General features: G+C 49.4%; 1 protein-coding gene across 1 annotated transcript; it reads left to right on the forward strand.

The window, feature by feature from the left end:
* Positions 1-14778: 14778 nt before the first annotated feature.
* On the forward strand, positions 14779-47747 carry LOC115636875 (protein-arginine deiminase type-3-like). Its single transcript, XM_030537547.1, has 16 exons — positions 14779-14867; positions 22817-22997; positions 24257-24329; positions 26269-26330; positions 27903-28020; positions 30396-30521; positions 32928-33106; positions 34886-34989; positions 35597-35720; positions 36589-36696; positions 39080-39231; positions 41827-41971; positions 43570-43663; positions 43751-43830; positions 45689-45814; positions 46613-47747. Exons 1-16 carry the CDS (start codon positions 14779-14781, stop codon positions 46844-46846), a joined length of 1995 nt encoding a protein of 664 aa, XP_030393407.1. The 3' UTR covers positions 46847-47747.
* The last annotated feature ends 4559 nt before the right edge of the window (positions 47748-52306 follow it).

Genomic DNA, 52306 nt, shown 5'->3' on the forward strand with positions numbered 1-52306 from the left:
CCAGCCAGCTCTAGTCAGTAAGCAGGAGCTGGGAAGAGAACCCAGGACTTCCTCACACCCACCCCTGGGCTCAGTCACCTGCATTGTACGACGTCAGAACACACCTCTGTTATCAGCAGCCCTGATTTACACAGAGGACACAAAGGCTTGGAGAAGTTAAATGACCTGCCCATGGTCACACCATGGATAAGGGGCAGAGATGGGAAGGAAGCCCAGGCTAAAAGGACCCACCAGGCTTTGCTTTCGGGCCACCAACTCCCCTATTTGGGTCATTTATATAAAAGTGCTTTAATTAATGATCATGTAATGCGGGGAAATACTCTTCTTACTGATCATTAGCACTTAACTGCACACTTAATGGCTTTATCTTAGGTAAGGCATCACTCTTCAAAGCCATCTTCCGTCACGCTCTGTCGCTCCTTGCTGACCTCAGCAGGAATGCTACCACTTACATGCACTAATGGGTCCTCCCTTGATATTTTTGGAATCATCCCTTTATTTCAGGCATAGGTAAAGAGGCCTGGCCTGATTTTTTCCAGAGATGTTGAGTCCCCACAGTTGCTAGTGAATTCAGCGGCAGTTGGGGCTGTCAGCGCGTTGTACCCCAACCCATCGTGCCCAACCGTGAAGGAGAGAACCCATGCAATACAAGGGGGTGGGGGGGCTGGAGCACATGACTTATAAGGAGAGGCTGAAGGAACTGGGATTGTTTAGTCTGCAGAAGAGAAGAATGAGGGGGGATTTGATAGCTACTTTCAACTACCTGAAAGGGGGTTCCAAAGAGGATGGATCTAGACTGTTCTCAGTGGTACCAGATGACAGAACAAGGAGAAATGGTCTCAAGTTACAGTGAGGGAGGTCTAGGTTGGATATTAGGAAAAACTTTTTCACTAGGAGGGTGGTGAAGCACTGGAATGGGCTCCCTAGGGAGGTGGTGGAATCTCCTTCCCTAGAGGTTTTTAAGGTCAGGCTTGACAAAGCCCTGGCTGGGATGATTTAGTTGGGGATTGGTCCTGCTTTGAGCAGGGGGTTGGACTAGATACTTCCTGAGGTCCCTTCTGACCCTGAGATTCTACAGTTCTATGATTCTCTCTCATAACTGGGTTATTATGGTGGGACACAGAGTAAGGCTCCTTCAGCCAAGAGTCAAAGTGTATTTAACCCCCCTGAAAGCCAAGGTGCCTATACAGACACCAAGTTCCAGGAAGATCGGATCGGCTGACACCTAGTAACCTGGAGCCCCCCCACGACGAATGGCATGTAGAGAGTACGGGATCGCTGGCTCACCAAGCTGAGTACAGCATTTACACCTCTGCCCAAAGACACCCAGACACCTTTGTGCCCACGGGCCCCATTCTCCTGTGGGCAGCAACAGCCTACAGAGGGGCTGAGAAACACATCTCATTTTGCTGTGAGGTGTTTCCATGGAAACATTCTCATTGACTGTGGGGAGGTGAGACATAGCTTCCCCCCTCTCCTGCTTCCTTCATGGAATAGGGTTTAGGATGGGGTTCGGTCTGCTTCATCTGTGGAGCCTGGACACATTGGGAAAGGGAAGCCATCAACACACAGGCCCTGTGTCTCCCCAAGCCCTAATTAGGTTGCCACCCTCCAGGATTGCCCTGGAGGCTTTAACTAAAGATCATGTCATGTGATGAAACCTCCAGGAATATGTCCTACCAAAATTGGCAACCTTAAGCATAAACTGCAGGATGACTCATCGGGAAGTGAGCTCCCTGGCTGTCCCGGGTGGCTCCTCTCAGGGAAAGGGGAGCTGCAAGAACTCCAAAGCATGATCAAGATTTTTTATCCTTGCCCAGACAAACCCCGGTAGGGTCAGTGTGGAGCAGCTGTCCTCCCAAACCTATCCCTTTCCCAACTCAGAGCCCGGTCCCCACAGGGCACGGCCTGGGGGGGGGGGGAATCAGAAGGAAAGGGAGAGCACATAATGGGGCCAGCTGTCATGCTCTTCTGTGTCCCTCCTTGCCCCTGATCTGCCCAACTTGGGGTCCATCAGGAAACCAGGGGGTCAACAGAATCATAGAATCTCAGGGTTGGAAGGGATCTCAGGAGGTATCTAGTCCAACCCCCTGCTCAAAGCAGGACCAATCCCCAGATAGATTTTTACCCTAGATCCCTAAATGCCCCCCTCAAGGATTGACCTCACAACCCTGAGTTTAGCAGGCCAATGCTCAAACCACTGAGCTATCCCTCCCCCCCAATCAAGCACCTAAATCAACAAGTTCAGCCCTGCCCCCCTGCAGAACCTCCGAGCAGGTGCCATACAAAACCAAACCAACCAGCTGCTAAACAAACCAGCTCCGCACTCTGAGCTCAACCCCTCCTTTACATGAGGAAGCCAAGAAGTTACGAAGCGGGATCATTATTCTTGGCATTGAATGTACAAGCGCTTATCTTGTTGGCTGCTGCTGGACCTGCCACACACATACAGACAGGACGTGGCTGGGATGTTGGAGAGCCAGCCAGGGGTGACCAGCCACACTGGTGGTCTCCATGGCACCTCAACAGCCTTTTTCAGCAGCACAAGTGGTTGAGCCACAGTGCTGTTGAGTTTCATGGGTGTGATCCTGGGTGACTCACTCCAGGCAGGGGGTCAGCACAAGCTTACAACGAGGCTTAGTTGGGACTTCAGTGAAGCAAAGGCCCCACTGCTGGCCCATCTGTACTGGGATGGGTCCACCCTGAGTGATCAGTAGAAAAATCAGGACACACAACACCAAAATCAAAGGAATCGGAGGTAGAGGAGAGGAATGACAAAAAACTTCCCTCTATGCAGATGTCCGGATTTACCGACGTTGGTCCCTTCACCATGGCTCCTCTCACAAGCATGGAAACATAGAAACACAAGGGATTTTTCACAATTTAAAATAACTTTGCCAAGTCTGAACCTTTCCTCTCAAATGGCGCCACAGCAGGTGGATGGGACTGGGGACTCAGAAAGCCTTGCAGGGCCGTCACGTGCACGTACAGGAACAAAACCTACTCTACCATCATGGACACCACTACAGATTTTGGAGGAGGCTACTTAGGCACCTGAAAACTCTATTTTATTTTTTTTGGTTGGCAGATAACTTAGCAATTAGCTGACAGGAGCATTGTATCTAATTCCTATGTAAAAGAAAGAAAATTAAATAAATATTTGACCCACTCAGCTCTAATACAAACATGTTCTGACATCTTGTGGCAAGTCACTTCAGGGACCCTGGTTACGTTTAAAATTGTAATGTCTATTCTTACTTTGTTACTAACTCTGCAGAGAGAGAGAGACCCCATCAGGATTCCTGAGTTCTACCTTGGCTCTGGGAGGGGAGTGGGGTCTAGCAGGTTACATTAGGGGGCAGATACATCTGGGTTATATATCAGAACCTAAGAACGGCCATACTGAGTAAGACCAATGGTCCATCTAGCCCAGTATCCTGTCTTCTGACAGTGGCCAATGCCAGGTGCCTCAGAGGGAATGAACAGAACAGGGAATCATCAAGGGATTCATCCCCTGTTGTCCACTCCTAGCTTCTGGCAAACAGAGGCTCGGGACATGCAGAACATGGGGTTACACCCTTGCCCATCCTGGCTAATAGCCCTTGATGCACCTGTCTTCTATGAACTTATCTAGTTCTTTTTTGAACCCTGTTATAGTTTTGGCCTTCACAACATCCCCTGGCAGTGAGTTCCACAGGTTGACTGTGAAGAAGTACTTTCTTTTGTTTGTTTTAAATCTGCTGCCTAGTAATTTCATTGGGTGACCCCTAGTTCTTGTGTTATGTGAAGGAGTAAATAACATTTCCTTATTCACTTTCTCTACACCAGTCATGATTTTATAGACCTCTATCCTATCCCCCCTTAGTTGTCTCTTTTCCAAAATGAAAAGACCCAGTCTTATTAATCTCTCCTCATATGGCAGCCGTTCCATACCCAGATCATTTCTGTTGCCCTTCTCTGGTCCTTTTCCAATTCTAATATCTCTTTTTTGAGATGGGGCAACCAGAACTGCCCACCGTAGTCAAGATGTGGACATACCATGGATTCATACAAAGGCAACATGGTATTTTCTGTCTTATTATTGATATCTTTCTTAATGATTCTCAACATTCAGTTTGCTTTCTTGCCTGCCGCTGCACATTGAGCAGATGTTTTCGGAGAACTATCCACGATGACTCCAAGATCTCCTTCTCGAGTGGTAACAGCTAATTTAGACCTCATCATTTTGTATGTATAGTTGAGATTATATTTTGCCCTGTGCAGATGTGACGAACTGGGAATGTTCTTAATGTTTGCTCTAAATACAGTGTTGGTGCCTCAGTGTCCAATATGCAGTTCTTAAGTATCTAGGTAGTGGGATAAGGGTGTGTGGTTGCTGCAATGCAAAGGGCCAGTGCACCTAAATGCCTGGCACTCTGTTTCCTAGCAACTGATGGCCTGGGCCCCTCCTCTGCAAAGGTGCCGACTGAAGGTGTTGTAGACAGAGATCAGGTGACCTCCTGGCCCGGGAAAGGGGCTGAGCAGAGAGGAGGAGCTGGAGGGGGTTTTGGAGTCTGGAGCTGCCTGGGGATGAGGAGTGAAGTGCAGACGTGGGGGTCTGGCTCACTGCCCCCCAGAATGGACCCGGCCGAGGGGTCCAGTTCTCGGTACCTACAAGCTGTTTTAGACCCTGTTCCTGTCATGGAATAAACCTCTGTTTTACTGGCTGGCTGAGAGTCATGTCTGACTGCAAAGTGGGGGTGCAGGACCCCGTGGCTTCCCCAGGACCCCACTGGGGCGGGCTCGCTGTGGGAAGCGCACGGAGGGGCAGAGGATGTTGAATGGTCCAAGGAGAGACCCAGGAGGTGAAGACATGTGAGCTTCTTGCCCTGAACAAGTCTGCTTCAAGGGAGAGGAGACTCCCCAAAGTCCTGCCTGGCTTTGTGGGGAGCAGTTCCAGAGCATCGCCCGGTGACTCCGTGACAGCATTATTTTGCATTTATCAACATTGAATTTTGTCTGCTATTTTGTTGCCCAGTCACTTGGGTGGGTGAGATCCCTTTGTAACTCTTTGCAATCAGCTTTGGAATAATTTTGTATCATCTGCAAATTTTGCCACCTCACTGTTTACCCCTTTTTGCAGAACACTTATGAATATGTGGAATAAGACTGGTCCCAGAACAGACCTCTGGGGAACACCATAACTTACCTCTCTCCATTCTGAAAACTGACCATTTATTCCTACCCTTTGTTTCCTTGTTTTTTAATTGAAGTCCCTGGCAATGCTTCCGGGATCATCTAAGAATCCTTAATTTAAAATTTAATTTAATTTAATGTCAAGCTTTTTGTTATCTTAGTTACCTTGCCTCTGTTTATAAACAAACTCCCTGCCCTAAGGATGAAGCTGGGAGCAGCACAGAACTCATCACATTCCTTCTGGGGCTAGGGCATGTGTCACGGACTCACAGATCGTGCCCACTCTTGGCCCTGTGCGGTCCGTGGGGGGTGTCCCTTTCAGTGAGACAGCCCTTCTCAGGGGTCCACTCTCTCTCGGGGTCAGGCCCCTCCACCTCCTGGAGCCACACCTCTCTGAGCTTTAGCATGTCTGTTTCTCGCCGTGGGCAACCCCAGGGAGTCCACATGCTCTGGACCCCCTGGGCCTCCTCACCCCCCAAAGGGGTTGATGCAACCCTGTTCTCTAGACCAGAGTGACTCTCAGCCAGCATAAAACAGGAGGGTTTATTGAGAGTTGAACACAGCACAGGAACCTCTCAGGGCCTCAAGCCTGGCCTCCTTCAGCCCAGCATATCCCAGTCCCCCTGCATCCAGGTGGGCCCTGCCTGCTCTCCCTCTCCAGCCCAGAGCCCCCCTGCTTCCCAGCTGGGCCTCCGATCTTCCTGGCCCCAAGCCCCGCCTCTGTCCATTGTCTTCGGTCCAGGTAAACAGGGTCGTAAACGGGAAGGCCTGAGTCTCCTCCTTTCTCCGCCCTCCTCTGGCTGGAACTGGCTGGTCAGGTCACCGGGGTCCTCTCTCCGCAGCCCATTGTCCTCCTACTAGCCAGAACCAGCTGTGACTCCTGAGCTGGGTCACCAGGTCACCAGTCGCTGAGGTCTCCATCCTCCAGGCCATCGGCCGGGGTCCCAAGTTCCCTCTCCGGTCCTTTGTAACCACAAACTCCCTCTCCCCTCACCTCGTTAAACCAGTAACACCTGGGGACACTGAGTCCCACTCCCTCTGCCTGCAACCCACTGGAAAACACAGAAAAACCAAGAAACCTCCCCACTTCATCACATCATATGCTATGAGAAGACTTCTGGTAGGAAACTTGGGGGGGGGAGGGCAGGAGCCTCCTCCACCCCTCCAAATGGCACCCCTATCTCCCACTCAGATGGCAATGAAAAGAACCAATGATGTTATACCGAACCATCAAAGTTAGTTCAGTGGGCACATGACGTTTTACAAGGCCAGCGAGTAAATCCCCAAACTCACACATCCTTTACCCCCTTCATAAGCATGAGAAATGTCCAATTGCTGTTTGAAGTTTGCCAAGTTCCCCCCAACCCCCCCATCCTCTCTTATTACTGAAATGTCTAGTGTCACTCTGTCACTTGGTGGTTCGCTACTTCCCCCGAGGAGGTTGAACCTAGTTAAGTGGTGATCAGTATGAAATAATGACTCAGCAGCAGCTGCTTCCTCAGTTAGCTCCCGTGTGTTAGAAGCTGATACTGTGCTTCTAAGGTGGCCACTCATGCATCTCCAGAACAACGTGCATTGCAAGACAGCTGGGAATGGTTTGGGGCTGCATCTGCTAGCACGACTGCATCTCCACCTGGCGTGAGCGTGTGAGGTCACACCGGCAGGGGTGCAGCGGTGCACTCTTCACAATAGTGTCACTCACCCTCCATACCGGACAACCCCCCATCCAGTTTTGTCTCAGTGTTGGACACAGGACAAACCATTTAAAGCCAGGACTGTCTGGCTTAAAAGTGGCCTGCCTTTGTGTGTCTGCGCTGTCACATCACTGAATGACACACAGGATATCTAGGCCCACAACGAACTTCTGTCACGAGGGAGTGCAAGAGAAAGCAGACTGAGAAATGATACGGACACATACAGCATTTCCATTAGCTGACCTTGGTACTCCGAATGGGTGTACGTGCATAGCCTACCAAGGTGTAGCCATTGGTATAAGGTGCTGGGAGAGTGACACCCACAGGATGAGAAATGCAACTGGATTTACCTGAATTTCAACTGGCAATAGGTTTTTGTCCAACTTTTAGCTAAACAACAACTGAAATCCCAAAGTGTGTCACACCTGGAGACTTCCAGCAAGGGAGAGAACATAACGTGCTTTGATCAGAGAGACGCTCCAAAGACACATAAAATCCAACACTTCTGTTTGGAAACCTCCATAGGTGAGCCAAGCAAGCACCAGAGAGAGAGAGAAAGAGAATTATGAAACATCAGGCTAAACCAAAAGGAGCCATGGAGATACCATTGCCTTTATATCTTGTCTCCCTGTGCTTGGAGTCCAACACAGCCCAACAGTTCTTAAACCTTGAACCTGCAGGTCCTTCTGTTATGCTCAAAGCTGTTTTCTTGCCGTAGGGGTATGAGTGGCGGCTCCACAGGGTGGTTTGATATGTGGTTACTCTGCAACTTAAAAAGTCCCGGCTTTTGCTCCCATGGGCAGCAGCACCAGACCTTTGGTTGCCCTCCCTGAGGACAGGCAAGAAGTTGATAGTTGGGAAGGATGGTTGCAAGAATCTAAGCGGAATAGATTAAACACAGAGGAGCTGGACAAGTCCACCAAGAAGCCAGATCTTCCGGTCTACTTGAGGCTCATGGAAAGACCAAGACATAGAGGAATTGGTGTGATTCAATGCCAGGGAGGAGGCAAATCCTGCACTGAGGTTCAATAATCTCCATATACCACAGGCCATCTGCACTTCGCGGATTCTATCCATTGTAGACAATTGCACCGACCTTCACTTGGAGAGCCGCTTTCGAAGCTCTTCCGAGCTCTGCAAGCAGGGGGCAGCTGCTGAATCAGGCCAGGATGATGATCAGTGGTTTGTATTGGGGTGGCCCCAGTCAGGACCGGGACCCCACTCTGCCAGGCATGTTACCAACATATAGGAAGACAGGTTCTCAGGATCACCTTGGCGTTAACTCTCCCAGCCCATTAAGCACAAGCACGTAGGACAATCTTGCTAAACTTGGTGGGAGGTTCTGTGCTCATTAGATAGGCTTTCCTTATGGTACAGTCGCCCAGTTAATTAAATAAATCCTTATGCAAACAAGAACGGCAAGCGACGACCGGTTCAATGCCTCTCTTTATTGCAGGTAATTAGCCAACAAGGCTATTGAAATTACCGCCTTCAGTTATGCACATGGAGGAATAAATCATGTGCAATTATCGGCCCATGGAGATTATCAGCCTTTTCCTGCTACAATGTCATTATGAGGCCGATTAAAAAGCCCAGCAAGGGATCAGGTTAGCTCTGACTCCCTGCTCCATAAGGGAGGGGTTTGTCTACCTAGGGGGTCACGACCCAATAGAGGGCATGTATAGGTATCAAGGGATTGTAACCACCCTGCCCCACCCACGCTGCTAACTGGGAGATTGCTGGATCCTGGCTAGGAGAAGGGTTCTAGTAGGGAAAAGGCAGAACTACCGCCATAAGGGAAACATTTAACAGAGACTATGTCAGGGGCTCAGAAGTGCATGCACATTTCCATGTCAGACCCTGTAGTCAGTATGAGTAACTGGGCCGGGAGCTGTGGAGCCCTAGGTGGGTGAGGAAAACGCTTCCTTCCTGGGCCATGGAACCAGAAACTTAGTTCCTTGTCTACTGTTTCAGAGTCAGTCGACTCTGCAGCTCTCCACCGCGGATGGCAATACAGCCGGCACATCCGTGCATCCACAGATCCATGCATCCACAGATGGATCCACAGATCCATGCATTCACAGATCCACCATCCACAGCAGCCCTGATTGCCAGGGGTCATAGCACACAATGACGGGTTCACTCCCCCTGAGCAGACCCTCCAAAGCCTGTCCCACTGCACAGCCCAGCGTTGATGCTGTATATGGGACCCTCCACATACAGTGGGGGCTCGGAGTTGCCCAAGTCATATCAGTGAGTGCCTGTATTGAGACCTCTTGGTATCCCACAGGTTTGGGTACTATCAACACTAGCCTGCCTAATGATTCACCCACAATACCCTGGGGTGGATCAGGATTAAGTTAAGTTTGCCAGACTGGTGGGTATGAAAAAGTTACATGCAAGCTACTCCGAACAGGCATGGAATTATTTCTGGAATTGGCTTCTCCGGGAGGCATCTCTCCTCAGATGACCTCCCCATCACAGCTTCAGCTGATCATATTTCCTGAGTCTGATGAGTTGCTTCCAGAGAAAAAATGGGCCCGATCCCCTTGCACAGTGCGGAGTCGCCGACACCCGTGCAAGTGCTAACAAGTCAGAAGGCAGTTTGCACAGTTGATAGCGATTCCGCAAGGCCCAGAATATTGAAGAATCAGGTCCAACGTGTATGCAGCTCGCTCCCCCTCGTTCGAGTACAGTCACACAGTCATTTCTATTTCTGCGGGCCCTGCTGCACAATTTTCAGGGTGCTGTTAGTTTCGCAACACCCACTTGTGCAATATGGCTTAGAAAGTTATAAATAGTATATTTTCCCCTTGCGAGAGATTTGTGTAGCAGGATCAAATGAACTTAAAAACAGTATTTTGGAGGCAGGGGCCATCTTTTTGCACTGTGTTTGTACAGGGCCTAGCACAATAGGATCCTTCTAGGAATGTAAACAATGACAATTACAGCAATATTTAAATGGATCACATGGGATGCATTTTCAACAAAGCATTCAGAGGGAGCATTCCCTCTCCTTTATCCCAGGATTAATCATCACAGAGCTCTACTGCGAATCAGTTCTGTGGCACAAGCAGCAGGGCAGCCGATAATTTGTTTGGGGGATCTGTGTGCGTATGGCACCTTTCAGTGTTCCGGTGTCTGGCGGAGGTGGCTGCCATTTTGGGTGCAGGTCAGTTGCAGCACGGTTCAGAGGAGATGCGCGGTGTGCTCTCTCTCGTGGAGACCTACTTTTGTTCTCTGAGGCATGACCAGTGCTGGCACCCAACTGTGCTGATGCCCTTGAAGAATTTTTCTGGCAGCCCCAAAGTCAACACAACAGAGTAGATTTTCCACCTCCTGCCCTTCCCCTGTTCCTCAGGTTCCTGTCTGTCCCACCCCAACCTCCTACCCTCTCTCCCTTTAGGGCAAGATCATCGCCTTAGGGTATTTCCTACAACCTCAGCTTCCAAGAAGAGGTCCTTCTGGTCACAGGGCTTCCCGAGGAAGGCTGCACAGGTGGCTAATGTAGCCTCTTGCATCTCTTTAAAAAAACCTGCTTATATCTCTGAGAGCTGAGTGGCTGGAGCAGTGGCTTGTTCTTGGCAAAGGCCTGGCTGCATCCAGGAACCATTTCAAACAGGACGGCACAGGAGATGAAACTATGGCAGGGCAGAGAATCTTCCCTGGGTGGCCAGTGCTGAAATCAGAGTCAGGGGAACGAGTCAAGCTGAAAAACAAGCCCGACCAAACCAGCTCTTTTGCAGTCTGCCAAGCCCCACCCCAGCTCAGCACATTCAATTCAACACGGGCGAGAAATAACACTACCACCAAATAGATACGTGCATCTCCGCGGCATGTCGAGGCACCGGGACATGTCAGTCACAGACTGCAGACATCGGAAGGTCAGGAGGACGGGGCCACAGGAGAAGAATAGCCACAGGAGAGATTTATGCTCTGAGGGAGACCATCTCTGGAGCACAGAGGGGAGTTGACCGATCTCTCTGTGGTCCAGATTCCTCCACCCACCCCTCTCTGGGTGTCTTCCAAGCTTTTAATAAGCAGCCTCCAGTACAAGATGTAATTACGAGAAAATGCTCAGCCCTGATGGAATATACGATTTAAAGTTTGAAGGACCCCTCCTGCTGGGTGGGCAGGTAAGAGCCACACGCTGGCCCCTGACAGATGGAGGAGGAAGAGGCAGGTGTAGCTCCCGAGCAAGGAAAGTCCTGTGTGTTAACAGGAGGGACTGTTAGAGGTCACCCCCGTAATACAGCTGCTAGTGACACAGAGACTCATAAATGGACAGGGGCCCAGCTACAGTAACCACAGACAATGGTACTTTTCCATCTCTCCTTCTCTGCCCCAGTAGAGCACGGATCTTGGGTTTAGACATTGCAGAACTGCTACTCCAGGTTCGGGAAAAGAGGAGGAGCTCCTGCTTGTGATAATAGACTCTGGCTGGGTCTGCACTCCAGAGTCTATGCTGGCGTAGCCCCTAGCATGGACGCAGAAAAACTCCTTCTGATGGCGTAGGAACCCCACCTCGCTGAATGTCATTAGCTGGTGGCATAGCTGCATCTACACTGGAGGTTTCATTGGCATAGCTATGTCTGTGTGTGTGTGTGTGTGTGTGTGTGTGTGAGATGTTGGTATCCATTTTAAACGGAGATCAAGCCACAGAAACATTGGAGCTCTCATGGCACACGGGAGCAAACTCTACACCACGGGCCTCGACACCCTGACGAGGTTCTCTGTCTTGGTTCATTTCTCACTGCAGAGTGTGGACTGGAATAGCAGGATGCTGTGGGAGAGGAACGAGGCGAGTTATCGGGGCCGTGGGCGGCTCTGGACTGGTCTTAGGGTGATCAGATGTCCTGTGTTGATAGAGACAGTCCTGATATTTGAGGCTTTTTCTTATATAGTGATGTATTACCCCCCACTCCCTGTCCTGATTTTTCACACTGCTATCTGCTCACTCTAACTGATCTGCAGATGCCAGAACTACCTGAGGAAGCCAGCACTGTGCCCAATTCAAACCAGGAGCTGACGGATAAGCAGTGACTCAGTCACTGGCACGGATACATAGCACTTTCCAGCCACAGATCTCACGACAGATAACAAATATGAATTCCTTTTCACAGCTGCCCTGTGAAGTAGATACAGCATTATTACAACTGTGCCCACACTGGGGTGGTCGTACAGTTTGAGTTATACCAGTGTAGACATAGTCAAAGCTGTATAATATGTTGGTGTTGACAAGACTCCATGCTGTGCAAGAGCTAGCCCAACACCTCACCCAGACTCTGGCTGGGAAGCTCAGCCCTTAAAGGTGCAGCCTCCCTCCCCAGTACCACTCCTCCATGAAATTTGGTTCTTTACAACCCTGACCCTAATCTCACTGAAGTCAATGGGAGTTTTGCCTTGAACTTCAACAGGGCAGAATCAGACCCAGCAAACTGCAGGTTTTTAAAGAGTTTTAAACAATTAGCTTTCTATGACCAACTCCTTCATGGGCATGAAGGACTTGTCAACATACAGAAGTTGCACCACTTTACCAGTGTAATTAAAGCTGCATAGCCCCGTATATGGTGTCGATGGAGTTATTTGGGTGGCGTTCTTTGGGTATAAAGGTGTCTTTGGCCTGGTCTACGCCTACAATGTAGGTCACCCTAACCGCTCAGGGCTGTGAAAAATTTTGTGCCTAGTTTGGCATACTTGGGTTGACCTAACTCCCACTGTGGACACAGGTAGGTTGGCAGAAGAATTCTTCTGTCTCTCAGAAAGGCGGATGACCTGCAATGATGGAAAAACCTCTTCCGTCGATGTAGGAAGCATCTACGCCACAGTGCTACTGAAGCAGGCAGAGTTGCAACTGACCAACTGAGAGAAGAAAATGTATCTCTGAAGTGGCTCTAGAACAAGAATATTTCTAAAAAGAAAAGGCTATTGGAAAACACAGGGATTATAATAGGGGTGACAATGAAACCAGTCTAAAGATTACACCCCCGACCAAAGAACCTTTAACCAAATTTACTATGGCCGATATTCACTTAAAACTTATACCGGCATTACTATGTCAGTTACAAGTGTGATTTTTTTTAACCAACATATGGTTGTGCCGGTATAAGCCCTAATCACTTATAGGCACACAAGTTCTTCTGCTGGTATAGCTTATGTTTTATGCCAGTATAAACTGCATCTCCACTAGGAGGGTTTGCCGGTTGCAGGCAAAAGGCCAGTGATTCTGGAACAAGCTTTGTTAAGGGCCTCAAACTGGCTCCAAGACAGGGCTCGATAACTTTATGGAGGGACTGGTAGGATGAGATTGCCTACAACGGCATGTAGCTGATCTGTGGTTGCAGTTAGCAAATATCTCCAACGGCTGGAGATGGGACACCAGGTGGGGAGGGCTCTGAGTTACTATAGAGAATTATTTCCCAGATGTCTAGCTGCTGGGTCTTGCCCACATGCTCAGGGTCCAACTGACCCTGGGGTCAGGAAGGAATTTCCCCCAGCTCAAATTGGCAGAGATCCCACTCTCCTCTGCAGCATGGGGCACGGGTCACTTGCAGGTTTAAACTAGCATCAATGATGTATTCTCTGTAACTTGACGTCTTTAAATCATGAGTTGAGGACTTCAGTAGCTCAGCCAGAGGTTCTGGGTCTATCACAGGGTGGGTGTCTGAGGTTTGGGGGCCTGCGATGTGCAGGAGGTCAGACTAGATGACCTTGATGGTCCCTTCTAGTCCTAAAGTCTATGAGTATGTCAGCTCCTTTTTGGTATCCAGGACCCGTTTTGATTCATTCTAGACTGTTGAGAAGACATTTTCTCCCCAGTCCAAGTTAGATATTTTCACTGGGTAAAACAGAGCCATCTCAGTTGGGGTCAGAGATCCAGAGTCACCATGCAAAGCTGAAAGGACTCTCTTTTCTCCCCTCTGGTGCAACATCAGACAGGCTGGACTCCACCCCATGCTGGGGGTCAGCAAAAGGAGCCTGCCAATATTACTTATTATTTGTATTGTGGGGATGCCTAGGGACCCTAGTCACAGGCAAGATCCCATTGTCCAAAAAGGACTATCCTTAGATGCAGGGTTGGCCTTACGGGTGGGTGACATGGGTGACTGCCGTGGTCAGGGGAGACTCCATAGTCAAGATGCAAGGAGCAGAGCAGGGCGGGCCTGCAGTAAGAGGCCATGGAGGGGGAGGCAGTGGGGGCCAGGGACAATGGGGGAGATGGGTGGGGAGGAGTGGGGAGCCAGGGGTGCCAAAATACAAGTTGGCCCAGGGTCCCAATTTTCCTAAGGCTAGCCCTGCTCTGATGAAGCCAAAAATCCCCTGGGATTTTGCCACTATTTGATCCTACCCATAGCCTCGATTCAGCCTTGAATCTGAACCCAGACCTCCTGGCAGAACGTAACCTCGTGCTGGGTCTGAACACCACCTCCTATAACACGCCCGTTTGCCTACCCCAAGGAGGGGTTTTTAAGAATCAAATAACCTTGTTAAGCCCCGAGCCTGTGTGAAGTGCTCCATCTGCTCATTCGCAGAAGCAGCACACCGAGCAAATGCCCAGGACTTTCTGATCTTCCACACCTGAGTTTGCCATGAGCCAGTTTCTACATTTGGAATGACCATGCAGTCAATGCTTGGACGTGACAAATGCCAACCGGGGCTTGGGTCAACACAGCTCCTGTCCTTCCTTTCTCCAGCCCCTAATATAAAACCCAAACAGAAGTAGGTAGGTAGAGACCTTGGAGGGGGAAGGGATGGAGCCTCCAGCTAGCCAGTTCAGATAGGAATGGGAGGAGGGTGGAGCAAATTTTCTATGCCTTGTAATCCAGTCGTGCTGGTTTGCTTGTAAAAAACAGAACAGCCCAGGAGCACAGCTGCTCACTTCGCACACGTTTACGGTCCAAGGCCAACCATGATGCAGCGGAGAGTCCGGGTGTCCACCGAGAGTCCCAGCTATGCCATCTGTGTGGTGGGCACAGAGGTCTCTGTAGACATCTATGGGTAAGATTCATTTTTCATGCCGGGAGATTTGCTGAGCTTTGGCACTTTCTCTAATCCGCTTCGACTGTCCGAGGCCAATAGGGTGGGGAGCAGCCTCTAGTATTTCGTATTTATTTTACAGATGAGCCCAAATGAAAAACATGGATCTACACTCCCTTGCTGAAACTTGCATCCCGTCTCTGGCCCTCCGGCCCAATTTCCTAGGCAGCTTTAGCATAATGAGAGATCTGGGGTGAAACGCTCCCATTTTCAAAACAGAATCAGACACTTACTGAAACTCAGTGACTAGTTTCAGAGTAGCAGCCGTGTTAGTCTGTATCTGCAAAGAGACAACAGGAGTCCTTGTGGCACCTTAGAGACTAACAAATTTATCTGAGCATAAGCTTTCGTGGGCTTCAGCTCACTTCTTCGGATGCATAGAATAGAACACACAGAGTCACTTTTGAAAATGGGACTTAGGCACTTTTGGAAATTTTCCCTTGGTCTCCTTGCATTATTTCCACTGCTGGAAGGAGACCACAGTCTGGAATCACCTTGTCCCCTAACTGGCTATGTGAGATATTAAAACAGTTCTGAAATGCAGATTCAAACACAGACAGCTGAGACATCTGCAGAGACTAAAGCCAGTGCACGCCCCTGCTAAATGGATGCTATTTCTAGCCATTAGAGTGCTGAGCAGCAACCTCGCTGTGGGAGTGACTTGTAAAGAATTAAACTGGATGAAAGAATAACTATGCCTTCTTCTAAGTGCATAAAAATACATGACTATGCCAGAGTACGTTTTAAGGGATAACTTAAGGAAAAGAAGATTTTCCCGATGCCAAGACCAAGGGTTACTTTACTGTGCAGAAATGAGGCTGTATTTGCTAATGCTGTTCCATTATGACGATTTAATAACATTTGTACTGAAATAGTGCCTCCGGGCAAACCAAGCTGTGAACCTGTTTTGCTAGATGTTGTTCTACACGTGATTATTAAAAGTATTTCTATGACTGAAGCCTCAGTCTTGGACCGGGACCCCCACCGTGCTAGGTGCTGTACAAAAAGATTGTTCCTGTTCTAAAGCGCTCGCCGTCTAGGTAACACGACGGTCGACATTTAAAGGTCAACATTAACCTGTTGTTGCCTTATTGTTACCCAAGAGCCATGGCGGTGCAGGAGCCCAGACTGGGATGGTGAGAATTTGACTGCAGGTGCTGCAGGGGCGGGGGTAAGAGTGGAGGTTGAGGGTTAAAGATAAAGATAGAGCATAGGTGGGGCGCCAGGCCCTGGCTGGCTGGGAGCTTCCACCCTTACTAGCAGCCCTTTTCTGCCTTTCACAATCATGGCAGCATTCAGTCCTGCTGCCCGACAGGCGCTGCGGCCCAGATCCATTGAAATCAACAGGGGTTAGGCACCTCGCTGTGTTTGAGGATCTAGGCCTGAGTAAATAGACGACTTCCTTCTCCCCCAAGCACGTACAATAAAACCAGGAGAACACATGCACGTCTGGCACCAAGCCTTGATTCCTCTCTTCCATCTCCATCCACTTCCTTTGGCAGCCACGGCCTCAGACTTCAGGAGGGAATTAAAAAAATAATAATAGAACAACTCGAAACCATCCAGTGGTGGAGGCAGTTACCCGTGTAACCACGCAACCTTACTAGAATCACCCTCCTCCTTCCTTTCCCCATTCCCTTGAGTCATTGGCATGGCTACTACCTTATGTAAACTAATCAGCATTATTTACATTGAGAACATATGACTAAGGGAACATGAGCAACATACTGGTCTGAGAATCACCTCGTAAAGCAGGGGTGAGCAAACTTTTTGGCCTGAGGGTCGGGGGCCAGAATCAGGCACAAAGCATTTAGCTTTAGAGCAAAGATGGTTCTTTTGCACAAAAAAATAAATTGGAGTGGAATCTTTAAATCTGAACCAAGGTCAGAGCTGTGTCCTGTAACAGCTGATGTCACTCACAGATTCCAAGGCCAGAAGGGACCAGTGATCTTTCTAGTCAGACCTCCTGGATAATACAGGCCAGAGAAGTACCCCAAAATTTTTCCTAGACCAGATCTTTTAGAAAAAACATCCAATCTTGTTTTTAAAATGGTCAGTGATGGAGACCACGGCTCTATTTGCTACTTAGAGGTCAATGCGATTGCAACATCAGCAACATCAATGGGTTCTTCAGACTTTGCTTCCAAGTGGTGGTTGTCAGTTAGGTGCATGCGCATGCTCTCCCAGCCCTGTGCAGATCGGTGGTTCAGCAGGCCTCGATAGCACTACCCAGAAAGAATGACCACTGGCATGGTTCGGGGACAAAGGCTCTCGGCCAGGTTTACCATCCCAGCGTCCTGGCTCCATGGTTACAGGTACACTAACATGAGTGCCCTGTGGCAAGGAGCAGCTCAGCATCAGGACTTTCTGCTGTCCCCTAGGCTGCACAAAGGGTTAAGGCAAGGTACCCTGGCATTTATAGGCTGAGACAAACAATTTACATACCATCTTATGGGTTTCATGACATCTGCTTGTTAGATCCCCTCGGCCCTAGATCCATGTGTCTGGGGGCAAAACATCCCTATTCATCACTTCTGTTAAACTTTCTTATCTCGTGCTAAGTCAGGAGGTCTGTAGCAAGGCGGGCTGACTCACCAGCACAGCGCTTCCTGCTGGTCATCTGGGAATTAGCTCTCTCAGCCCTGAAGTGCCCTCTGCAATCTCTTTCTCCCCCACATATAGGCCCCATGTCCCTCCTGGACCACGGTGCCCCTTACCTTGGGATGCTGCCCCTCACCCAGGGAACCCCACGCCCCTTAGCCCACCTTGCCTCAATGACCCACTGCCAGTCTTCACCTAGCCCCATCCCTCAGGGGCAAACTGCAGTCTGAAGTGGCCACTCACCAGTGGCTAGGTGGTTGGACCTGTTGCCTTTCCCTGCAGCCCCAGTACCTCCTTAGGCTTTCCTGTCAGGCCTCAGCCTGGAAGGTCACCAGGCCTGAGCTCCCCAGCTCAGCCTTCCCCTTCCCCAAAACTGCTCTGTTGAAGGTACCCTGTGCTCCCTGGCACCCTAGTCTTTCCCACCCCAAGGCTAGAGTGAGACTGCCTGACTCCTAGCTCGCAGTCCTCTTTATACCAGCCCTACCGGGCCTGGATTGGCTGCTACCTGCCTTCCCCTGATTGGGTCCCTGGGTCAGCCCTTTCCTAGAGCTGGTTTTAACCCCTTTCTCTCCGGAGCGAGGTGCTCGGGCGCTACAAGGTCCCTGGGTTAATCACACATACCCAGTATCTGTTGCTTCTCAGGAGTTCCTGTGTTTTAGCAACAGTAGCAATACCTTTGCCACGATCATTAATTTGTGACTACATGGCCTCACTTTGGTGCAGAGCCTCTGGTCTAGGCCTCAGGTCTTGCACCAGACCCAGCGCTCCAGGATCTCTCTCTTACTCTCCCCTACACTGGTCATCTCATCATGCATCTTAATTTGAGGGGAATTTCCCCAACTCCTCTGAGAAATTATGAAACCATTTGTTAGTGTCAGTAAAGCATCTGCCCCAAACCTATAAGAATACAGCTTTGAATACATAAAAGGCCAGACCCTCATGACCATAAAGAAGGTATGATCATTTACAGCAGTTTATGTAGTGGCCCAAAATGTAGAGCTGGCAGAAAAACGGAAAAGTTGTCATGAACAATTTGGTATGTTCTACGGTGTTTCTGCTTTGCAGGCTCCAAAATTGAACTATTTTCCCCCCAAAATCATGAAACTTTTTCAAAATGTTTTTAAATGCATCTCCCAGGCCCTCCCTTCCTCACTGGTGCTGTTGAATGCAATTAAATGAATGACATCCAGGATTCTTTTTTCTATTTTTTCAATTCCCGCCCCCCTCTCCCCCCCGCCATTTTCCTTTTGCTTCTCTGTAACTTTTCACACTTTCTCTAACCTTGGGAAAGAAAGAAAAGAGAGGAAAAAAAAAGGAAAGGCAGGGGGTAAAAAATCAAAATCAGGCTATTTTAAATTTTAAGTTTTGGCAAAAATCTAGAAGATTCGTGATATTTTGTTTAATGCTTTTGGTCTGGGGAAAGGGCCATATTCTGCTGAAAAATTGCTTCATACAAATGTCAGCCAGTTTGACTAAGATATCATAGGATGCAATCCCACTTTTCCATCCTCTTCCCTGCAGGGGGCTTTCCCCTCCCTCCCTCTGGGTCTCCGCTTTCATGCCTGCCCATCCACCCAATTCGCCCCCATAGGTGGAGTGGGGGGGGCACGGGAGGGCATTGCTTCCCTGTCCCCCCCTAGACTGCAAGCCTCAGGCAGGCAGCCTGAGTATACAAAGTAAGCAGAGGAGACAAGAGATTTGTCAGGAGCTGCTCCCAGCTTATGTCCCTGGGGAAGGGAGTCAGAGTTTTGTTTATAAATAGAGTGATTAACTGGTGATTAAGATAAGAAAGGGCTGTGAGGGTGTTTCCTAAAGTTAAAATGAGCTATTCCAAGCCTGGTGAACTGCAGAAAGTAAATAGCTTGCAATTGTTGTATTCAAGAGGTAGTAACAAAAGTTATCTTTCTTGGAGACAATAACTGATTGTTCAGACACAGGAAATGCAGTATATCTAATCTACCTGGATGTCAGGAAGGCATTTGATACAGTTCCACAAGAGGAATTATTAGTTAAATTGGAAAAGATGGGAATTAATATGAGAACTGAAAGGAGGATAAGGAACGGGTTAAAAAGAAGACTACAACAGTCATACTGCAAGGTGAACTGTCAGGCTGGAGGGAAGTTGCTGGTGGAGTTCCTCAGCCTTGGGACTAATCTTATTTAACATTTTATTACTGACCTTGGCACAAAAGTGGGAGTGTGCTAATAAAATTTGCAGATGACACAAAATTGGGAGGTATTGCCAGTCCCAAGGAGGACCGGAATACCATACAAGAAGATCCAGATGGCCTTGTAAACTGGAGTAATAGACATGGGATGACATTTAATAGTGCAAAGTGCAAGGTCCTGCATTTAGGCCTGGTCCACACTACAGCGTTAAATCGATTTAACGCTGTACCCGTCCACACTACAAGGCACTTAAAATCGATTTTAAGGGGTCTTAAAATCGATTTCTGTACTCCTGCTCAACGAGAGGAGTAACCCTAAAATCGATATTACTATATCGATTTAGGATTAGTGTGGATGGAAATCGAAGTTATTGGTCCCATTCTTTTACTGAGCTACCCAGAGTGCACCGCTCCAGAAATCGATGGTAGCCTGGGACCATGGACGCACACCACCGAAGTAATGTGCCCTAGTGTGGACATGTAAAATCGATTTTATAAAATCTGTTTTATAAAATCGATTTTATTAATTTCGATTTTACTCTGTAGTGTGGAGGTGGCCTTAGGGTCTAACAATACACTAGATGAGGAGGCTGTGAGTCACCTGGGAAAGAATTACAATGAGGAAGAGACCTGAAGACTTCCTCTGTCGGACCTTATCCCCTGAACCCACTGAATCGAACTGAACTCCATCCTATTCTCATTACTCGGCCCACTTATTTATACCTGTGATTACCTGTAATTCCTGTATGAGCGATGTACCCTCACTGCTTGCTGATTGTACCTTGATTCATCCACCTTAAATCCCCCCATTGGGGATACTGCAGACTGTATGTGTTATGCGCTATCCAATGTCAAAATACTAACATCCTCCTATACTCTGTATGGTACCCCCGATGACTATTAACTGAATTCTCAACGCTCTGTATCATTTATTTTTAAACATTTTCTAATAAAATTTTAAATCTTCCTAGTGAGTCTTGCCCATGTGCTCAGGGTCAAACTGATCATATTTGGGGTCAGGAAGGAATTTCCTCCCAGGTCAGATTGGCAGAGACCATGGGGGTTTCACCTTCTTCTGCAACATGGGACATGGGTCACTTTCAGGTTTAAACTAGTGCAAATGGTGGATTCTCTGTAACTTGAAGTCTTTAAACCTACCACAGGAGGAGTGGGTGGGTGAGGTTCTGTGGCCTGCGATGTGCAGGTCACATCGGATGATCATGATGGTCCCTTTTGACTTTAATAAGGGTATCTCAGTAAGAACAGACATTGCAATTTTAAACTAAGCAGTGTCCCTTAAGTGACTTGCCACAAAATGTCAGAACATGTTCGTATTAGATCTGAGTGGGTCTAATATTGATTTAATTTGCTTTCTTGATATAGGAATTTGATACCGTGCTCCTGTCAGATAGTTCTAAGTTATTATCTGCAAAAAATGCTGGAGTTTTCAGTTGCCTAAGTACAGGGCCGGCTCTAGCCATTTCGCCGCCCCAGACACTGTGGCACATCGTGGGGGCCGCTCTGCCACTCACCGGTCCTGCGGGACCAGCGGACCCTCCGCAGGCACGCCTGCGGGAGGTCCACCGGAGCCGCCTGCCACCCTCCCGGCAACCGGCAGAGCGCCCCCCGTGGCATGCCGCCCCAAGCACACGCTTGGCGCGCTGGGGCCTGGAGCCGGCCCTGCCTAAGTAGCTCCTGGAATCACAGTTAAAGTTGCCCCTCCAATCTGAAAAGGTGCCCCTACTGTCAGGCATGGAATTTGTCCGTCCTCCCAGCAGTCCTGTTGGCCTGACTGGAGCCACCCCACCCCCCCAAATATAGAAGTGAAACTACATCTATGCCCCTCTGGGTTCTTGCTTTTTCACCATTATTCCCCCATTCCTTTGCAGGTCCCTGCTCCCTGGCCACCCTTGCCAAGTTCACTCCCCCAGCCTCCCTATTCCTCTCACTCCACTTGCCCCCTCATCCGGTCCCCACTTCTCCCACCACAAATCCTCCTTATAAGTCTCTCTTAGGTGTGTTAGAGTCCTGGCAACACACAATGTCTCCATACAGCAAATTAGGTTGCTGCCTCTCATATAGGTTGGCAGCAGTAAAAGGCTGCAGAAAGATTTCTCTGCTGGCCACACAAGGTAGTCTGGAGGCCCCAAGGTAGTCTGGAATCAGTGTTCCCATTTAAACTAAAATGAGTAGGCACGTGCCCATTGCTGCCTAGAATGTCCCCTGAAACTTGGGGGGTGGGGGAGGGGGAGTTGATAGGATGCAGCGTCCCAAAGTTAGCATGTTACAGACAAACTCCCGACAATGGCAGGGACCACATAAGAACCCCACCTGGAAGTAATTCACACTGAAAAGTCTATGGCTGTTCTCTTCATGCCTACAAACACACGCGCACTTCGCCAGTCTTCCAAAATTGGCCCCAGAAGCCATGTACTAGTTCTGGCAGCGTGCGATAAATCTGACATTAACACTTCAGCGGTACCCACCAGAAGAGAAGCTATTAGACAGGTTTACAGGTAGATTTAAAATTCTAAAGGAGGCTGAGTGATGACAGATTAATCTCTCTCTTTACGAGTTGCTTCAGGCACTGACATACTCCTGTACAGGGAATAAATCCCTGAAATATTTTTCTTATGGTTAACGTTTACACAGCTTCATTCCTTTTCTTTGGCAAAGGAAAGGAGGGATGCAAATCACATGCAAGACAAAAATGCTTCCCCCTAGCACATTTAGGTGTTAATAGGTTAATTAATGTTCGCAGAGTGCTTTGAAAGTGTGAAGTATCATACATGCTGAGTGCAAAGAATAATTATTGCTTGCAGATGCAAAATCCAGTCCATTTAAATGCCACCTTTTAGCTGAGAATCTCAATCATTAATTTAGCCTCATAAAAAAATCCCATTTGGTCGGGATTAGAGCTGGGAAAAAATTTTCAGACTCAATGCAAAAAAAACAGAAAAAAGAAAAAAAAGCAGATTTGGCAACATCAAGATGTCACGTGAATGAATTTGCGCCAATTTCACTGATGACCCACAGCACAGATGGGAATTTCCTGAGTCTATGGGGATCTTTAGTCAGTGCTTTTATGTGTATACATAGACAGTGAGATGGACAACTCTGATGGGTTCCTTTCTGTCCCAGATCCATCCCAAGTGGTGCCACGTCATTTGATGCCCGTGGTACCTCTGGAGTGAAGGTCTATGTTGTCTACAACCCTAATGCTGTGAAGAAAGCTGCTGGTGCATTGAGATGGACCCTCAATTCTCAGGTGGAGGTCATAGTGTCCATGGACATCCCGAGCAGTACTGTCAATGATAGCAAGGTGTGTGGATTGCTGGGCTTTGAAAGAATCGCATGATCATGCCTGGAAACAGGGGGTCAATCTTTGTGGGTTCAGAAGAAAGGGGCTGTTTTAACTACGGGATGTGGCACAGTTGCAGAGTGCTTGTATGGCAGAAGCACAGCCATCACCCAACTTCTAAAGAACAGAGTCCTAGCTAAATCCGTGTCGTTAACAGCCACAAAAAGACATAGAGGAGAGGAAGGGGGTGTGTGTGAAGGGGAGCGAGGTTGCCCAAATAATGGAGAGAGGAAGAGTTAGCTTGCTGGAAATTCAATGATTGAAAAAGTCTGGTGGCAGACGCCCAGGAGCTGGTGTAAGAGAAGAGGAAACCCTTCTTTCACCTTGGCTCTAACTTGGAGATTAAACTGTGCATGGGCATTGTCTAGATGAGTGGTGCACAAACTAGGGGGGTGCCCTCCAGGGGATGCACAAGAGGTTCTTGGGGGGGAAGGGCGGTGTGCAAAGAAACTGGGATCCCACAGGTCCCAAGAATGCCCTTCCAGCAGCCGCTGCTTTCTGGCTGCCCAGCTCTGAAGGCAGCGTTGCTGTCAGCAGCAGCGCAGAAGCAAGGGATTACTTCAGATTACAAGTAATGGGTGTGTGTGTGAGACAAATTATGTGAATAGCAAGGTGGGGGGGGGAGTGTAACTGGAAAAGCTTGCGCACCACTGGTCTGCATAGCCTGGGGCAGAGAGCCTCCCAGCCCGGGTCGACAGATTCTCTAATAGCAGTGGGCTTCAGAACACCAGCTCCAGGCCAATCCACAACTTCAAAGCACTGAACGCACAGCTGTGCTTAGAGAGTGAACACAGACCCTGCGAGCCTCAGTCTGTTAGCCCAGGCCAGGAGGCTCGCTGCCATGAGCTGAGTACACATGCGCCATAAAGCCAGAAACGACACAGAGGATTCCATGGAATGGGCTTCCTCACCCCCTGTTCCATGGGTAAATTGCCTGGGGTTATAAATCCATCGCCAAGGCCTTTCCCAGCTCCCCTTAGCGTGAATTAGGCCTGTTAGATGAATGACTCACCAACTGAATCATCAACTGCCGTGAGCATGCAGGATGGTCCTACAGCTGATTTATTGAGGGTGGTCTCCATACCCCCACCACCCAACCTCAGCAGATATCAGACATCACGCCTCTCTGAGGGCAATGAAGAGATCACATTCAACAATGGGAGCATGGCATGATATGGACCTTTGCTGGAACTGATCGTGACCAGGCAATGTCTTCACAGGTTAGGATTTCGTACTATGGACAGAAAGAGAATGCACCTATAGAGGGGGCTTGGTTATACCTCACCTGTGTCAGTAAGTATTGTAAAAACAATCGGCTAAATACCCTTGAGACACGCAACCTAGGCAGCAAATGGGAATTAGTTTGTGTGCGTGTATAAATACTGTAACATTTTCTATTTTTCCATCCACTTCATGATAAGCTTTTCAAAGGGAAGAGAGAAATGGATAAGCCTCCTTTCATTACATATATATAAGATATGTGTATGTGTATATATTAAATATAATATGTACAAACATTCCTTTCAAATAAATAAAACAAATGAAGGGGAGATGTTTGTGTTTATGTGTATATTTAATAGATATGCAGTGTATATAATAGGAACCAGTGGTTTTCAACCTGTGGTCCACAGACCTCTGGGATCCGCAGACGATATCGAAGATTTCCAGAGGTGTCTGCACATCCATTCAATATTTTATTGGGGTCTGTAAAAGAAAAAAGGTTGAAAACCCCTGATAAACATATTATACTCCCATAGCCTCACCCTCCCGAAATATATATTTAATGCAGGGAGGCTTTTCAAAAAAGGCACATACAGCAGAACCTCAGAGTTACGAACACCAGAGTAACGAGCTGACCAGCTAACCACACCCCTCATTTGGAACTGGAAGTACACAATCAGGCAGCAGCAGAGACCAAAAAAACCAGATACAGTACTACGGTACTGTGTTAAACCTAAACTACTGAAAAAAATAAGGGAAAGCAGCATTTTTTTCCTGCATAATAAAATTTCAAAACTGAATTAAGTCAATGTTCAGTTTAAAACTTTGAAAAGAATGGCCCTAATGTTTTGTTCAGAGTTATGAACATTTCACCATTCCTGAGGCGTTCGTAACTGAGGTTCTACAGTACATTTGAAAATCCCACCCTAGGAAGCTGACATTTTCCCACCTGCTATGGCTCTCTGAAGTTAGGGTGATGGACACTGGCTTCTCAACCAAAGGTTTGCCCTGGGCTCAAACTCTGGGCATGTATGGGCACTCCCTTAGTCTCCAATTCCACCAGGGCACACAGTGATTCAGCTTCTCCATGTAATGTTCACAGCACACACACAGAGAGAAGCTAGATAAAAAACACATAACTCTCTTGCTGGAAGGCTGCACTGTACCACTACTTTATATCTTAGCATTCAGAATCCTAACACACAAGAACCCAAAACCAGAGTTAAAAAAAGCAGGCTGCTCCCTAAGACAGCGAGGCACAACTCATCCCATCTTACTTTAGGATGGCTCTCTGCAGACTGACTTCTGAAAGACCAGGTTGCAGGCTTCCCTGCAGATCCTCTGAGCCTGCAAGCAGGACCAGGAAGTAGCCACCTCCTCCCCCATTCCCATGCCCTCTGAATGATGCTCCCTTTGTTTCTCCCATTATCTTTTTTTTAATCAGCTCAGTGGACTACCACAGAACCATCATTTAATTAGACCTAATGTCTACTATTGACTAGGGGTCCAGTAAGGAACATATGGTCAGAAATCTGGTGGGGGGGTGGGGAACATTCACTGAAGAAGGGCCCCTTTAAAATATTTCATCACTTCAAGCAAATATTTTGGTGTTTCCATGCCCATATTCTGGAAACAGTTCTTTCTGCTTTCATTGTACTTAATCGTCATTCAACAACAAAAGGCAGATATCAAAGAAACGGGTCAAAGAATCATTGCATCCATGAAATTATTTCTACCCAGGCTTTCCTGCTCAAGGGAGCAAAGATGGGAGTAGACAGATGAAAATCATAGGAAGTGGCAGGAAAAGGCTGGAAGATACAGATTCTGAATGGAGACCTCGGGAATCCTGTTCACCCAACCCTGTCCTGCTGTGTGTGTTGAGGGTGGGAGAGTTGATGCTGTCCAGATATAGATGGGTAGTATTAAGGAAGCATCCAGACATCAATGCTTTCGGCATGGTTATTCTCCTGCCGTCTGGGACCGGGGCTTCCTTCTCCCTTTGTGATTTCAGATGTCTCTCTGGACACCGACATGGATCGCAGCGGGATGGTGAAGAGCAATGGAACCAACAAGGTAATGAGACTTAATTCATATCTGTAAGTAAGGAGTAAGGTAAAGCATTCGGCATGGAAACACTCTGGGTGGATCCACTTCCAGTGGGCACTAGCAATCAGAAGCTGACAGTGACAAAGGCTGTGTGTGGAGACAGACTGTTTTCTGGATCTCTGAAGAAGCCAACTTAGTCCCAGTATCGTTTTTCCATGTCCTACCGCTGTGAAACCATGACATTGCCCCTGTGCAAAATTCTCCTCCCTGCTACTCCAGTGCAGAGTCAGGGGTCCGGAGGGCAGAAGTAGCATTAGAGAAAATAATTTGGCTCCCAATCTTTTTCCATCAGGCTTGAGATTTGCTGTGGGGTCCAGCTTGCTCCATGCCTGGGTCAAAGAGTCGGATGCCCAAGTTCCCCGTGAATGTGTTTTCATGGAACAACACAGGGACAGATTCACCCTGGCTGCTCTCCTGTAGGGACACTCCCAAGGGAGGGCAAGTAGCTTCTGCTTTCCTTCAAACCATGTCTACACTAGAAAATAACCAATCATGGGTTAACTCAGGTTATGTCTACATTAGCACTTTTGTTGGTACAGCTTATGTTGCTCAGGGGTGTGACCCCCCCGCCCCCACGAGCGACATAAGTTTCACTGACAGAAGCACCGGTGTGGACAGCACAATGTTGGTGGGAGACGCTCTCCCGTCGATATAGCTATTGCCGCTCTGTGGGAGTGGTTTAATTATGTTGACGGGAGAGTCTGTCCTGTCGGCACAGAGTGGCTCTGTGGGAGATCTTAGAGCAGTGCTGTAAGCTCTCCAGTGTAGACGTGACCTAATTTGGGTTAAAATGCCAGTGTAGACTTAGCAGTTGTAGTTTTCATACGAGTTTAATGCGGGGCTGAGATCATGTGTTAAAACTACAACTAACTCTCTGGCTTAGATTAGGGTTTTTTCCCATTAGCCTGTTAACATGTTAACATCTATTTTCCTAGTGTAGACATGGCTCTGGGGTTTTGCCAGCCAGGGGCACCCTTAGAGTATGTCTGCACTGCAGTTGTAGGGTGACCAGACAGCAAATGTGAAAAATCGGGACAGGGGTTGGGGGTAATAGGAGCCTGTATAAGAAAAAGACCCCAAAGTCAGGACTGTCCCTATAAAATCAGGACATCTGGACACGCTATGCAGTTGGGAGGTTTGATTGCTAGCTCCGCCCACCCAGGACCCCCTGGGTACATGCGTGAGTGGCCACCGAGAGTCCTGGCCAGATGGGGCCAGTCCATGCAGCCAGCCGTGCTGCTGCGGCTTCCCAGCTATTGTTTCTTGAGCTAGCTTTGATCTCAGGAACGTCTCCTCGTGCAGCATCACCTTCCCCGCATGTGGGAGACGGGCCCGTCACTGGAGGCTGCTCTCTGGATGTGCTGACTTAGCACATCTGCTGTATACGCCTGACCGCACCCCATCACAGGCATGGCCGCTTGCCCGGATCATTGCCAGGGCTGTTAGGGGAGAGGAGAGGAAGGGTGAAGAGGAAGAGGGAATTCAGGCTCACCAGCCTGGTCAGTGTTTGTACCAGATCCCTTTGTGTTTCCTCTGCAGACGAAATGGACGTGGGGCCCTGAAGGGCAGGGAGCCGTGCTGCTGGTGAACTGTGACAGGGACAGCCCAGGTGCCAAGGATATGGACAGTGCTTACCAGTATGTGCAGTCGTATGCAGGTACTCACAGGGAACAGACCTCTGCTCTGGGCCAAGCGTTAGACAGGTGCAGGGTGAGCCAGGCCAGGCCAGAACTAGATTGATATTTCCTGGGCCAACTCTGTCAGTGCTACCACTACGATTCCAACGCAGGTGAAGTGCGTTTCAGTGCGTAACACCCGGCGATGGGATCGGACAGTCCCTCGACTCACGCCTCCAACCACGGCTCCTTGTCTTTTGTTGGGAGGGGTTGCGGGGGGCATCCCCTTTTCTCTGCACATCTCCCCCTCCCCCCTTAGGGCTCAGCTACACAGGGAAGCGAGTGAACAACAGCTAGCGCAGGTATGAGTGTAAGTGCCGCAGGTATTCTGCACTAACCCCCCCCATGTCGATGCGCCTCTTCCTCATGAACAGTGCCTTTTATGCAGTGTGGCTTAATCCACTTTGGACGTGTACTGACCTAACCTGCACAAAGGCACTCACTCATAGTGCGTAACTGGCGTGTCCACACAGGAAACTTGGCTGGAACCGCTATTTGGCTATTCTGCACTAATTAGGGGGGACTTTCCCCCCATGTAGACAAGCCCTTAGATGCTATCCTGGCTGGGAAAACAAACCGAGTAGACAAACAGAAGTGAGAGTCTAATATCTAAACCTTGTGGCTTCAAAAGAGGCTCCAATTTTCAACCATTGACCCATGCAAGCAGTGACCTGTCCCTGCTGTTCCTAGGCAGAGGCATAGCAGGTGGCTCTGCATGCTGCCTTTGCCCACAAGCACCGCCCCCGCAGCTCTCATTGGCTGGGAACCACAGCCAATGGGAACCATGGAGCTAGTGCTCGGGGTGGGATGGGGGCAGCGTGCAGAGCTGCCTGCTGCACCTCCGCCTAGGAGCAGCTGGGAGAGGTTGCTGTTGTGGGGAGCTGCCTGAAGTGAGCGTCCCCTGAATCCGGCACCCCACACCCCCTCCTGTGCACCAACCCGTTGCCCCAAGCCCCTTTCTGCACCCAAACTCCCTCCCGGAGCCTGTGGCCCGCACTCCCTCCCGTGCCCATAGGTGCCGACTTTCACTGTTCCCGGTGGGTACTCGACCCCACCCCCACCCCTGGCCCCGTCCCTGCACTGCCCTTGCCCTGCCCCATTCCACCCCTTCCCCCAAGTCCCCGCCCCTGCCCCGCCTCTTCTCAGCCTCCTCCCCTGAGCACGCCCTCCCTCCTGGAAAGTCTTAAATCCAGCTAAACAGCTGTTTGGCGGCAGGAAGCGCTGTGGGAGGTAGGCAGAGGAGTGGGGACGCAGCGCACTCGGGGGGGGGAGGAGGTGGGGCAGGTGGTGAAGGGAGCTTGGCTGCCATTGGGTGCAGGGCACCCACTAACTTTTCCCCCTAGTGCTCCAGCCCCGGAGGCACCCACGGAGTCACTGCCTATGCCTGTGCCCTAACCCTCTGCCAGTCCTGCACCAACCGGACTTTCAACGAAGATCAGAAATGCTGGTTTATAGAACTTTCCAGTTGGTGAAGTGCCAGATAAAACAGCTTTTACTGTATAATAAAAAATAAACATAAAGTGAGCACTATACACTTTGTACTCTACGTTGTAATTGAAATCAGTATATTTGAAAATGTGAAAAACATCCAAAAATATTGAAATAAATAGCATTCTATTATTGTTTAACAGCGCGATTAATTGGGATTCATTTTTTTAAATCGCTTATCAGCCCTAGTAGCAATAATATAAAATCATAGCAAGCTGCCCATATAATCTGACAGCCAGATATAAGCTCAGTATAAGCTCTGTATCTAGACACACACTGCGAAAGTCAAAATTTCAAGGCTTGACATTGAAAACCTCAACAGGTCATTGTAATAAGCTACTTGTCTTCACTTTCAAGGCCTTTCACAACATATTCCCCCACCCACTCTCCCAGCAGCTCTCATTCAATATCAAAAGGTTGACTCTCACCTCCAATCAGCCCATGATGGCAGCCTCCTTCGCTCACTTGCTAAATTTTCAAACCAGCACCTTCATGCTTTCTCCAAGGCTGCCCCTCATGCTTGAGAGAAGCTTCTCATAGACATCTGCAAAACTAACTCATTCTCCTGCTTCAAACCCTTCTTAAAACTCCCCTCTGCCAGAAGCCTACAGAAAACTGGACAACTGCTGGGCTGCTGCTCTTCTGAGACCACTGCCTGTCACATGACCAGTGTTGTTTCACTGTTTCCTTGTAATCCCTCATCTTATTGTGGTCTCTTGTCTCATACTTGGACTATGAGTTCTTTGGGGGACAGGCAGCTTTGTCTCTTTGTACAGCTCCTAGCACAATGGTCCATGACTGGGGCTTCCAGGCATTATGAGAATACAAATAATAATGGTGGCCAATGCCTATCTCTTCTCTTTCCAAGATCTTGAAGACATGTCACTTATGATCCTGAGGACCCAAGGCCCCAGTGCTATCTTTGCTGACTACAAGTTGGTTCTTCATATTTCTGTGGCTGATGTGAATAAAGTGAGAGTTTTCCACGCTAGTGGTGAGTATTTAGCCTTCCTGTCTATCTAGGGGCTTGGGTGGCCCCATCACCAGAATATCTGAGCCACTCTTATATATTAATAAGTTTAGGTGGAATTTGCTTGAGTGCCTACATGAACTAGATCCTTGAAAGTCAACAGGGCTCGGATGACTAAGCAAAACTAGACAAAAAACAGATGTTTTGATTTGCTGAAAATTTCTAAACATAAAAAACAAGTTTTGGGTCAAATGAAATGTTTAATTCAACCCCAAATAAAATGTTTCTTTCATTTTTGAATATTTTCTAACTTTCGGAAAAACTTGGAAATAAAATTAAAGAAAATTTCAAACCGGAAAAGTCATTTTGAATCAGAAAACTGAAAAGTTTCATTTTGAAAAGGTCAAAATCCAGAATTGTGGATTTTTTTGACTGAAACAATTCAGTGAAAAATTGACACAAATTGGCAACGTGCTTCAGTGTCGCCTAATCTGGATTTTTTGCTGGAAAAACGTTTTGCCTCCAAAACATCCCCCAGTTCTATTTCTAAGGGTACGTCTACACTACCCGCCGGATCGATGGGTAGTGATCAATCCCTGATCGCTCTGCTGTCGACTCCTGTACTCCACTGTGGCAAGAGGCGGAAGCAGAGTCGATGGGGAAGTAGCGGCAGTGAGGACGCAAGGTAAGTCGACCTAAGATATGTCGACTTAAGCTACGCTATTCTCATAGCTGACGTTGCGTATTTTAGGTCGATTTCCCCCAATGTAGACCAGGCCTAAGACATTGTTCCACCATCTGTCTCCAATACCACATGAAGCAGGAATGTACCAACCCCAACGGAGGCGCTTAGAAATTAAGGACCGGACTGGTAAATGCTTTACGCTGCCAACAGTCCCCCTCCTTGTGTGAATAATGGATCAGCAGTGTGAGCAAGGAGTTTAAATCTGGCCTCACTGCCTCGCTCAGGGACAAGAAGTCTGTGGGTAGAGTAGTGTAGCTGCAGAAGCGTGGGCTATTCACCTGAGTACAAACCTGTAGGAACATATATGGGGCAGCTCCCTCCAGTCGCCTTGGCTACACTGCTGTCTTTTAGCATGCTACCTCAGGTGAGAGTTAGCACAAATAGTTCTGCATGAACTGGGATTCACACCCCTAGCTCCTAGTGTAAACGGTACCCTGTGGCCGAACCAGAAACAGAATCCATCTCTCCGGAGCCTTAACTACAAGACCATCCTTCCTCCATGGCAGTCTCTTGAAGTCCAGTGATCTGACAATACATTCAGCACATAACTCTATAGCTCTTAACAGTCAATATCATTCGACATCTGGTTTCTCTGGTTTTGTAATTTTCCTGATAATTTAGGCATTTCGTGTCATTTTACTTTTCTGTTCCTTCGACTCGTTTTTCCTGTACAATTTGATGTCCTCCGATTTCAAAGGTATTTCCTGTCCTCTAAGCATCTCTGCATTCTCTTGCGTTAGCCCTTTTAGAAGATTGGGTTACAGAACAGTTTGGGTTATTAAAAAAAAGAATAATGCTTTGTTTGAAGCAGCCTGCTCAAATTTCAGAGGGCAAGGTCTGCTTCTCACACCAGCTCGTCTCTGACGATTAACTGCGTTTGACGTTCCATTAGGCATTTCTAAGCTTGCCTGGGCAGGCCTGACTGCCTACAGAGCCCAAATACATATGAGTGGTGGGCACTGCTCTGCCACATGACTGCCAACCCGCCCACTCCACCAAATCATGATGCAAGTCAGTTTTTGCAGGACAAACTTAGAGCTGGGCAGTGTGACCCAGGGGAACAAATACACGGCAGGTATCCAGGATTGCCCACGTTCCAGTCCTGGCACTGCTACTGACTCATTGTGTGAATTTGGATATTAGGAAACACTATTTCACAAGGAGGGTGGTGAAGCACTGGAATGGGTTCCCTAGGGAGGTGGTGGAATCTCCTTCCCTAGAGGTTTTTAAGGTCAGGCTTGACAAAGCCCTGGCTGGGATGATTTAGTTGGGGATTGGTCCTGCTTTGATCAGGGGCTTGGACTAGATACCTCCCGAGGTCTCTTCCGACCCTGATATTCTATGATTCTATGAACTTGGGCATGACACTTAGATCAAAGCTGGGCACCTCGCTGGGCAAACAGATTCTTATTTCAACACCTAAATCCATGGCTGAGCGCTGAGCCCCTGTGGCTCCCATCCAAAATGAGGCCATGGATTTAGGGGACCAACTTTAGACAACTCGCACTTGAAAATTTTGGCTGCAGGGTGTACAAAGGAATATTGACTGTATCCACTGGTTAATGCAGGAGATGCTCTCCTTTGGTATACACCACCTTCTTCCCACCTTCCCCTGGCTGCCCCATCCACCCTAGTGTGTATAATGTCCCATTCACACTGTGGTGTATATTCCTTCCTGTCCCTAGGCAGTGGCTCACTCGCCCAGTACAAGCATGTGCTGGGGTCGGATAAACGCTCCTATGTAGTGGACCGTTCCAGCGGACAAGAAGAGGACACCTTCTACGTGGAGGGATTGGCCTTCCCGGATGCTGACTTCTCAGGGCTAGTTTCCTTCCACGTCACGCTACTGGAGGTCTCCGATACGGTACAATACACTCTTGGACTCTGGGCAGTACAGAGAGATGCTTCTAGCATGCTTCAGCCAGTGGAAGGATGATCACATAGGGAGGCAAGGATCAAGGACACTGCCCCCACGGGGTTCCCCAGGCCAACATAGTCCCCTTCCCCAGGAGAAGGGTTTCGGAAAGACCAAAAGGCTCAGACAAATTAGAAACAACTCCGAATTTCCAGCCTCCCAGCTCTGGCCATGACTTTCACTGTGTTGAACAGGAGTTCCCAGAACCTGAGCTTTTGGTCAGTTGCTCAGAGAGGAACCTTCCCTTGGGAGCACTTTTTGAGCACATCAGGAAGCATAAAACAGAATAAAGTCAATTAAACCAGCCTCTCCCAGATGCCCTGTGAGGTAGGCTGGCCTGTGACACTCATCTACCCCCCTGCAGCCAAATCTGGCACCCCCACCGGGATCTCCGTGAGGAGAACCTGCTCTAACCCCAATTAATAACTTTCCCCTGGACAGTTTGGTGTTTTCCATGGCTCTCCCCTCGAACCCTGTTCTGGCTGAAAGGAGGGGGCTGCTGGCTGAACCCTGAGTCTGAATGACCATCATTTTAAAGGGTCATAAACACTACAATGTTTTAATGTGTTTGTTGCCAGCTTGTGATGTGTGATTAGGGATCCGCGTTTGTCACGGAGGTCACAGGAAGTCACGGAGGTCATGTTTGTCATGGGAGTGGCCACAGCTCGGTGGGTCCCAGCACAATCCCAGGGCAGCTGGAGCAGCGGCTGACTCCCAGGGGCTCCCCCACAACGGTGGCTGGAGCGGCAGCGAGGTCCCCAGGGCTTTCCTCCCCCTGGAGGCTGGAGTGGCAGTGGGTCCCCCACCCCACAACAGGTGCCGTGGGCCCCCCAGGGCTCCCTCCCTGCAGCTGGTGCCATGCCCCCCCGCCCCAAGATTCAATCAGGGGTATTTATGGTATATGTCACAGATAGGTCGTAGGCTGTGATTTTTTTGTTTCTTGCCCATGACTGGCCCATGACTTTAGCTAAAAATGCCCATGATTAAATCATAGCCTTAGATATGATGGAGGGTTCCCGGCTACTCATGCTGCAGTTAAGGCGCTGCCCCTAACCCCATTCATGTTTCAACATTGCCAGGGCTAGAGATGAGCTCGGTTACACCGGGACAAAGTGTTGCTACTGTGCAGTGAAGCAGGACGCCCTGACCATGTCTATGTCATTAGGTTAGCCAGGCCTCCCAGCAGAGAGGAAACACATGCAGGAGATGTTAAACCAACTCTGCTCTCCCTGGCGAGCCCTTCCAAAACTCAGACTGTGGTTGCAGCCTATTTTCCCATGGGAAGGGGCTTGGAGTGGCGCTGGAGAAGACTGCTCCCTTCCAGTGGGGAAAAGAAAGGGTTAAGAAAAAGCCATGAGAGTGGCCAGGACCACCTGCACCCTGCGTGGAGATGGCCTCCTAAGCGAAGTGGCAGCCATGGAGCTAACTATCAGGTGGCCCTTCTTAGCAGCACACTTGCAATTTAAGGGCGTTTCTGGCCAGGAGCACTCCATCGTCTGCACAGCTTGCTCTGCCGTTCCGTTTCCATAAGTCCCGTCACTGCTGCGGTGCTCCCTAGTGGAGAGTAGTGCACAGCTGGCTTCTGAGTCCTTCATTTCGGAGCCATACTATCAGCCAGCAGCTGTGAATGGTGCTCAGCAATCTCAGACGTGAGTCCTCTTGCCCCTTCAGAGACCGAGTTTTGCTTTTGCTCGGCGCTTGGTGACTTTCGTCTCTTGTTGCCTGTAGAACGCACCAGACACCCCCATTTTCACAGACACCGTGGTCTTCCGGGTGGCCCCATGGATAATGACGCCCAACACCCTGCAGCCTTTGGAGGTTTTTGTCTGCAGGTGAGAGTGATACGACTGATCATTTCAGTCACCACTTGGCATTGGAGTGGGGTGGAGTCACGCTGCTTCCGCAGCTCAGAAAATCACAGAGGGAACATGTGTATCACACTCACACACTGTGCTCCGCATCCCGGTACAATGGCCTGTATGCAGGAGAACAATCTTCTACTGGTACCAACTAACGGACTTGCTCCTTTAGTTCAAGTATTACAGGTGTGTGTGCTACAGACCCGAAGATTTTCCTTGAGTATTGTCCTCCCCCTCCCCCGGCCCCGGACAATCTAGCCCAGTCTGCAGGGGAAGAGTGTTGCAGGCTTGGTCTCCTGTTCTCCCCAGTCCCAGTGGTGAAGAACCTGGACCTGCTGCCACTGGCATCCACTGAAACAGGATGAGGATCAAAGCCCCCCCATTCTTCATGCCGCCATTTTGCAAAGTTTCTCCTTCAACAGGGCACAGTTTAGCTCCTGTGGAAGGAGGAAGCACAGGGCACAGTTGGGGAGCACAGGACACAGTTTGGTTTCTGGCTGGGTCCCTGTGACCCTTCCTCCATAACAAATTGACCCCTCTGCTCCATTTAGGTTCCTCTCTTTACTCATTTTCCTTCCAGCATGGAAAGAGGCTCAAACCCTAATGGGGACTTTTTGGAGGCTATGAGAGCCCTGGTGAGGAAAGCCAACTGCAAGCTGACCGTCTGCCCTGAGGTCGAAAACCGGCGCGACCGCTGGATCCAGGTAATAATACATGGCTTACCTAACACTTTTCACCAGTAGATCAAAAAACGCTTTGTCATGATCTCCATTTTACAGGTGGGGAAACTGAGGCACAGGGAGGCAAAGCCCAAGCTCACCCAACAGGCCAGGGATGAACCCAGGTCTTCCAAGTCCCAGGCCAGTGCTTTGGCCACTAGATCCCACTGCCACTCAGAGTGGCGTATCACTGTGTCACCACGGCTTCCTCAAACCCCAAACCAAGCCAACAGGGATTAGGAACCTTACCTGGGGCCAGAATCAAATAAATAAAAACTGGTGACATTCATCAGTAGGTTGCGTTTTGATCAGTGGTTGGACACTATGTCAATCAGGACTCTACAAATGACGCCAGATAGGTAGCTGGACCCTGCCAACCACCCCTTCGCTGTCTCAGCAATGACTCTCTCAGCTGGCATTACCCGGGGCATGGTTTTCCAGGCACTGGGGGAGAAAGGAAAACCACGCTGTCTTGTCATGTGGGGTCTATTTCATATTCGTGATCCTCTGCTTAGTTAATACAGCCTGAAGGGAAAGGATGAGGGTTCCTAGGCTGTGCAGGAACAGCATGGATCAAGGATGGGATTGAAGGAGGAGAGAGCAAGATCCGGTGTGAGTGGGTAAGATAGGCCCCTCTGGAAGTGCTGACACCCTCAGCTACGTGTGCAAGCTCACACTGTAGCAGCTCTGGAGACCTGCAGTTCAATCCCTAGCGTGTCCGCCACCAGGGCAACCATCACCCAAACACCCCCCCACACATGCTTAGCCCACACCACACATTCCTGCTCGTCAGCGACTGATAGCGCTGCTGCTGCTGCTAAGAGACCTCCTGCCCGCTTTCTCCCCACAACAGGATGAGATGGAGTTTGGCTACGTGGAGGCTCCCCACAAGATGTTCCCTGTGGTCTTCGACTCCCCCCGGGACAGAGGCCTGAGGGATTTTGCTTTTAGAAGGATTCTGGTTTGTAACTATTTTTTGAAATGGCCAAGAACAGACTCTCTCCAGGGTGTTCCTGATCCTGGGTGAGTGAGGTTTGGCCGCTCAGGGTCATCCCGTCTCCTGGAACTCACCGCCCTGGAGAGGGGATGTTGCTCATTTGGGGTCTGCTTGGAGGGTTCCTTCTGGCTTTGGCGAGTTTACTCATTGGGTGTCTAACATGTGCAGATTAGAAGCTTTAAATGCAGAAGCACCGTTCAGCACACATTAATTACAGCACATGGCCGATAAGCAACTAGCATCCATTTAAGAGCCACTGCTCTAACCCTCAGAAAAAGCCTAGTGCTTGCAATAGATGGGTCAGACAATCAAGCGCAGACAGCAGTCTCCTTTTGCTTACCTCCATCGTACAGGGCCACAACCCCCAGGTTAGCCTCTGATGTTCCAGTTTGATGCCAGAGGACGGAATCACTCGTGTTTTACATCTGGCTTCACTCCCTGCAAGGTCTGAACCTACAGACTCAGCAGGACAGTTTGCCCTGGGCGGCCGGTTCTAAACAATGCCAACCGTCAGCCACTATGTCCTGTCCCCCCAAGCCTTTCAGCATAGACTTCTCACTGAAAAAGACACCTCTCTCTTACTGCAACAGAGCCATCCTCCAGAAAGGGCTAGAGAGCCTGGCTGTTCAAGGATTAATCCAAACAGCACTTCACTGAACACAAGACTGAGCCCTGTGCAAAGTTAGAAGCAGAATCGCTTTGCTCTTTCATTTCGCAGTTACGTTACACAAAGAAGAGGCCTGGCCACTCTTACCTGAGCAGGGTGTTTGTGAGCATTTGTCTGCGGTGCTCCAGACCCAAGCGCATTTTGCGAGTGGAGACTGTATTAACTTTCTACGTCCTGTGATGGGAGGAAGGGGCTTGTGTCTATGGATTTTTATACCCTCCCATGCAGCACCATCTGTGCCAGGAACACAGCACCACATCCTCCCACTGAACCTGCTCCACATTCGCTTGGCCTCATATTCTTGGCTGTTGTCTTCGAGTGTTCATGGGCGGTTGGTGCTGGGGGCTCCATATTCCTTCCTCACCTGGGGACGCTAAGGGGGCCACTTGTTTTGATGGCTAAAACAAAAACACTTTTTAAAAAAAGGTGGGGGAGGGGATCCCGGGTTGGAGGGGGGAGGGAGATCCATTGGAGAGGGATGATTGGATGAAATTAAAAAGGGGGCGGAGTCAAGGGACTATAAAACTGATCTCCAACAGCTGCAAGAGTTAGTTCAGGCTGGAGCAGGGGGGAAGTGTGTGATGAATTATTGTTTGTGTGACTATCAATTATTTGCTGTCCGTCATGAAGATGATAAAGAGTCAGTGAGGCAATGAAAGTGTGAGAGCGACTCTACAGCCTGGTGCTTGGGGCACATCCAGAGCATGAGGGAGATGCAAATTTAGATCCCTGTTCTGACATGTTTAATCAGGTCTACAGAGGGGAACAGCAAGGGGGAAAGATAAAGAAAGAAAACTGTCCCTGTGGCTCAGCAGCTAGGCTGCTCTCTAGCAAGGTGAGAAACCTGAGTTCAAATCACTTCTCTACAGCAGGCAAAGCAGGGCACTAAACCTACATTTCTCAGGTCCTGGGCTGGGAGTTATAAGGAGACAAGCTGCTCCTCTGTATTTTGTGAATCTTGGTTTCTTGTTAAAATGCCCAAAATTGAATGAAAATTGGAATCAGGTCAAAGGAAACACATCACCCAACCCCCCTCACAATGTTTTGACTTTTTGATTCACCACACATTCTGAAAAATCTTCATTTTCAGTTCAACCCGAAACAGCTCTTTTTTCCATTTTCTTTGGAATTGCCAGTGAACTGAAAAATCCATCATCTGCCCAGCTGTACTCATCAACCCTTCTCAGCTAGTCACCAGAGGGAGTCAGAGAGCCAAGCTGGACTAGTGGGGCTTCAACTAGCCCAGCCCAGCTATTTCTCCGATTGCTTCTTGTTGCCTTACACCCCTCCCCAGCTGGGAACAAAAGTCCAGAACACCTGGCAATGGATGCCACTTCAGGGAGGTGCCCAAGTGTGAATCTAGATCTAGTGTGATTTGGTTTCACAAAGGAGGTTGCATGCTTACCCTCCAATGATAGGTTTTATTGGGGTGAGGAGCTATTGGTTGAAAGGAACAGCACCTCCTCCTGGCAGGGTTAGAAGAGGAGGGGATTTCCTTGCCTGGAAGGAAGGCTGGCTCCTCCGCTCTTCCACATGCCCCGCCTGGGTGAGGATTATTTTAGATGGGCAGGTCAAGCCTTTAGCACATGCTCTGACAGCAGCTCTGCGGGCGCCGCTCTCCACTGCAATGAACAGCGCGTCTAACTGGACGGTGCGTTGTGTGGTTCTCGTCCCTGAAAGGGCCCTGATTTTGGCTACGTGACCCGAGTACCTCCTCACGGACACGTCTCCAGCCTCGACTCCTTTGGCAATCTGGATGTCAGCCCTCCGGTGACTGTCCAAGGGAAGACGTACCCGCTGGGAAGGATCCTCATTGGAAGCAGCTTGCCCAGGTGAGGGAGACACGTGAGTTGGGACTTTTAGGCATCCTACACTGAGGTCTTGGTGTGAGAGAGGATTAAAGGTGCAGCTAGCAGAACAAAGGTGCCGAGGAGGAAAGCGCCCGAGTGGGGAGATGGAGGGGAAATTTGCAGATGCAGGTAAGTTAATAGCTCACTACTAAAGTCTGCAGTGGTGCAACCTTCCCCTACAACCAACACTGTCAGCTTGCTGCTGAATTACTGCTCGAGCCTTGAAAACAGCAGAGAGAATTTTCGTGTTCCCTCTGCTGTCTATCACTTCAGCTGCTTCGGGTCTGTTAGCATCTCCTTAACATGGAAGAGGTTGTTTTAAACCACGGGGAGATGCAACATCTGAGCCCCCTTCTGCACAGAGACATTAATGAAATCAGAGGAACTTACACACACCGCAACTGCCTCTAAAAGGCAACGGCTTTATCATGCAATGGGAGGGGATGGGCAGCACGATCACACCCTGCTGTTTCTAGCTAGATACCATGCTTATATGGCTTGAGTATCTGAGCATCTCACTGTCTTTGATGTATTTATCCTCACAATGCCGCCATGCTATAGCCCCATTTTACAGAAGGAGAACTGAGGCAGGGAGAGCCAAGGTGACTTGCCCAGGGTCACAGGGATGATTGTGGCAGAGCAGGAAGCTAAAGGCTGGTCAGCCCAGGCTGGCATCTGAACCACCAGGCCATCCTGCCCCATTGGCCAGTATTGCCCCTCGTTTCAGAGGAGCACGCTTCAGTGACCTGCAGTTTGAACACACAACCTTAGGCGCCAGCCATCCCCAGAGTTAATAGACTTGATGACCCTGGAGCGCATGTTGATAGAACATGGCAGCAGCAGGGGAGGAGCCTTATCTAATCCAACCGCCCTGAGTTACAGGAATAGGAAGTCTCCTGGAACGTTCTTATTTAACAAGCTCCTGAGGTCACGTTTGCTCAGAGACGTGCATCTACAAGCACCACCTACAGGTGTTCTGTCCAAGGAAGCAGGTCACGGCTCACCTCACCACCTCCATTGTTACCAGCCTGTGTAGCTAGATAATATACTTACAGTGTGGGCTGGCGGATAGCGAAGCATAAGTGGAGGAAGAAGTGATTCCACTTACTTTCGATCCCTGCTCACTGACCTAGGAGACACCTGTTATCCTACCAAGAAAGCATTCTGCTTCGAATCCAGCCTTTGAATGAAGCTGAGTCGAGCGCAGCCCAGCAAGGGCTGCTGGGACACTCTCAGCAAGCTGGCAGCTGTCAAGTACCACTAGATCCTGGTAACACTGTCAGTACCAGGGTCTGGAAGAACAATCCTGCTTCCTGCCGCGGAAGAATTCACCAGCCATGATGCTCGGCTAGAGGAAGGACCAGAGTGGAAGTCTGGTTTTTAATATCCCCACGCTTAGAGTTGGAGCTGACCTCCGTGACTTTAGAATGGCTTAACCCAGGGGTAGGCAACCTATGGCATGCGTGCCGAAGGCGGCACACAAGCTGATTTTCAGTGGCACTCACGCTGCCCGGATCCTGGCCACCGGTCCGGGAGCTCTGCATTTTAATTTAATTTTAAATGAAGCTTCTTAAATATTTTAAAAATCTTATTTATTTTACATACAACAATAGTTTAGTTCTATATTATAGACTTTTAGAAAGAGACCTTCTAAAAACGTTAAAATGCATGACTGGCACGCGAAACCTTAAATTAGAGTGAATAAATGAAGACTCAGCATACCACTTCTGAAAAGTTGCTGATCCCTGGCTTAATCCAATCCCCCTGATCGGGACACCACCAAACGATGGAGACATTTGGATCTGAGTTCTGCAGCTTGGGCCCATTTCCCAGTTCGAGCTATGGAAATAGGATTGATCTGCGACCCTTCCTTGCTCTGAGTCACACTGAGCTGGATAGTGCCATTGATCCGAGTGGGATGGCTAGCATGGATAAGTGCTACTCAGTGGGCTAAGAGCAGGACCTAAATTCCCCATATAATAAAGTCATACGGGCTTGATTCCCCATTGGCTTGCACCCCATGCAAGATCATTTCCTCCAGAGCATGGGTGTAAGCTGCTACCATTCTGATGTCTACCGCCATTTTGCACTGGTGGGACTGACCCCACAGACAGCAAGGCAAGGGAGAGGCAGGCCTAAAATGGGAAGAGGGAGCGCTCAGAAAAGGTTAAACGCCTGGAGTGAGTGGAGGCTGGTTTGCTCTGCCCCGAAAGACTGGTGACTGGAACTCAGCAGCTGTTCTGGGCAGCCAGTGTTAGGTGGTTCAGCTAAAACAACAGGGCTGAGATGTGCTTTGTGTAATAAGAGCCCTGCTTTACAAAGGAGTCTGTTCACAGAGATAAACACCCCCCACCCACCCCATGAATCTGGCGCGGCGTTTACGTGGGGCATTGAATGGAATAGCATTAAAAGAACAAACTCAGGCATTTGGAGAGGTCAGACAAAGGCATTGTCTCACAAGAGCAGAGCATTGGTTATTTTTTATCAAGACAAAGCTAGTTATAAGGGAGGATTGGGAGTCAGGACTTCTGGGGCTTATACCAACTCCTATGTTCTCCCCTCCATTTGAGTTCCCAGGTCGGACGGCAGGAGGATGACAAAGGCCGTCAGGGACTTTCTCTATGCCCAGAAGGTGCAGCCCCCCGTGGAGCTCTACTCTGACTGGCTGAGTGTGGGTCACGTCGACGAATTCCTGAGCTTTGTCCCAGCCTCCGATAGGAAGGTACCACTCACCAGGTGACGTTTCTAACCAGCCCTTCCCTCCCTTCCAGTCAGGCTTGGCGCTTGGAGGGCGTTCTTCATCTGCGTCTCTGGAAGCAATTTACAGAGGTTGGGGAGCATTCCTCCCATTTGCTTGATGGGGACATCGAGGCAGAGGGGAGGGGAAAGTCATTTGCCCAAGGTCAAACGGTGAGTCTGTGGCAGAGCTGGGAATAGAAAATGCATCTCCTACTTTCCAGTTTGGTGCCCTACCTACTAGACTGTACTGCCTCCTTTTAGAGGGGGAGAAGTCACAAAATGTGTCTAGAATAGTTACACTCTTGCAGCAACTTAGTCTGCATGCCACAGGGATGCACTTTTGGCTGTGTTCCTGTTATTGTGGGTTTGCATAACCCTCTCCACACATACTTTGAATTCCTCTAGTGCCTTTCACCTGAGACTCTCAATGCTCTCTGTACATATCAAATAAGCCCCGCAACCTCTCTGTTAGACTGGGTAAATAGCATTGCCATTTTACAGGTTAGGGAAACCGAGGCAGAGGAAGTGACTTCGCTGAGATGACACACTGACTTACCTCAAAGGCCAGCGTCATGTAATAATAATATCTATTTTTAACAGAAAGTCTCTTTGCTTCTGTTACCTGATTCTCTTTGGGACCTTGTACAGCTCCAAGCACATGGCTGCATCCTGATTCTGCGATCGCCCCACTCAGCAGAACCAGGCTTGTTACATTTCTGGTTCCAAATGCAGATTTTCAGCCACAATTGCCTTTCATTTTTCTCATGCTTCCATGGGGAAAAAAAGCTTCCAATTCCCTGAAATTCCACCATCTCTCATCATTTTTGTGGCGGGGGGGAGGGAAAGAAATCACATGAAATGAAGAGGAATGTTCTAGGAAGTTTGGGTCAGATGCACATGCTTTCAACTGTAATGTATATTTCAGCTCAGTGATTTGAGCATTGGCCTGCTAAACCCAGGGTTATGAGTTCAATCCTTGAGGGGGCCATTTAGAGATCTAGGGCAAAAATCTGTCTGGGGATTGATCCTGCTTTGAGCAGGGGGTTGGACTAGATACCTCCTGAGGTCCCTTCCAACCCTGATCTTCTATGATTCTAGTAGTGCTGGAACCCCTCTGTAACTGGGGGCCAGCTGTACCAGCACAAAGTGACAGATAGCCCTGCTCCAAATCATTCGCAATCGAGATAAGGCAGGTGGGGTGGAACAGGCAGAGCTGAGGCTAGAACCCATGTCCGCTGCTTCCCAGGCCCTTGCCTGGTGTACAAGACCACAGAGCCTCCTGTGAGGGTCTTTTTTGGCCCCAATTTCCCCACTGCTGCTTCTGTCGGTTCCACTCCCCAAGAGATCGCAACAAGGGACACTCTAGCGTAGACAGGATTCTGGCAGCCACTGGTGTTCTCACCATGCTCAGAGCAGGTCTGCGTGAAGGAACGCATCAAGAGCCGGTGAACACCAGTGCCCGGCTGCATGAGCTCTCCCACCCTTGTGTCACCAGTGAAGCTGAACCAGGGAGATGGGAGATCTCGGAGGGAGAAGTCTAACGGAGACAAGGCCAGACACTGACTGACTCTCTCCGTTAAGGGTTTCCGGCTGCTCTTGGCCAGCCCCGATGCCTGCTACAAGCTGTTCAAGGAGAAACAAAGAGAGGGGCACGGCAAAGCGGCCCAGTTTGCCGGTGAGTGGCTCAGTCAGGACGCCTTTGGCACTCACAGAGGCCGGCCGGCCGGTGGGTCTCACTTGCTGTATTCCTTTCCTCCCCCAGGGCTGGAGAACGTGCAGACCATAACAATAGACGAGATGCTGGCTGATAAGACCCTGAGGAGTGACAGTGAATATGTGCAGGTAGGTGTGGGGAAGAGGGAAGGCCTGAAAAGACCCCAGCAATACCAAATGCAGCATCTTAGAAGTCCTATGGCTCCCCCCTTATTGAAGGAGCATGCATCGTCCTGCAGCCTGAGCAGATCAGCTCATGGGCTTTGTCTCAGAGTCACCTTGGATGTGATGCATGAGGAGGCTGAGGTGTGACTGGGGGAGGCGGGAGGGGTGAAGTTCATGAATTCCACCAGGTGCAGAGGGTCAGCTATCCATACTAAGTAATGCTCTTCATCATCATCCCAGCACACCCCAAAAAGAGGTAGTCTCTTTGCAGATCAAGACCACGCTGGTTGATCTCTAGCTAAATCCTTAAGATGTTCTAGTTGGATGGTCAGATTATGTCCATCTTCTCAAATTAACCTCAAAATTCCCCACCTCCTCTGTGACTCGTGGTGCCTAGGGTAGCCCACACTGAAAATGCCAATGTCGGGGCAAGCTGCTCCCAAAACTGGTGGTTAACACTGTAGTTAGACTCACCAACCAGTCACAAACTGTGCTCCTAATCCCCCACACTGCTTATCAAGAAGCCAACCAAAAAGAAATCACATGGCTCCCTTTCTTGCATTTCAGTCTCAGGCTCCCAATCAGCAAATAGGTCCAGTAAAGTGAGAAGTTATTTAAAACTCTACTCACTATACAAAATGTTCTTCTGATCCCCAAAGGGCCAGCCACATTACCAGATCAATACTAGTTTGGATCTTATCCAAAATACCGCTCTGCCAGCCAATCCTTTTGTATCTAAAACTAAACGTTTATTATAAAAGAAAGGAAAAGAGAAGAGAATTGTTAAATGGCCAAAGCAATCAGATCCATAATATGACTTCAGAGTCCGTATGTCAGGTTTGTAGCAGCATTGATGAGTTAGCTTGTAAAGTCCCTCTGGAACACACCCAAAGCTTGGATGGGTGTATCTGTCCTTTGTTCAAAGCTTCAGATTGCAGAGAAGTTACTCCAGAGGTGAGAAGAATGGAGAAGATGCAGCTGCCTTTTTATATCCTTTGCCATGTGGCTTGAAAATCCTTTGTCCCAAACACAAACTCACAGCACATGGGCATGGAAAAGCTCTTGGTGTCCCTTGTCCCTACATGTCCTGCTGACTCATAGGTGTAGCCCCTGGCTTCTCTCAATGGGCTCCTTGTAAAGCCGATGTCCTTGATGGGCCATCCAACAGGGTAGATAGTGCTGATACCAATCTCTCTGGGCGGTGTCACCCAGAAGCACAGCACAAGTTTGAGATACAGCTATATCACACATATTTATAATTCACGAGACAAAGATGATACCTATCAACAAGATGATCATACCTAGCAAACCATAACTTTTCCACAGATACCTTACATGGCATATCTTGTAAGATCATGGCAATTTTGTAATATGGGTATCAATAATATTATAAATGGCCATACAGCATAGGGTGACCAGATGTCCCGATTTTATAGGGACAGTCCTGATTTTTGGAGCTTTTTCTTACATAGGCACCTATTACCCCCCATCCCCTGTCCCGATTTTTTCACACTTGCTAGCTGGTCACCCTAATGAAGCATCACACCCTCTACCTAAAGACCACATATGCGACATGTCTGAGGGAGGCCATCATTTATAGCAAAGCCAGGGGAGATTTCCAGTGGATAGCAAGTTACAACCTTCATTGCTGTAACAGCGACTCCAGACCAGGTGCTGTGTAGAAAGGAGAGCAGAAAAGCACAGGAAAGACCAGCTGCAATGGAGCAGTGGTTTAAAGCATCTAATGGTACAAAAGCAGTAGAGAACTCTTTCCAGCTGGCCTGTAGTCACCTCCCTTCTCTCCAATCCTTTCTTTCCTCAGAGCTGCATTGACTGGAATCGACATACCCTTAAGGAGGAGCTGGGACTGACTGAGCAAGACATCATTGATATCCCTCAGCTGTTCATGCTGAACGGTTCTCGAGCGGATGCTTTCTTCCCAGACTTGGTGAGGGGATCGTCCTACTCATGCAGTTGCTTCTCATTTCTGCTCCATCTTCTGCAATGCCCCTCAGACTCCTATTCCCCACTTTGCTTCCCCCTGCCAAGCACTCAGTCCTTATCTTCCGTAATTTCCCTCACTTTCTCCTTCCCTCTGGTGACCTCCTGGATCTCATTCAGCGCCCATGCCATCAGAGAACAGGTCTCAGACAGGAAGCGAGACCTCTCCGCTAAATGCAGGAAGGCTGAAAGGAGAGCAGAGCAAATGACAGATTTTTCGGTTATGTGGTGATTTAAAAAAGTTAGGGAGAGAACGGTTTTGAGTCGGACCAAAAAGAAAATTATTATGTTTCAGCACAGAGTAAAAAACAATGGTTGAGGGGTTGAAGCAAAGGTTTTGTTCCACTTGAAATGTTTCATTTTGATTTGGATCAATTTTTAATTTTTGAAAAACAACTTAAAAATAAAATGAAAGGAAATTTCAAAGCAAAGAGTTGTTTCAAAATGAAAAACGGAAACATTTCCATGAGGAAAATAGCAAAATGAAAAGTTTTGATTTCGGAGGGATTAAAGATTTTTTTTTTAAATGAACAATTCTGTGAAATCAACACAAATTCATAAAACAATTCAGTGTCACTGAATCTGCATTTTTTAGTTTAAAAAAAAGGTTTAGGTTGAATAATTGAGCCCAGCTCTAGCTAAGAGGATAGGACACAAGTGGTGGTTACATATAAAACACTGAAGAGATGCCCTTGTGGGACCCTGTCTGGCTGTTGTCCATCTGTCCCTTTTCTCCTGGCTGCAGGTGAACATGATCGTCTTGGGGAAACACCTGGGCATCCCGAAGCCGTTTGGGCCTATCGTCGATGGGCGGTGCTGCCTGGAAGAGAAAGTTCGCTCCCTGCTGGAGCCGCTGGGCCTGGTCTGCATCTTCATCAATGACTTTTTCTCCTACCACACTCTATTAGGGGAGATCCATTGCGGCACCAACGTCCTCAGGAAACCCTTCTCCTTCAAGTGGTGGAACATGATCCTCTGAGCAGAGCGGGTGAAACCTCAGCCCGCTGCTCAGCACTTTTGCCAGACAAGGGAACATGGGACCAAGCTGATGCTAACAAACTCTGGATAAGGGCTCCTGGAATCTGGCAATCTAAGACGTTTTGTAAATAAAGCGAACACCATCGAAGGAAGCCCTATCCCCTAAGCTAGAAGTTCTTTCTAGCATGCCAGTCCTTCATTGCTCTAACACACCTGTTCCTGCCACTGCAGTTGGAGTTCAGGTGCTCTTTAGAGGTGCATGTTAATCACAGCTACGCATACAAAGTGGTGCAGAATGCACAGCTGCACGGCCCAATGATTACTTTGCATTTTAATATCCACCACAAACTCAGCACCTACAGTGGATCCTGCTTCAGAGCTTGGCGTTTTAGCCATAAGCCTGGCCTCCCCTCCCCCCCACAAAGCCTACCTCTGTATCAGTTTCAAAACCTACTGACGTTCCAGTATTATGGTCCCCGATCGGGGAGGCCAAATGAGGGAGCCAGGTCTCTTATTCCCAGCGCTACAAGTGGCCTGCTGTTTGATCATGGGCAAGTCACTTCCTCTCTGTGTGTCCGTCTGTAAAATACTTCCTCTCCTTCATATGGTGCTTTGAGATCCCGGGCTGAGAAGCAGCAATGGTCATGCAAAGTATTAATTTTAAACTATATATCCTGAGATCCAAGGAGAAAACATCTTTCCCCTTAACTTCCCTGGCAGGACAGTGATTTTTAACTGTCATAAAATCTCATTCAGGGTTTGCACTGCTTCTGGCTTGGTGTTGCAGAAGGACTGCTTAGGGCAACGCAGTACATGACTGCACAGTCAGAATGTGGGCATTACAACTAGCTTCTAGGGCTTTCTCCAAATGTCTCCTGTTTTCCATTTATTCTTTCATGCTGTATTTTGGATGTTGTAAATTGTTGGTAAGAGCTAATTTATTAATTACTAACTTGTCTTGAGTGTCTTTGCCCCTTATTGGCACACAGTGTGGATTATCAACAGGATTCGAACTCAGGACCTTCAACTGCAAAGCAGAAATCGCAGCCATCTGAACCAAGCACGAGCTCTAGCAGCTAATAGCGGTAGTGTGATTCTTTGGGGGTTCACCCACACCAGTAAGGGGTTGTGTCACCAGCCTCCCTGAAAGCCTGAGTGCCTCTGTTGTGCGCTACTTTGGGTCAAAGCCCTGACCCCAGCCGCACTATAACCTCACCATGGCTTCTTCCCGCCTGGGTACTCCTGGCAGAGTGACCCCAACAAACCTTCCAGTCCCAAGACTCCCCCAAACCACCCCCCCTGTACTGAGTCCAGTCCTCTGCCTGGACCCACACAACAGTTCTCAAGTTCACTGTCTCCAAAGAGACAGAGCCCACCCCAGCCTGTTAGTTTGGCTGAGGACTCACACTAAGACACAGCTCTGAGCTAGTTTTGTAATAAAACAAAAGTAAGTTTATGAGCGAAGAACACAGGCGTAAGCGATTACGAGCATGAGTGAAAGAGATAGGGAAGGTTACAGACAAAATACGCGTCCTGGCGAGTAACATGTAGCAAGTTATAGTCTTGGCCAACACAGTTTCCTCACCTACCTCAAGTTCTCAGCATCCCTGGTCCTCCAGACTAGGGGTCCCAACTCTGATCAGCTCGAAGGGTGTCGCACCCATCACATCCCCCTCAGTCACGGGTGACAAAATGGCTTTTGCCTCTGCCTAGATCTTCCCAAAGTTCAGTTGTTGCTTTGCATTTTAATAGTCACCAGTAGTAGTTTTCCTCCACCACAAGCCTCAGTTGTTCCTGGGGGTGCCACCTCAGTTGTTCCTGGACGGGTGCTCCATGGTCATCTTCCCCCACTTGCTCGCCTGATGGTTTTGTTTACCTTGCATGCAAATGCGCTTTTTCATTGTCTCAGGTTCCTCTGGCTTCATTTACACTGGAGACCAGGACCTGTGAAACAACCGTCCTTAGAATCATAGAATATCAGGGTTGGAAGGGACCTCAGGAGGTATCTAGTCCACCCCCTGCTCAAAGCAGGACTAATCCCCAACAAAATCATCCTTGGGCTAGGGCACATTGGGCTTAGGCCCTGTCTGCCAAACACATCTGAGGAACGGATTTCCAGCCCACCTCTCTAATTTGCTATGCGCCACCCAGACACACATTACACAACAGTATGAATGGCCAGCACTTTCCCAGTGTGCCTATGACACATCATACGAGACCTTTTAGATTTAGATGATGACAACAGTGAGATGGGCAATGAGTGTGACAGACCTGAGGAGAGTTATGGGGTGCTGGGCCCAGTGGGGCTCCCTGGGCCGGTTATCCTCTAGGTTGCTGCTCTGCTAGACAGAAGCGTGACGCGTAGCCAGCGTGCCACACAGCTCGCTGCATGAGAGCTGCACTCCGGTTCAGACAGTGCTCAAGGGGGGAAATGAAAAGGGACCTCCCAGGACTGGCTGCTGGGGGACAACGCTCATTTAACAGCAAGATCCAGCAGGGTGTTATAGCCTCCCTCCCACTCAATGGGACCTAAATCATAGGATGCACCATGTGCTTCAAGCCATTTCTCTGCCTTTATTAAATCATCTCCATTTCCAGGCAGCCTCAGGAGAGAGAACTCTTGCTCCCCAGCAGAGATTGGTCTGCCCTTAGTAGGGTGACCAGACAGCAAGTGTGAAAAATGGGGACAGGGGGTGGGGGGTAATAGGAGCCTATATAAGAAAAAGACCCCAAAATTGGGACTGTCCCTATAAAATTGGGACATCTGGTCACCCTAGCCCTTAGCAACATCATGCAGGGGGCAGAATTGCAACCCTGATCGTTGTACTAGTCAATCGCTTTCATGCCATTTCCCCAGGAGAACAAGGTGCTGCTGATTTAATGTTCCTGGACGCAATCCTCACAATGAAGATGTCGTTCAGTATGATTTGTGCAGGGCCTCTCAGAACCCCTGGAATTTTGGTATCAAGTTTTCCAATGAAGAAATGCCTACCATTTCCAGGACGCTCTTTTGGGAGTGACACCCCAATTAGTCTTTCCACTTTAGCTATCCAGTGGAGTTACTTTAGATTAGCAGTGCCCCCAGCCCTGGAGTGCTGGGCACCACAACCTCCGGCCCGCAGCCCTGGAGCGCTGGGCACCACAACACACGGCCCGCAGCCCTGGAGCGCTGGAGCGCTGGGCACCGCAGCCCCCCGAGCTGGAGCACCTGACGGGCAGCCCGAGCACCCCCAGCTCTGGGTGGATGGCTCTAGCCCCTCCAGTCCGACCACTGTGTGGGCCCCCATGCCGGGTAGTCCCAGCACCAGCCCTAGCTGCCCTGAGACCTGGCCTGCTGGCCCACGGTAGCCCTGCCTCCAGATCCCTTTGGGGACGAAGAGCAGCCTGGGCTGGAGCTATGTGGGAAGAGCGGGAAGCAGGAGGGGGCCTCGGGGAAGAGCGTGGAAAGGGCCATGCATGGCTGTTCGGTGAGGCTCAGCTTCCCCTGGCCCGCAATACCCACCGCCCACGGCACAATTCCATGTAACTGGTCCCTGTTGCAGCATGAGGCGGGCTTAGACCATTCGGCCAAGACTGAAGGACTCTTGACAAACTGGCTGAGCTTAAGAGTGGTGGACCAGAGCTGAGCCTGAGAGCTCACTACAGGCAGATTTCAGAGCACTTGAGTCCTATTTTCAAAAGTGACTTACGCATGTGGGCCCAGATCCCCAGAGATATTTAGGCACTAGCCCAGAGGTGGGCAAACTATGGCCTGCGGGACCCTCCTGCCTGGCCCCTGAGCACCTGGCCCAGGAGGCTCGCCCCTGGTCCCTCCCCCACAGTTCCCGCTCCCCCACAGCCTCAGCTCGCTCACTCTACCGCCGGTGCAGTGCTCTGGGCTGCGAGCTCCAGCTACCGGTGCTCCAGGCAGCTTGATAAGGGGGCAGGGAGCAGGGGGTTGGATAGCGGGCAGGGGAATTCGGGGTTATGGTCAGGGGGCAGGGGTGTGGATAGGGAGTGGGGCGGTCAGAGGGCAGGGAATGGGGGTTGGATAGAGGGCAGGGGAGTTTGGGGTGATGGTCAGGGGGCAGGGGTGTGGATAGGGTGTGGGGCAGTCAGAGGGCAGGGAATGGGGGTTGGATAGAGGGCAGGGGAGTTCGGGGTGATGGTCAGGGGGCAGGGGTGTGGATAGGGAGTGGGGCGGTCAGAGGGCAGGGAATGGGGGTTGGATAGAGGGCAGGGGAGTTTGGGGTGATGGTCAGGGGGCAGGGGTGTGGATAGGGTGTGGGGCGGTCAGAGGGCAGGGAATGGGGGTTGGATAGAGGGCAGGGGAGTTTGGGGTGATAGTCAGGGGGCGGGGTGTGGATGAGGGTCAGGGCGGTCAGAGGGCAGGGAACGGGGGTTGAACTGGTGAAGGAGTCTGGGGGGCAGTCAGGAAGGTGGATGTTGGATGGGGCAGTGGGGAGCAGTCAGGGGTGGAGGTTCTGGGGGCAGTCAGGGGACAGGGAGCTGGTGGTGGTGGTGGATGGGGTAGGAGTCCCAGGGGGGCCATCAGGGAACAGCAGGGGTTGGATGGGACAGGAGTCCCATAGGTGGGCTGGCAGGGGGGCGAGAAGTGTGTGGGGGGGGGAATGCCTCCCTCTCCTACCAGCCCTCCAACTTCCAAAACCCGATGCAGCCCTCAGGCCAAAAAGTTTGCCCGCCCCTGCACTAGCCCAGTCCCATTAACTCACAATGAGACTTAGGCCCTATTTTCAAAATTGTCTTGGGCACTCAGGAGCCTAAAACACTTTGATGCCTTTGAAAACTTCACCCCAAATGCAGTCGCTACAGAATGCTGTGCCGGACTCGTCTGTTTTGGGCAGTGTGCTAAACTCTCATGATGTTACTGCTTTAACCATGAAAGCATCGTTAAGGCCAGCCTGTGAGCTGCTAGCCATAATTAATCAGTGCTGGGGTTCTTTTGCCCGGGATCAACCCCCATTGTGAGGCAATGGCTTGGGACAAGATCTTTTCCCAACAATAAAAGTGTAAACTAAAGAAGCTGGAATCTGAGGTTCTCTTTTACTTCATTACAAATTCAGCCCTATGCTTTGCCCCCCAAAACACCAGTGCCCCATAGGTAAAACATTACTGTAGCACACACACACACACACACACACACACACACACACACACACACACACACACACACAACTTGGTGCTTTACAACTGCAGGGGAGATATGTCCCCTATCCTGAAGAATTTACAACTGAATTAAGACAAGGCAAGAAAAACCAAGCCACGCTGGCCTTAATCTGAAGTTAAAGTGCATGAGCGATGAGGAACAGTGGGCAGCCTAATGGATTGAGCATGAGCCCTGCGCTCTCGAAATCAAGTGGCTCAGACTGGGCACCCAAAATTAGTGAAAATGTAGGCCCAAGCCTCTCCGTGCCTCAGTTTCTCCATCTGTAAATTAGGGATAACTACTTCCCAGGAGTCT

This window comes from Gopherus evgoodei, chromosome 18, assembly GCF_007399415.2.
Source record: "Gopherus evgoodei ecotype Sinaloan lineage chromosome 18, rGopEvg1_v1.p, whole genome shotgun sequence".
Classification (NCBI taxonomy): domain Eukaryota; kingdom Metazoa; phylum Chordata; order Testudines; family Testudinidae; genus Gopherus; species Gopherus evgoodei.

Excerpts from the sequence above, each read along its gene's own strand:
- LOC115636875 (XM_030537547.1), top strand. The coding sequence starts at position 14,779 with ATGATGCAGCGGAGAGTCCGGGTGTCCACCGAGAGTCCCAGCTATGCC. Across the intron at positions 33,107-34,885 it reads TACTGGAGGTCTCCGATACG|AACGCACCAGACACCCCCAT; the intron begins GTACAATACACT and ends TGTTGCCTGTAG. Across the intron at positions 45,815-46,612 it reads ATGCTTTCTTCCCAGACTTG|GTGAACATGATCGTCTTGGG; the intron begins GTGAGGGGATCG and ends TCCTGGCTGCAG.